Source organism: Vitis vinifera, chromosome 13, assembly GCF_030704535.1.
Source record: "Vitis vinifera cultivar Pinot Noir 40024 chromosome 13, ASM3070453v1".
NCBI classification, from domain to species: Eukaryota; Viridiplantae; Streptophyta; class Magnoliopsida; order Vitales; family Vitaceae; genus Vitis; species Vitis vinifera.
The window spans coordinates 22,867,112-22,928,059 of record NC_081817.1 but is presented as its reverse complement, the minus strand read 5'-3'; the positions used below and the strand labels follow the sequence as shown (position 1 = coordinate 22,928,059).

At 35.2% G+C, this 60,948-nt stretch overlaps 3 protein-coding genes and 1 pseudogene across 3 annotated transcripts; 2 read left to right on the top strand and 2 right to left on the bottom strand.

Moving 5' to 3' along the window:
• Positions 1-618: 618 nt before the first annotated feature.
• LOC100259960 (NADPH:quinone oxidoreductase-like) lies at positions 619-1,567 on the bottom strand (annotated as a pseudogene).
• Positions 1,568-20,190: 18,623 nt separating this feature from the next.
• On the top strand, positions 20,191-24,846 carry LOC132254916 (uncharacterized). Its single transcript, XM_059741982.1, has 2 exons — positions 20,191-23,719; positions 24,224-24,846. The coding sequence occupies exons 1-2, from the start codon at positions 20,191-20,193 to the stop codon at positions 24,844-24,846; spliced, it is 4,152 nt and encodes a 1,383-aa protein (XP_059597965.1).
• A 14,246-nt stretch (positions 24,847-39,092) lies between these two features.
• Positions 39,093-44,587, bottom strand: LOC100256621 (NADPH:quinone oxidoreductase). The gene is made up of 4 exons (XM_002265189.5): positions 44,412-44,587; positions 44,140-44,331; positions 41,206-41,499; positions 39,093-39,698 (listed from the first exon to the last, which is right to left on the bottom strand). Exons 1-4 carry the CDS (start codon positions 44,506-44,508, stop codon positions 39,679-39,681), a joined length of 603 nt encoding a protein of 200 aa, XP_002265225.2. The 5' UTR covers positions 44,509-44,587; the 3' UTR covers positions 39,093-39,678.
• Positions 44,588-51,689: 7,102 nt separating this feature from the next.
• On the top strand, positions 51,690-60,206 carry LOC100241310 (uncharacterized). The gene is made up of 14 exons (XM_059742271.1): positions 51,690-51,722; positions 56,659-56,918; positions 57,007-57,219; positions 57,294-57,386; positions 57,551-57,664; positions 57,761-58,138; positions 58,439-58,666; positions 58,740-58,984; positions 59,085-59,264; positions 59,354-59,458; positions 59,530-59,599; positions 59,757-59,849; positions 59,943-60,040; positions 60,131-60,206. Exons 2-13 carry the CDS (start codon positions 56,661-56,663, stop codon positions 60,036-60,038), a joined length of 2,073 nt encoding a protein of 690 aa, XP_059598254.1. The 5' UTR covers positions 51,690-51,722; positions 56,659-56,660; the 3' UTR covers positions 60,039-60,040; positions 60,131-60,206.
• The last annotated feature ends 742 nt before the right edge of the window (positions 60,207-60,948 follow it).

The window sequence follows — 60,948 nt, the reverse complement described above, 5'->3', positions numbered from 1 at the left end:
AATATCCTATTTTCCGGTTTTGCGATTAACATTATATCATCTTGATATGAAGTTTAAGTTTCATCGATTAGTAAATAATCAAGAATTCAAGCAATAGAGAAGGATTGTGAACTTGGCTAACAAAACCGGTGTGATAAATACAAAAGAAGAGAATGTAATTGACTAAAACCACATTGGTATACCACAAAGAGATGATCTATGTGGTAGCATGTCTTGATGGTTGGCCTTGAACCCCAAATTTCATATTGTTTTTAATTGTTGCGAACATGGGAAAAATTGGGTGCCTCTCATGTAGGCTTAATGCCCTCCATTAATCTACTCCTACAATTTGCTCCTACATGGGAGGCATAACAAGTTAGTTAGGAATTAGTCTTTTTCTAAGCTCGTGAAACTCATGTGGAGACTCATTTGAAGCATCATGTGACACAAAGCTCACAAGTGTGAACGAATGTTGAGCTAGTTGAAGCTCAATACAAACATGTAGTAATTGGTCAATATTTCTAATAGTTTTCTATATTTGGTAAGAAATCTGATTATAATTAGATTTAATGAAACATTCCATTCAATATTTCTTTATTAAAAAAAGATCATAATCCAATAACAACAATGTGGGTGGACTTTAGAGTTTGAATGAATGAAAGCTTGTAGTTTACTTGGGTTGGAGGCGCAGAGTAAATGTGCGCAAGGCTTGAAGAACCTGCTTTAGACTCTCCATAGTCGCTTCATCGATCAAATTGCCATCGCTATCAAATTCGGAGGGGGTTGGAATGCATTCACGTTGAAGTGGGGCTTGTTAACGAAATGGAGATCAAGGAAAACACCAACTGTGATAGTCCCCCACCAAAAGTTCCTCCGGCGCTGATGATTGCAGCAGGCTTATCGTCCATGCATTTGGGGCTATTGATGCCCAATCTAGGGCATTCTTCAGGGGTGCTGATTCACAATGCAGTAGAGGAAATTAATTAGTGATTTAGGAAATCTACTAAAATCGCATCATGAAATCCAGATTTTACTAAAAATGCATGGAGGACCAAAGAGCTGACTCTCTATTTCACAACTGTTTTTGAAAATACCGTTACTTTTGTAACAATTAACGGTTTCCTTTATTTTCTCGATTATCAAACACAGCCATACAAATGAGCTAGCAAGAGAGAGTATACCGCTGACGGAAAAATTGTTCTCCGCCGTAGCAAAGAGTACGCCGTCGGCTTTCAGAATCTGCTGGCGAAAAGCTTCCACCGCCGGCGGAAACTTTCCGCCGACGATGAGGTCGGTGTTGAGCAAGGGCAATGGCGATATGTCCACGTACTCTATTTCCATTCCCTCAATTGCTTCCTTGGAAAGCTTCATCGCTGCAACCAAAATCAAAATCTAATTCACCGATACTCATTACATACATAGAGAAATTAAGAGGAAAAAGAATAAAAGAAGAAAAGAGGACCGTAGCGGATGAGGCCGCGGTTGAAGGAAGCCGAGCGGAGGGAGCCGCACAGAGCGAGCCGCACAGAGCGGCAACGTTGATGACTGACTTGGACGCTGCCATTTCTCTTTTCTCTTCTCTGCCTTGTTTTCTTCTTATTATCGTTTTATAGAAGAAGCTCGACGGTTTTTGTGTACCGTAAGGAAATATGTCATAAATATATATCTTTAAATTTTGAGTTGTATTTAATTCTTCTTGGTTTTTCTATAAGTTGGTTGGACTAAATTAGCAAAAGCTGACGTGGATGGGTAGGAGTGAGTTGGATAAGAGATGGATGATGATATGGAATATGAATGGACAAGTAGAAGGGTGAAAAATAGCTTGGTGTTATACAGGGTCTTAAGCATGGTAAGGAAAAGAGTGATACACGTCATCAATGGATGCAAATAAAATGAAAATAGAATATATGGCAGGTACTCAGGATTATGAACAAAGACCAATTAGGCATAAGTTATTCAAAATGAAGAGTCAAAGAAAATCTAGAGAATAAGGGAATATAGTGGACAGATCTTTTAAAAAAAATCATAGAATGGAAGGAGATTGATTTTGTTTATTGCCCATATAAAATATTAGTATTTTAAAGAAATGATTAATTTTTCTTCTATTCCCTAATATTTGAATTAAATATATTTATAATTATTTAATATTGTTTTTAGAAAACGCTTCAAATATAGAAAAATATTATTTTAAAAAGAGAATTATATATTTGATAAAATTTAGAAAACACTTTTAAAAAGTTAAATATTACTTAGTGTGAGTTTGACATTAATTTAAGAAGATTTTTTTAATATTTCTAAAATTTGAAAATTTTTATCTTTAAAGTATTAAAAATGCTAATAACACTTTAAAATTATTACTAAACAAACTCTTATAGTACTTTGTGAAAAAAAATTTGATAAGTGATTTTCCTAAAAACATTTCCTTAAAAACATGTCGAATATAAACATTATCAAATGTATTATTAATCCTCATTAGTTTGAAATTTTGTTGAAACTCTCCCACCAATATACTTTTCATTTGTTAATTTCACTTATCTTTACCCATCCCATTTATTAATTGATTTCATTTATCTCCCACTTGACTTAAAGTAAGAGGGACATTTGATAAAATTTTCAATTAATGATATTAAGTACATTTAGGTGGTATTTGTTTTTTTACTTAATTCTAAATAGAACCTTAATGCTTAATAGTGTTAAATATTAAGTTGTTTGTTTTTGTAATATTTTATTTCTATTAATTATTAAAAAGTAAAAAAAACTAATATATTATTTTTTCTATTTAAAAAAATTATATATTTTGACTTTTTCTATTTAGTAAAAAGTTTATAATAAGTTATGAAAAAGTAGAAAAACAAACAACCTAAATTATGAAAACAAATTACTTTCAGCAAAAAGCCAAAAAAACAAACCCCACCTTAGTCTAAATCTCATCAAAATTGAATGAAATTAAGTCGATTTTAAGTTAACATAAATTAATCACATCTCAAAATTACCTTATCTCAATTTTTCTCATCCATCTTTCAAATGATGAGAATTTTAAGTGATTGGCACTTCAAGGCACATAAAAAGACTGATCTAATAGAGTAACTTAGCTATAGCGCATTTGCATGTTGATGTGGTACAAACAATATTTTGCCATCTTAGGGCTTATATTAAGTTTGATTTATTGAAGGAAAATTTTGAAATTTATGTTATTGGGTATAAAGTTCCCTTAATTCATTTCAACATATTTGGAGGTTAAGTTTCAATAACTTTTCTAGTGAAATAATTTTTGCTTCATCTCCCACTGGCAAGAGAAATGTTTTTCCTAAAACAAGTTTATAAATTCTTCTTCTAATTGATAAAAATATCAATTTTATTTATTTGTTTCCTCTTTATCAATTATCCATTGATAGAAAATTTAGAGAGGATAATGAGAAAATTGTTTGGATTTGAAAATGATTAAAGGAAGTTTTTAGCTATTGGAAAATTGAATTTTGAAATTTGCTTTTAATGAAATAAATTACCATTTCATTTGTTTTTATAGTAAGCTAATTCTTAATGAAATACTATAATATGAATGAATAGTTGTACCATGCATATCAGCACATTGACATGGTGTAATTGAAGTATTAAATACCTTCTCTATATATAATAGTTCTCATCTTGCATTACCTTTGTTGGCCAAGGTTCAACCTTAGTTCAAGTCCAGTCAATCGAGGGCATTTCGGTTATGTTTGATTCCTAAATAGTATTAAGAGAAGAAAAAAAATAGTAAAAAAAAATTATTTTTTCATATTTGATTATCATATTAAAAATATTGAAGAAAATAAAATATAATTAAAATTAGTTCGAAACTTATGCTTTTCAAATTATTTAATCTTTATATTGATGAGTCAAAATAAAATAAATAGGTTTGAAATAGCAAACAAAAATAATTTATTGACTTTAAATCCATTTTTTATTTTCCTTCTACTTTTCCACTATATTTTCTTTTCCTTGCATTTTCCCTCATTTTTTTTTTCAAGAACCAAACTTAGCCTTTAGCTTGCTCATAAGAAGGTTGAGCAATAATTGAAGTTGTCATACTCTAGCACACCATGCACCATGAACATAATCCATGAACCAAATCCTTAGGTTATGTTTGGTTTTTTGAAAGTATTAAGGAAAAGAAAAAAAATATAAAAGAAAATTTTCTCATGTTTGGTATCACCATGGAAAATGTGAAAGAAAATCAAATATGATTAAAATTAGTTTAAAATTTATATATTTTAAAATTATTTAATCTTCATATAATAGAGAAAAATAAATGAAATGAGTTTGAAGAAACATATAAAATAATTTATTAATTTTAAGTCTATTTTTTTTTCCTTCACTTTTTATTTTTTTCACATTTTCCTTCAAATTTTCTAGGAACGAAACATTGCCTTAACATTTTGATAAGGTATTTCTAATAGGAAATGTATTTTGGCATGCTTGACAAGACCTTGTAAAGGCATAATGGTAAGAAGAGAGAACCTGGAAAAAAATTAAGATGAATAGTAGTAGTAGTCAAACAAAACAAATGTAAGGAGATATTGGAATAGTTGATGATATCCTTGATCTAGTAGAAGAGGTAGCCATAAAAAGTTACTATAGAGCACAAGAGATCTTAGAGCAAATAAAGAAAGGATCAATAGTCGTAGAAGAGGTATAGGAATCACCGAAAAATGTAACCAACAAATAGATCCAATGAATGATGTACTTGAAAGGTTGGTGACTAATTAAGTATTTGATAAAACTTAATATTTATTAGTTGATGACTTAAATTGACTTTAAGTTAATTTTTTTTTAAGTTGTTAACTTAAAATTTATTACTTATTTTATTTTCAAGTGTTAAAATTATTTGGTAAAGTTAACATTTATTTTAAATCATCAAATTGATATATTTACTCTTGATAATTTTAACTAATATTTATCTTTATTGATTTTAACTCATATTTATTTTCATTAATTTTAAGCAATAAATTTATTTATAAAACATTCATATTTAAAACATTATAAATAAGTAAGATAACTATAAAAAATGAACCATGGATATGAAATCATAATTTTAAAATATACTCTCACTAGTATAGGTAAATAATGTAAAAAAGATTTGAATAAAATTAAGTTAAAAATAAATTTAAATTGTAATATTAAGTTATTTTATCAAACATGCTTAATCTATTTAATTACTCAAATTAAGTAATTAAATTATATTATGCCATTAAATTGATTTACCAAACACCATCTAAGTTGGCTTGGTGGTAGTTGACTAGGCTGGAAACCATGCAATTATAAACCACAATTAAGTTTGACAATGGTATACTTAGACAACAATCTCACAAGATTGAAGCTTTAAAGGGTAAGAAGGAGTCTTAGTTTTAAGGCAAGTGATAGAAGAAGGCACCAAAATAAGCAACTAAGCCTCTTGGTGGCCACTAGGAGATATATGCTAGTGTTCAACCATGCTTAGGAGCAAGGGGTCATGATGGTCCTAGAGCAAGTAGTAGGAGAATGACTAATTAATACTAATAACTTGGCTATATGGTGATAGATAGGAAGTGTAACTCAATGCTTGGACAATAAATAGGGGACAAGGGTTGATGTGCCTATAAGTAAAACAACCTATTGGTGTGGTTGTATTATGCTAGTGAGAGCTCTATGGACAATTTGTTGTGTAGACAAAAGTTTCAATGCAAATGTGATTGAACCAAATATGTCTATATCCACAGATAAGAAAGAGTTATTCCACTATACTATGAGAAATATTACACATGATAGAAACAAAATACAATTATTAAGCCTTAAAACATTCCATGTTTCCCCTATTTTCTATATGTTGATGCAGGGAATCTTGGATCTCTTCGTTCCCTATACCAGGATTAGGTTATGTTAGCCCAAGGGTTATCTTAAGTAAGTTTTAATGATAACAAATCATAATTAGTTCACTAATAAGTTAAAACCAAGATGCATTCTAGGTGTTAATTGCGAAATTCAATTGGACAATCAAGTTATTCATCAAAGGATCGAAAGAGTGCAAGATCAAGTGTGCATGAAGACCTTTGAAGCTTTGGAACCCTATGTAAGGTGAATACTTGGGTGCACTTAGGTCTTTCGATCTTTTTATGCATTTTTCATTCATACTTGTTTTGAGCCTTAAAAGATCATATTTTTTGAATTTGAGTTTCAATCTAAAACCTTAAGCAAAAACCTCTCAAACTTGATTTATAAAAGTACTTAAAGATGTTGTCCAAATATTAGAAAGAATTGAATTAAAAAAAAGAAAAAAGAAATTTTGAGCCATAATTGCCTAACCGGTTAAGAGTAAGCTTAATTAGCTCAATCGATTGGGAACTAGTCAAATCGATTACCCTTTCCTAGTTAAGAACTAGTCAAGGGTGCACAAAAATCTTCTATCTCATCTAGTAGGGGGTAGGGAAACCTTTTCTCGGTCAAAGGTGTCTTTTTCTCAGTTGAGGTCAGGACGAACCCTAATAGTCACCTATAGTCAGTGTTCGAAATATTGAAAAATTTCAACGATATTTTGTCGAAATTTCGCTTATCGACCAACTCTGACATGATATTCGTCATCGATTATCGATGGACATAAACCTCGATATTTTTTAGGAAATATCGTTGATATTTTGGTATTTATCAGTATTTTTACTGATTTTTTGGGAAATTTCCCGATATTTCCATGTCCTACAGTCCCACTCCAGCCATGGTTCTAAATATTGGCCAAGTCCAATACCCGATACTATCTCAAACTCAAACTCATCAGGAATCGTTTAAACTCGATTGACTCGATCAAAAAATTCCGAGTTGACTCGGTTGAAATATTCGAGTTACTAAAAGAAATCCCTTTTTCATTTTCAAATCATAACATATCAACAATAGACAAGATCTAAACTTAAAAAATCTTTGAAAAATCAGAGCTTGCCTTCAAAAGAAAGAGTTTTTCAACAATCAAGACCCATAACCCATGATGATAAGGAAAAAGGACATCAATGACGATCATGGATCTGGAATGCCTTCATACCAGTGGTGTCGCTGTGATGACTAATGTAATGAGAAGATTTCTTCTATTAACATAAGTAGCGATCACCAAAACTGGTCTTTTCTCACTTAGATTTTGGTCTCCACTGTCATCGGTGTGGGTATGCAACAACAGTTGGCCTTTTCTCTTTGTTTATGCTCTCCTCTCTCTTCGTGTGATGGGATTTGAAGAAAAGGGTGGTGATGTGTTTATATCAAAATTGTTTATGATTTTATATGGTGTATTAATTTACTATTAATAATATATTAAAACCATTTAATTTATTATTATATTAATATATTAAAATCATTTAACTAATAATATATCATTTAATAAAAATTAGCCTTTTAATAAAAATATCATTATATTTGAAATAAATATTAACATTATCATAAATTACTTTCAACCGACACTTTGTAATTATTGAAATAATATTAAATATGAGAACATTTTATTTTATATTTTTTTAACCTTTTTTTAATTATGTTTAAAATTTTCATAATATTTTAACTATCTTATTTTAAGTATCACCCGAAATTGGCACTCCATGCACAGGTGTAGTCCAACAGCTTAGAGTCTTGGGTTCAATCTCTAGCTACCATTGGACAGGATGCTCATTGATAATATATGTTCAATTTAAATTTGCTAAGGTTCATCATTAAAAAAAAAAAAAAATTCTAATTATTTTATTTTAAATTATATTTAATTGATTAATAAAAATATAAAAATCAATATTATAATTTTTTAATAAGTCATTTTATATTATTTATATGATAATTAAATATAAAAATATAAATATTAAAAAATCATATATGTATCATCATTTATTTCACACTATTAAATGCATTTGAATTAAATAAATTATAGTTTTAAAATTAAATGTATCATCATTTATCTCATTAATCATATTCTAAAAAATTACTATTACTTCACTTTTAATTTTTTTCATATTTATCCTTTTAATTTTGAATGTTTTAATTTTAAAATATAAATTTATTTTAAAAACTAAAATATAAATAATAATGATAATAATAAAGTTCTAATATTTTATAAATTAAAATTAATTTGATAAGATAAAAAATAAATTATATATTAAGACCGATATATCCTTGCATATAGATATTTTTTTTATAACAAGATCTATGTCAATTACATTTACAAAATAACTTTTAAATGTATATTTTTTTTTTATAATTTTTTAGGGTTTTTTCAAATATTTTGATGAATTTTAAATAATTTTTACTTCACCGATATTTTTGTCAAAATATCCATCGATATTTCTCCGATATTTCCGATATATCCGTAAAATCTAAGTATCGATATATTGTATTTACCAATATTTCAAACCTTGCTTGCAGTGCATTAAATATCCAACAACTAGTCAACCAGTTAAATCAGAGCTCGACCAAGAAAAGCCAATTGGTGTCTTCTTGAGTGTCTAAGGTTGGAAACTTATAAATAGAGAGCTCCTTTTCATTTATTGCAAAGAGAATACTTGCATTAAACTTTTTTACTTACTAGTTTCTCACATTCAAAGCTCTCATGGTGCATTAAATCTTTCATAGGGATACTCATCTAGTACACACTTGTTGCCCATCCTAACTTCCTTGTATTTGTTCATTAATTGTGTTAAGATTGAGTGATCTTAAACTCTCATTTATTGAAGTAAGATTGAGTGTTAACCTTTAAGTTTGAGTATAAAACTTGAAGGATTACTTGTAGTGCCCATTAGAGCCAAGGAATCCAATTATAAAGATTTGAGAGCTTGGTTAAAGCTTCAAATTAGTGAAACCTATACTTAGGTGGAGCTTGAGGATAGTGGATGTAGGTGGAATTAATCGAACCACTATAAAATTAACATTTGCAATCTCTCTATCCCTTATGCCTTTATTTTTTTTTATTGTTTCAGTGTTGCTCGAGAATAGTTTTCCAAAAAGTTTTTAAAACCCAATTCACTCCCCTTTCCTCTTGGTTGTTTTATTATTAAATTAATTAGTCTTGTTTCACAATTGATATCAGAGTTAGACCTTTTGTTTAAGATTTAACAATCTAATAGGTGATGTTTGATTCATCAAGCTCAGCCCATTTAGAAGGTTTTGCAACCAATAGACCTTTATTCTTTATGAGGATCGATTATCCTTATTGGAATACAAAAAGGACTTGATTTTTACAATCTACCAATCTTAATCTTTGAAATGTCATTGAAGAGGGTCCCTATACTCCTACATAACTAATGAATGGGGAGTTGGTTCCAAAAACTAAACAAAAATAGGATGAACATGATAAAAGAAAAATTCAATTAAACGTTAGAACAATTTATTTCTTACATCGTGTTATTGATAGAAATTAATATAATTGTGTATGCTAATGTAAATCAACTAAAAAGATTTGGAGATTGTTGAGATAATTCATGATGGAACAAATCAAGTAAAAGAATAAAAAAAAATCAATATACTTATTCGTACTTATGAATTATTTGCTATGAAAGATAATGAAACTATTGTTGAGATGTTTACTTGGTTCACCGATATTGTGAATGACCTTGAAGCATTGGGAAAGACTTACAAAGAATTGGAGAAGGTGATGAAGATATTAAGATCACTTCCAAAGAAATGGGAAGCTAAGGTCACGATAATTCAAGAAGCAAAAGACTTGACCAAGTTGCCTTTGAAAGAATTGATTGGGTCTTGAATGACTCATGAGATCACCATGAAAAGCCATCAAGATATGGAAGATAAAAATAAAAAATTGCATAGCTCTCAAAGCCTTAACTCATAAGGAAGAAGTGAAAGAAAATGAAAAAGTTGAAGACTTTACTCTCATCACAAGAAATTTTAGAAAGTTCATGAAGGGAGAAAAATTCAAGGGAAGAAGAGTCACTTCTAGAAAAGACTGTTAAAAGAAAAAAGCTTCATCAAATGTTGACAAGGAGAAAAAGGACGAGAAAAGGGACTTAGTATGCTATAAGATCAAGAAACTAGGCACATTAAGTATAATTGTAATATCTACAAGAGTAAAGTAAAGAAAGGAAAAAAGAAGGTAATGGTATCCACTTAGAGTAATAGTGAAGGAGACTCCTTCGAAGAAGATAAAGAAAATGAAGTGACAAACATATGTTTCATGGCTATTGATGAGCTTGATGAGATAAATTCAAACATTAATTATGATGATTTACATGATGCATTGGAAGATATATATGAGGATCTTGAAAAGCTTGATTTGAAAAATTATTGTAGACCTTCTATTTTATCATCTTCGCATATTCCATCTAGGATTGATTTCTACATTCTCTATTGCCTTATTGTGCACTTATTAACCTTTTTGGACTGCTTTTGTGCTCTCATTGATGGTTCATTGTGACTATGTCAATCATTAGGTTTTTTGGATTTTTTGTGAGAGATATGTTGGAGAGATTAAGTGACCCCAACCTTGATTTTAGTGACCTTTATTCTTAGTTTAGAATTTTGTTTTTGATTGATTTTTAGTATATTTAGGTTCGTTTAGGATTTTAAAACCTTAATGTCATAAAATAAATTCAAGATTTGAATTAATTTATAATTGATTTCATTTTCTTTAAAGATAAATAATGAAGGCTTGGTATTGAATTAAGAAAGGATTTTTTTTTTTTTGTACATATGATTTAATATGAATAAATTATTTTTGTTAGCATCATTTTTATAAATTATAGAAATCTAGGTATCAATCATGATTATGAAATAGGTAAGTCAAAAATTGATATTATAGCTATTGAATATATGTTCTAAGATTTTTCATGCTAAAATAATATTTTTTTAACACCTCATAAATCATAAATTAAAATTATGATTAAGATTAGATTTTTATTGTAGATATCAAAATCATGCTTTAAAATATATATTAAAATGAGCCATTTCTTTTAATAATAATCACACTAAAACAATATTTTTGCTTTAATGTCCCATAAACCATCAACCAGCTGCACCCTCTTCATAATTCAAATATATTATAGGGAGAATTATGTTTTGGGGGTAGATGGACCCCCAAATTAACAAAAGGTCCATGTAACTCTTCAAATTGAGCCTAAGACCCAATGAAAGTATGGAAATTGAGTTGAAGGATATCATCCTTCAATATTTCCAAAAATGCCCATTGTTGATTTTGAGAAAAAAATTAATATTTTTAAAAAATACTTTTATTTAATTTAATATTTTTTATTTAATTTAATATTTTTAAAAAATACTTTTATGTAATTTAATATTTTTTAAAATACTTTTATTTAATTTAATATTTTTAAAAAATAAATTTATTTAATTTAATATTTTTTTAAAATAAATATATTTAATTTAATATTTAAAAAAATATTTAATTTAATTTTTTTAAATATTTTAATTTAATTTAATATTTTTGAAAAAAAATTATTTAATTTCATATTTTTGAAAACTACTTTTATTTAATTTAGTATTTTTGAAAAAAAAAATTATTGAAAAAAAATTATTTAACTTAATTTTATAAAATATTTTATATGTGTTGTTAAAGGGTATATTTGTCTGTTACTATTTCATATCCTTCAACTCAATTTGAAGAGTTATATGGACCTTTTGTTAATTTGGGGGCCCATCTACCCCCAAAACATAATTCTCCCTATATTATAACCGATCACCATGGTAGCCTACCCATTACTAGCTATACATTTAAACCTTCTAATATATACCAACCCACAAAACCTAGCTCCTTGAAGTCATTAACCAACCCTACCACTCCCTGCACCAACTATACCACTCCTTGTACCAACCGTCCCATTCTCTGTATAGCTCAGTTTTAGCTGCTGAAAGCATGCTTCATATCCCCATTAGGTGTCTTATCTTCCTCTGCCACCGCGCATGCTTTGGGCTGCCCAAGACCCGTCTTCATCACATTCAACGGCCGCTCTTCCCATGCTTGTCATCTACTCATTCTCTCTCACTCTCTCTCGATCTGCACATGCACGTTTTGAAACCAGTAAAAAAACAAGAGAGAAAACCTTCTCTCCTCTTCCTCATTCTCACTCTTATTTTCTCAGTCGTCACTAGCAGCTTCTCCATGCTTAGCCTGTAAATTGATTTTACAATATCCTATCTAAACTTTCAGAAGCCATCGTCCTGCAGTAGGGACCCCTCCCTCCGAGCCACGTGGCACGCATCTTACAGTGACACGATTGTCATCCGGGTCATCTTCATCCGGACCGTCTCATAAAGCACACATGGCACGCTTTTCCGGACTACCTCAAGGAAGATCAAGCGACACTTATAAACATATCATCCGGACGGCTTACACAATACATCCGGATGATCGGCATATCCCATCCGGATACAAGGGTCCGGATCATTGACTGAAGTAAAGCAAGTCTCACACGTTACCACAACAGCCTGTCATACCCCACGTCCCATCACCTGCAGAGTGAAAGGACGGGTTGAGGTGACAACAAGTCACTTCTCACGATCATTCTACATGATCACTTCCCACGATCTCTGACAGCAGCATCACCTACCACGGTTTCTGATAGCCGCCAGTAGGATGGCGATGACCATGCTGCCTCCAAATGTCATCATGACAAACATAAAATATCTCCTCACCATTAATGAGAGGAACAGTACTCATGGCACTATATATAAACCTTCACACAAAGAGGAAGGTAATCTCCTGATACCTAGAAAAAGGCCAACTGATTTATATCTCCCTCTCTTAATCATGGCTAACAAAACCATTGGAGGGTGCATCCGGACACCCTGTCCGGATGTCTTTTGCAGGTATAACGACTGAATCAAGAACCTGTTTTGGTTGAGATCGCGCATCCATCTGGCAACTACGTGGAACACCAGGAGCGCGAGGTATCAACATTGGCGCCGTCTGTGGGAACTTTTTTTACTTTGATTCAGTCACTAAAAAGGATGGCCACACCTTCCCGAAGCTGATCATCTGGTAAAGGAGAGGATGATAATTTTGAATGGCGCCTAGCCATCGAAAGGAGACAGTTGGCAAGCGAGAGACAACTGAAAGCTCTCCTCTAGGAGACAGAAAGGTTGAGAGAAGAAAACGTTGTATTACGCATCCAGGCTTCAACATCAGGGCCTCCTCGACGTCAGCGTTCGAGGGGCCAAGTAGCAAACTCAAGGCCTCAACAAGAACCGGAATCAATATATCCTGGGACAACGGGAGCTATCCCAGGAGCATGCAACATAAGACCTCATGAGCCACGCACGCCTATGCCTCGAGCTCCCGGTGAGGAAAGCTCAGACTCTACTCACTTTTCAGCCAAAAGACAACGTGATAAAAAATCCCAGTTGTCAAATTCAATGCGCGCAAGACTAGGCCCACAAGAGCCTGGAAGATCAAGGCCACCAATGGCCACAACCTGGGCACCACGCCCTGACCCCCTGGCCACCCCCATGGTGCAAAACGTTCACCCGCATTGTGACCCCGTAGTCACCCCCGTGATGCGGAATGTTCATTCGCACCCAGCGGAACAACCAACTGGGAGAAACATCCCAAACGAGCCACCCATTGGCTCCATCAGCAGAAGGCTGGATGACATGCTCTCCACGCCCTTCTACTCTCATATCATCCATTACGAGCCCCCAAGGGGATTCCTCGTACCAAAATTTTCCACATACGATGGAATCAACGATCCCTTCGATCACATCATGCATTATCGACAGCTTATGACGCTCGATATTGGCAACGATGCACTGCTATGCAAAGTATTTCCCGCCAGCTTACAAGGACAGGCCCTCTCATGGTTTCACCGCCTACCTCCCAACTCTGTTGGCAATTTCAGGGACCTGTCCGAAGCTTTCGTAGGACAATACTTGTGCTCTGCACGACACAAGCAAAATATCAGCACCTTGTAGAACATAAAAATGCAAGATAACGAATCCTTGAGGGAATTTGTGAAGCGGTTTGGCCAAGCCGTACTTCAAGTAGAGGCTTGCAGTATGGATGCTGTCCTACAGATCTTCAAACGAAGCATCTGTCCAGGCACTCCATTTTTCGAATCACTGGCTAAAAAGCCTCCTACAACGATGGACGACTTATTCAGATGAGCCAACAAATATTCAACGCTCGAAGATGACGTACGTGCAGCCACCCAGCAAGTTTTGGTTGCCGGACAGCCATCTAGAAGTAATACAGAGAGAAGTACTAAACCTCCGAATCGGCCAAAGCTGTCTGACCGAAGGCAAGAAGGGCCGAGTCGCCCGGAAATGCCGCATCTCACACCTCTTTCCATATCATATGAAAAACTTCTCCCAATGATCCAGAGTTTGTCCGACTTCAAGTGGCCTAGACCCATTGGAACGGACCCATCCACAAGGGATCATAGTAGGAGATGTGCCTTCTACAAGGATCATGGTCATACAATAGAGACATGCCGAGCTTTCCAGTTTCTGGTCGAGAGGCTCATAAAAGCAGGGTATTTGAAGCAATACCTCCGATCAGATAATGGAGGAAGGGACACATCCCAACATCACAACCCCGGGGCCCCTAGGGCCTCAGCTGCCCCTAGGGCCCCAGCTGCCCCTAGGGCCCCAGCTGCCCCTAGGGCCCCAGCTGCCCCTAGGGCCCCAGCTGCCCCTAGGGCCCCAGCTGCCCCCAAGGCCGTTATAAACTATATTAACGGAGGTCCATCTGACGAGGAGTACGACTCCAGGCGAAAGAGGCAAAAATTGTTGTAGGCCGCATCAATACGCGAACGCATCAATTCCATCCGGCCTAGGCTAACTGGAGGGGGCCCTCGCCCCATAGATGGGACAATCATTTTCCCACCGGTAGATCCCACCCGGACACTGCAACCACATCGCGACGCCCTCATCTTGTCCTTGGAAATTGGGGACTTTGATGTGCGGCGTATCTTGGTTGACCCAGGCAGTTCGGCCGATCTTGTGCAAGCATCGGTCGTGGGTCACATGGGACACACTCTCACAGGCCTCGAAAACCCTGGACGAATCCTATCCGGATTCAACGGGTCTTCAACTACATCCTTGGGAGACATTGTACTGCTGGTCCAAGCAGGCCCAGTCACTCTCAACGTACAGTTTTCAGTAGTGTAGGAGTTATCACCCTTCAATGTCATTTTGGGGCGCACATGACTCCACTACATGAAAGCTATCCCCTCTACATACCATCAAATGGTGAGTTTTCTCACCAACGATGGCCAAATCGACCTATATGGCAGCCAATTAGCCGCTCGTCAGTGCTATCAGATAGCACGTGAAGCAGGGGCCAACCAGGAGGATGCATCTCCTCCTGAACCCAGCATTGCACATGACCAATAGCAATTATTGGGTTCGGCGGACAAAGATCCCCCGGCAGCAGATCCCTTACAAACAATCCAAACTTCGGAGGAAAACACTCACCTCACGAACATCAGTTCCCTCATGACACAAGAAGAAACTCAGAGCATGCAAAATATTCTCAGACGAAACCATGACATCTTCGCATGGACACACTCTGATATGAAGGGAATTCATCCCTCTATTGCGTCTCACAGGCTTAACGTCTTTTCAACTGCCAGACCCGTCCGGCAGAAAATTAGGCGCTTTCACCCGGATAGACAAAAAGTCATCCGGAATGAGATCGAAAATTGCTCGAAGCCGGATTCATCAGAGAAGTTTCTTGTCCGGATTGGTTGGCAAATGTAGTGGTGGTACCCAAAAAGGAAGGAAAATGGCGAGTTTGTGTAGACTATACCAATCTCAACAATGCATGTCCAAAAGACAGTTTTCCCTTGCCAAGAATAGATCAAATTGTGGATTCCACTTCCGGGCAAGGGATGCTCTCTTTCTTGGATGCCTTCTCCGGATATCATCAAATCCCCATGACCCCGGAAGACGAAGAAAAGACAACATTCATAACACCACACGACCTTTATTGCTACAAAGTCATGCCATTCGAACTCAAAAATGCTGGCGCCACTTATCAGAGATTGATGACTAAAATCTTCAAACCTCTGATAGGCCACACGGTAGAGGTATATATTGATGATATCGTGGTTAAAAGCAAAACCCGAGAGCAGCATGCCCTTCACTTACAAGAAGTTTTTCACCTCTTACGAAAGTATGGCATGAAGCTAAATCCTTCTAAATGCGCTTTTGGCGTAAGTGCTGGCAAATTTCTGGGATTTATGGTCAGCCAAAGGGGCATAGAAGTCAGCCCGGATCAAGTCAAGGCAGTCATGGAAACACCCCCTCCCAAGAACAAGAAGGAGCTACAACGGCTCACAGGCAAGCTCGTTGCATTAGGGCGTTTTATAGCCCGCTTCACTGATGAATTGCGACCCTTCTTCTTGGCAATACGAAAAGCTGGAGCACACGGATGGACGGACAATTGCCAAAACGCTTTCGAAAAGATTAAGCATTGTCTTACGCAACCACCCATCTTAAGTAGCCCCATTCCAAAAGAAAAATTGTATATGTATCTGGCGGTATCAGAATGGGCAATCAGCGTCGTTCTATTCCGCTGCCCCTCACCCAAGGAGCAGAAACCTATCTACTACGTCAGCAGGGCATTGGCAGACGTAGAAACCAGATATTCAAAAATGGAGCTAACAGTCTTAGCCCTTCGAAGCGCTGCCCAAAAGCTCCGCCCTTATTTCCAAGCTCATCCAGTGATCGTACTAACTGACCAGCCCCTTCGCAACATTCTGCACAAGCCAGATTTAACCGGGAGAATGTTGCAATGGGCCATTGAATTAAGCGAATTTGGAATCGAATTCCAACCCAGATTATCCATGAAAGGCCAAGTAATGGCTGCCTTCGTGCTAGAATATTCCCGAAGACCCAGCCAACACCACGAATCAAGCGAACAAAAATGGTGGACTCTACGAGTTGACGGAGCCTCACGCTCATCAGGCTCTGGAGTTGGGCTCCTATTACAGTCCCCAACTGGGGAACATTTGGAGCAAGCCATCCGGCTGGGATTCTCTGCCTCTAACAATGAAGCAGAATATGAAGCCATCTTGTCCGGATTGGACCTCGCCCTTGCTCTATCCGTCTCCAAACTCCGGATCTACAGCGACTCACAACTCGTGGTAAAACATGTCCAGGAGGAATATGAGGCTAAGGACGCACGCATGGCGCGATACTTAGCTAAAGTAAGCAACACCTTGCAGCAATTCACTGGATGGACGATCGAAAAAATCAAGCGAGCTGACAATAGGCGCGCTGACGCTTTGGCCGGCATAGCTGCCTCCCTCCCCATCAAAGAAGCCGTCCTATTGCCTATACATGTGCAACCCAACCCCTCTATCGCAGAAATTTCCACCTGCAATACCATTGAGGCAAACCAAGCGGATGGCTAAGAATGGACGTATGACATCATAGAATACATCCGGACAGGCACTGATTGGATCCAAAATATGTGCTCTAATGGCACATATTCGATATGATTTGTGCACCAAAGGACATTCAAATCACCCAACTTGACCTAAATCAATGCTAAGGCCCTAGCCATGGGTTTAATCTATACTTTGGAGATTTATCTCAGGTTCAAGGGAAGAAAATTGTGCAAATTGAATGACTTTAGATTTTGAAAGATCAAGAAAGGGCTAAATGAGGAAATAAGTGAGTCAAGACTCATTGAACGTAAAGAAAGGCAAAACAAGGATATCATGAGGTTGGAGGATGATAAATGACCATTATGGAGTAAGAAAGAAGGCAAGAAAGCATGGGGAATGAGGCATGAAGCAAGATTTAGCTGCATGGAAATTTAGAACTCAAAAATCTGATGGCATTATATACTCTGACTTTGAGGACAAATTTGGAGCACTTTCTGGAGTCCATTATATACATACTATATATCGTTTCGAAGCTCGGGAAGTCAGGAGTCCAACGCTTCAAACGGTTTTCAAATCGGAGCTGAAATGAAGAAGTTATGGCCATTTGAAGACAACTGCACCAAGCTAGAAGGTCATTTCGAAATGATTTCGAAATTCAACTTATGATTTCGAAATTCAACTTATGAATTCGAAATCCACTTCGAAATGACACCAATTTCGAATTCACCCACTGCCACTTTGATGTTCCGCCTCCTCTACCCCGAGAATTGCATCTATTCAACTTATGAATTCGAAATCCACTTCGAAATGACACCAATTTCGAATTCACCCACTGCCACTTTGATGTTCCGCCTCCTCTACCTCGGGAATTGCATCTAAAGCACTCCATCCGCTCTAGGTGGACCCCACACGACTAGAAATCACCATTTTATTATTTTTAATCATTTTTAGGAAATTATTTTTGTAATAAGTGGCCAATGAGAGTGTGCCACATGTTAGGTAATTGAGGATATTATATAATCCCTCTCAATTCTAGGTTTTAGGGATCTTGGATCTTGGATTTTTTTTCTGGAGTTTTTGACATTGAAGGAGGAAAAAGACGAGAACTTTGGTTTGTTTTCTTTTTCTTCTTTATTGAATATATTGTTTTTAGTTTATTTTGATTCAAATTATGGATTTCTACCCTACTATGGATTGTGAATGTGACATCACCCCCATGAGAGGCTAAGAGCCAACTTGGGGCTTGAAGCATGAAAACCTAAGGGCTAGGAAACCTATAGGGACAATGGGTAAATTACTATAACAATGAGATTAATTATTGATTGGGTGACAATTTATTATATTTTTTATCCTATCCTTGTGAGTTCGTTTAGGGAATGATACGATAGGTTATTACTTGATACTAGTGATTCTTGGTAATTCTTGATCATTAGTTATCCTCGTTTTCCCTACCATTATTTGCCCCTAAACAAAGCTATAAGGAGTAGGAAGGGTTAAAAAGCCAAATCTTAAATTGACAATCAATCTCATTCATTTGATGGTTTTAGGAATCTGTTTGAAAAAAGAAAAATTAGGTTTCGGATGCAATTTTGAGTTATAGAACCCAACTTGATCGCGAGTGGCCAAGGATCCCAAAACCCTAAGATCATACTACTTAAAATACCCTTGTTTTCTATAATTTCTATACCCTAGGTTGGATTGTGGAAAACCCCAAACTTGAATCAATTGAATTTAAAATCAATATTCATTTTCTCTTATTAATCCAATTTCTTTTACTTAGTTTCACATTATTCACATATTGTTTTTCACTTAAGGATTTAAACAAAAACAATTCATTTATTCTAGTATTGACAATTTTCATAAGCCAGTCCTTGAGAACGATACCCGGAATACTACAAAAGTCGTAGTGACTCTTTCTCTAGTTTTTCTTGACCAGAGTTACTACGTAAAAAGGCTAAGTATTTTGGTACAATAGAGAAATCTCGGTCAAGAAAATGGCGCCGTTGCCGGGGATTGGCAATCGTCATAACTAGGATATAGTGCATTGCTTTGTTTTAGTTCTTTTATTTTTTTATCTTTATACATATTTTTCTTCTATTTTATGCTTGGTTGGGAAAGAGATATTTCAGGTAGACTTCAAAGAACAACTGAGGAATCTCAACCAAATATGGAGGACACTGAAGAATTCAACAGTAATAACAACAGGCCACGACCACCGGTGCAGGGCCAAAGAACTATGAGAGAGCTTCTAAATCCTCCCAGGTTGAGCACACCATCGTGTTTTATGCTACCTCCAAATCATGATCATGTTACCATTCGGCCTCAAGTGGTGTCTCAACTACCCATTTTTAGGGGGACAGAAAATGAAAATCCATACTCTCACATCAAGGAATTTGAGGACATCGTTTCAATTTTTCGAGAAGCCAACACTCATTTGGAGATCTTTCGCATGAAGCTATTCCCCTTGTCATTGAAGGATAAAGCTAAGACTTGGTTAAATAGTCTTAGACCTTATAGTATCAGAAATTGGGGTGATCTACAATCAGTGTTTTTGCAAAAATTCTTTCCAACACATAGAACCAGTGCATTGAAAAAGGAGATCTCGAATTTCAAGGCTATGGAGGATGAGAAATTTTTTGCATGTTGGGAAAGATTCAGGGAGATTGTTGCAGCTTGCCCCCATCACGGATTTGACAACTGGATGCTAGTTTCGTATTTCTATGAAGGTATGGCACCACCAATGAAACAACTTCTCGAGACTATGTGTGGAGGAGATTTCATGAATAAAAACCCCGATGAAGCATTTCAATTCCTTGATTATGTTGCCGAGGTATCTAGAAGTTGGGATGAACCAATAGTCAAGGAACCATCTAGAGATAGAACAATGAACAGGGCAAGAGCTAGTGGAGTGTATACCCTACCAGAGGGTTTAGATGTCCAAGCAAAGTTAACAACCGTTATGAGAAGGTTGGATGATTTGGAAGCCAAGGGAGTTCAAGAGGTACAAATAGTCAATGATGGGGTAACTCAATTGTGCTTGATATGTAAGTCTACAGAACATGGTGTACAATCTTGTCCCACTCTACCTGCAGTGCAAGATATGTTTACGGAGCAAGCCAATGCCTTAGGGACATACAAGCAATATTCTAGCAATTCTCCATATTCCAACACTTATAATCCGGGTTGGAGGAATCATCCAAATCTATCATGGAGGGGAGGTAACAATGGCCAGTTTCAGCAGCAAGGAAACCGATTTCAGGGTAATCAAACTAATGGGCAGCAAGGTTTTCAACCACAAGGTATGCCATCTCAGAATTTTCAACAGCAACATCAAGCCTCATCATCTAACTCAAGCCTGGAAGACATGATGAGAGAGTTTATACAGAAGCAAGACAAGCGTAATGAAGATCAAAATAGGATAAATGCTCAAACATCTCAAGAACTAGTAGATATTCGAACCACTTTGAGTCAACTTGCTGTAAGTTTATCTCACGAGAAAGGAAAATTCCCAGCTCAACCACAGAAAAATCCGAGAGGAGTAAATGAAGTTTCTGAAGTGCAAAAGGAAGATTGCAATGCAGTTATCACACTCAGAAATGGGAAAGAATATGAAGGGCCCAAGTTACCTGTAAGTGAAGATATTCCTACTAGAGATGAACCAGCTGTGGAGAAAAATGTTAGAAATGAGAAAGCATCTGAAAAATATGAGGAAGTCATTGTGAGCAAAAATAAAATGAGTGTTTCCAATCATTTGCCTTTCCCTTCAGCTATGCAGAGACACAAAGTGGGGGATAAGACTTTAGAGATTTTGGAAGTTTTGAAGCAAGTGAAGATCAACATTCGACTCCTTGATATGATCAAGCAAGTTCCTGCTTATGCAAAGTTCCTCAAAGATTTATGCACTGTGAAGAGAAGGATTAAATTAAGCAAGAAAGCATTCCTCACCGAGCAAGTCAGTGCCATCATTGAGAATAAAGCAATGGTGAAGTACAAAGATCCAGGTTGTCCTACCATCTCAGTCCAGATTGGAGATTCATTCGTAGAAAGGGCTTTGTTAGATTTGGGAGCTAGTGTGAATTTGCTTCCATATTCAATCTATAAGCAATTGGGATTGGGAGAGCTTAAGGCTACTACCATTACACTCTCTTTAGCAGATCGTTCGATTAAAGTACCTAGAGGAGTAGTCGAAGATGTTTTGGTGCAAGTTGAAAAGTTCTACTACCCAGTGGACTTTGTGGTGTTAGATACAGAACCATTGAAAAAGGGTATGAATTCTGTTCCAATTATTCTTGGGAGACCCTTCCTTGCTACAGCCAATGCTCTCATTAACTGTCGAAATGGATTGATGCAATTATCTTTTGGGAACATGACAGTGGAAATGAATGTCTTCAATTTATGCAAGCAACCAATGGACCATGATGATGTGGAAAATGAGGAAGCATGCCTTATAGAGGCTTTGGTGCAAGAACACACAGAAAAGTTAATGGAAGAAAATATAGATGAATTTTTCTCTACAATCGTTAAGGAAGAATGTGTTCAAGTTGCTACAGAATGGAAAGAAAAATATACGATTCAATCTTTGAACAGTGTTGAGAATGATGAAGAAAGCAAAAAGGAAGAGGTTGAGATCAGCAAACCAGAGTTAAAGCCCCTGCCACATGGTTTAAAGTATGTTTATTTAGAGGCAAATGAAGAAAAACCTGTGGTAATTTCAGCTACATTAACTGAAGAGCAAGAAATGAAACTTTTGAAGGTGCTTAAAGAGAATAAAGGAGCGATTGGTTGGTCCATCTCAGATTTGAAAGGGATAAATCCCTTGATTTGCACACATCATATTTATTTGGAAGAGAATGCAAAACCAGTAAGGCAACCACAAAGAAGGCTAAATCCCCTTATGCAAGATGTAGTCAGAAATGAGGTATTGAAGCTTTTAGATGCAGGTATTATTTATCCTATCTCTGACAGTAGTTGGGTGAGCCCCACTCAAGTAGTACCTAAGAAAAGCGGGATAACTGTGATGAAGAATGATGAAGGAGAGCTCATTCCTACAAGGTTGACTACAGGTTGGCGAGTATGCATTGATTTTAGGAAGTTGAATGCAGTCACCAAGAAAGATCACTTTCCATTACCTTTCTTAGATCAGGTTTTGGAGAGGGTAGCTGGTCATGACTATTATTGCTTCTTGGATGGCTATTCAGGTTATTTTCAAATTGCCATTGCATTGGAGGATCAGGAGAAAACCACATTCACATGCCCATTTGGCACTTATGCTTATAGGCGCATGCCTTTTGGTCTTTGTAATGCACCGGCCACATTTCAAAGGTGTATGCTTAGTATTTTCAGTGACATGGTAGAGAGAATCATGGAAGTTTTCATGGATGATCTGACTGTTTATGGGAAGACCTTTGATGATTGTCTCTCAAATTTGAAAAAAGTTTTGAAAAGGTGTATTGCGAATGATTTAGTCCTAAATTGGGAAAAGTGTCACTTCATGGCAACCTCAGGGGTAGTACTTGGTCATATCATCTCTAAAGAGGGCATTCAGGTAGATCCAGCAAAAATTGAGCTCATCTCAAAGCTACCTTCGCCTACTACTGTTAAAGAGGTGAGACAATTTTTGGGACATGCAGGTTTTTATAGAAGGTTTATACAAGACTTCTCAAAAATCGCTCAACCTCTTTGTGCTTTACTACTTAAGGATGCAGAATTCATATGGACTAAAGCATGTCAAGAAGCTTTCAAGAGGCTAAAGTCACTCCTCACTAGTGCACCAATTGTGAGATCTCCCAATTGGTCTCTCCCATTTGAGTTGATGTGCGATGCTAGTGACTATGCAGTGGGAGCTGTACTAGGTCAAAGGGAGGATGGAAAACCATATGTGGTGTACTATGCTAGTAAAACCCTCAATGATGCTCAAAAGAACTACACAACTACTGAAAAGGAGCTCCTTGCAGTGGTGTTCGCACTTGATAAATTCAGGAACTACCTTTTGGGAACTTCAATAGTAATTTTTACTGATCATTCGGCCTTGAAATATCTACTCAACAAAAAGGATGCCAAAGCAAGACTTATCAGATGGATTCTTCTCCTTCAAGAATTTAACATTCAAATCAAGGATAAGCAAGGGGTAGAGAATGTGGTTGCTGATCATCTTTCCCGAGTTAAAGTAGAGTCACATTTCGAGGAAGCACAAATTAATGATGAGTTTCCTGATGATGCACTTTGTGCAGTGGAGAAGTTGCCTTGGTTCGCAAATATAGTCAATTACTTGGCAACCGGAGAGCTTCCATCAGAATGGAACATGGAAACAAAGAAGTATTTTCTTTCACGGGCAAAACACTATGCTTGGGATGATCCATATTTGTATAAGTTTTGCCCAGATCAAATTATGCGGAGATGTGTTCCAGAGGATGAACAACAAGACATATTGCGAATGTGCCATGAAGGAGCTTGTGGAGGTCATTTTGCTTCAAGGAAGACTTCAGCAAAAATTCTACAGAGTGGATTCTATTGGCCAACTATGTTCAAGGATTGTAACACTCATTGCAAAAGTTGTCCACAATGTCAACAACTGGGGAAAATCAACACAAGGTATCAAATGCCTCAAAATCATATTTGTGTTGTTGAGGTCTTTGATTGTTGGGGCCTGGACTTTATGGGACCATTTCCTCCTTCTTTTGGTAATCTCTATATTTTGGTGGGAGTGGATTATGTCTCTAAATGGGTAGAAGCAGTGGCATGCAAGAGCAATGATCACAAAGTGGTGCTCAAATTTTTAAAGGAGAATATTTTCTCTAGGTTTGGCATTCCGAGAGCAATCATTAGTGATGGAGGTTCACACTTTTGTAATAAGCCTTTTTCCACTCTTTTGCAGAAATATGGAGTGAGGCATAAAGTGTCCACCCCATATCACCCTCAAACGAATGGGCAAGCTGAGCTAGCAAATCGGGAAATTAAGAGAATCCTCACCAAAGTAGTCAATACTACAAGAAAAGATTGGTCTACCAAGTTGAGTGATGCACTTTGGGCATATAGGACAGCCTATAAGACTGTCCTTGGCATGTCACCGTACCGAATTGTTTATGGTAAAGCATGTCATTTGCCTGTAGAACTCGAACATCGTGCATATTGGGCTGTAAAGAAGATGAACTTTGATTCGGATCAAGCTGGAGCTAAAAGGAAATATGATTTGAATGAACTTGAGGCATATCGAAATGAGAGTTATGAATGCCTACGTAATGCAAGGGAAAAACACAAATTCTACCATGACAAGCTTATTTTACGAAGGGAGTTCAAGCAAGGTGAAAAGGTGTTGTTGTACGACTCCAAGCTTCACATTTTTCCAGGAAAGCTTAGGTCAAGGTGGAATGGCCCTTATGTGGTAAAGGAAGTCTTCCCTTATGGCACCGTGACCATTCAAAATCCGAGGACAGGTAATGAATTCAAAGTTAATGGTCAGCGCCTAAAGCATTTCATTGAAAGATTTGAGACACAAGAGGAGAATCTCCATTTTCTTGATGGGGATGTTCAAAAGGGTTGAAGCATTTTCTAAAAATCCAGTAGGTAAATTTTTATTTTGTTTTATTTTATTTATTTATTTTCCTTTATTTAGTTTTGCATTTTCAATTAGTCATTAGCAATATGGTTAGCATTTTTTATTTTATTTTATTTTATTTTATTTTATTTTATTATTATTATTTATTTATTTATTTTTATTTATTTTTAGTTGTTTTAACTTACTAATGAGTTTATGAGTTGTAGCAACTTAGCTTGCAAACATCCGAGTGATATAGGTAAATGCAAACTTCAAGGGAGTGAAAAGGTAAGCCTCACATGTGTTCAAGGTGACAAAGCTCCTACAGTTTATGTGAAGTCCTCATAACAAACTTCTCACTTGATGATCTTGAGGTAACATATTCATTTTTCCTTTCTTTTGACCCATTATCCTACACATTGGGGACAATGTGTAATTTAGGTTGAGGGGGGAAGGCCTATTAGCCTATTAGCCCTAATTTTTTTCAAAAGTTTGCATGTCATCTTTGGTTAGCTAATGAGATTCTTGATTTGCCTTGATAACTCATGGTTTATTTGGCATGAGAATGCTTTAAGTAGTATTATTTCTTTAGAATTTGAGAAAAAATGCAGTTAGAGCAAGAGTATTAGTTCACTTACCTTATCTTTATATACCTTTAAGTGCAAAAATAGTTAGGTTGAATCCTTGGAATACCTTCAATTTTTCTTTGATGGTTATTTTCTATTTAAGACTCAAAGCACACACAAAACACGTGTACCCTTATGGTATCTTGATTAAGATAATTTCTTTAGCTTAAAAAGAGTTGTTCTTAAGCAATAAAATGAGGAAATGAAAAAAAAAAAAAAATTGAAAATGACTGATTTAAGCTTGAGCAATTATCTGAGGGGGTAATGGCCTTGTGTCTTCAAGCCCTGGTGCCCGAAACCAACTGGTTAGGAGTCATCGGTATCTTGCTCGTTACATAAGCTAAACTCAGTTTAAAAAAAAAAAAAAAAAGATAAATGAAAATTGAAGAAAAAAAAATGTTTGGGAAATTCGACCTTGTTCTACCTTGAGCTAGGGTGATACCTGAGGGGTAAGTGGCCTATAAAGGTCCTCAATACCTGGTACCTTGGGTGAAAACTCGGGAGTTGCCGGTGGATCCCTATTAAGCCATATAGAAGGAGATTTCCTAAACTAAGAAAGAAAAATCAAAATAAATTTTCCTCCTCTTTAACTTCAAGAATGATGAAATTTGAGTTTAAGAAAAAGTCTTAAGAAAAATACTATGAGGGGACACCAAAATTAAGCACATGAGGTTTAGGTGGAAAGAACCAATCAAGGGAAAATCAAGAGACACTAAGAGGAATGCTAAACATGGATGCACATTTATGTATATGAAGATAAGGTGAGAAAACTAAGAAGTTGCATATCTTGTGTCATCTTGCTCAAATCTAGGAAATTTGTCTACTTGGGTATCTTGTGTGTGAAACATGTTATGTTGAGTTAATATGGTTTCATGAATCTCATTACATATTTTTCATTCTTCTTTATTCTTTTCATTTGCTAGGGACTAGCAAAGTTTAGGTTGAGGGGGATGATTGGATCCAAAATATGTGCTCTAATGGCACATATTCGATATGATTTGTGCACCAAAGGACATTCAAATCACCCAACTTGACCTAAATCAATGCTAAGGCCCTAGCCATGGGTTTAATCTATACTTTGGAGATTTATCTCAGGTTCAAGGGAAGAAAATTGTGCAAATTGAATGACTTTAGATTTTGAAAGATCAAGAAAGGGCTAAATGAGGAAATAAGTGAGTCAAGACTCATTGAACGTAAAGAAAGGAAAAACAAGGATATCATGAGGTTGGAGGATGATAAATGACCATTATGGAGTAAGAAAGAAGGCAAGAAAGCATGGGGAATGAGGCATGAAGCAAGATTTAGCTGCATGGAAATTTAGAACTCAAAAATCTGATGGCATTATATACTCTGACTTTGAGGACAAATTTGGAGCACTTTCTGGAGTCCATTATATACATACTATATATCGTTTCGAAGCTCGGGAAGTCAGGAGTCCAACGCTTCAAACGGTTTTCAAATCGGAGCTGAAATGAAGAAGTTATGGCCATTTGAAGACAACTGCACCAAGCTAGAAGGTCATTTCGAAATGATTTCGAAATTCAACTTATGATTTCGAAATTCAACTTATGAATTCGAAATCCACTTCGAAATGACACCAATTTCGAATTCACCCACTGCCACTTTGATGTTCCGCCTCCTCTACCCCGAGAATTGCATCTATTCAACTTATGAATTCGAAATCCACTTCGAAATGACATCAATTTCGAATTCACCCACTGCCACTTTGATGTTCCGCCTCCTCTACCTCGGGAATTGCATCTAAAGCACTCCATCCGCTCTAGGTGGACCCCACACGACTAGAAATCACCATTTTATTATTTTTAATCATTTTTAGGAAATTATTTTTGTAATAAGTGGCCAATGAGAGTGTGCCACATGTTAGGTAATTGAGGATATTATATAATCCCTCTCAATTCTAGGTTTTAGGGATCTTGGATCTTGGATTTTTTTTCTGGAGTTTTTGACATTGAAGGAGGAAAAAGACGAGAACTTTGGTTTGTTTTCTTTTTCTTCTTTATTGAATATATTGTTTTTAGTTTATTTTGATTCAAATTATGGATTTCTACCCTACTATGGATTGTGAATGTGACATCACCCCCATGAGAGGCTAAGAGCCAACTTGGGGCTTGAAGCATGAAAACCTAAGGGCTAGGAAACCTATAGGGACAATGGGTAAATTACTATAACAATGAGATTAATTATTGATTGGGTGACAATTTATTATATTTTTTATCCTATCCTTGTGAGTTCGTTTAGGGAATGATACGATAGGTTATTACTTGATACTAGTGATTCTTGGTAATTCTTGATCATTAGTTATCCTCGTTTTCCCTACCATTATTTGCCCCTAAACAAAGCTATAAGGAGTAGGAAGGGTTAAAAAGCCAAATCTTAAATTGACAATCAATCTCATTCATTTGATGGTTTTAGGAATCTGTTTGAAAAAAGAAAAATTAGGTTTCGGATGCAATTTTGAGTTATAGAACCCAACTTGATCGCGAGTGGCCAAGGATCCCAAAACCCTAAGATCATACTACTTAAAATACCCTTGTTTTCTATAATTTCTATACCCTAGGTTGGATTGTGGAAAACCCCAAACTTGAATCAATTGAATTTAAAATCAATATTCATTTTCTCTTATTAATCCAATTTCTTTTACTTAGTTTCACATTATTCACATATTGTTTTTCACTTAAGGATTTAAACAAAAACAATTCATTTATTCTAGTATTGACAATTTTCATAAGCCAGTCCTTGAGAACGATACCCGGAATACTACAAAAGCCGTAGTGACTCTTTCTCTAGTTTTTCTTGACCAGAGTTACTACGTAAAAAGGCTAAGTATTTTGGTACAATAGAGAAATTTCGGTCAGGCACTCTACCCGGAGATCCCAAACAGGCACACAAAGTCCGGGTGCAAGCTGCCCGTTTCACCCTGATTGGGGGGCACCTATACAAGCGATCCTTCACAGGACCTTACCTTCGATGCCTAGGGCATTCAGAGGCCCAGTATGTGTTAGCTGAGTTGCATGAGGGAATATGCGGGAATCATGCGGGAGGACGATCTCTGGCACATAGAGCTCATTCGCAAGGATACTATTGGCCAACAATGAAGAAAGACGCGGCAGCATATGTTAAAAAATGTGATAAATGTCAACGGTATGCTCCCATTCCACATATGCCATCAGCAACATTGAAAACAGTCTCAGGCCCATGGCCTTTTGCATAATGGGGCATGGATATAGTGGGACCCTTCCCAGCAGCGCCTGCCCAGAAGAAATTCCTCCTTGTTGCCACTGATTACTTTAGTAAGTGGGTGGAAGCTGAAGCATATGCTAGCATCAAAGACAAAGATGTCACCAAGTTCGTATGGAATAACATTGTTTGCCATTTTGGGATCCCCCAAGCCATCATAGCTGACAATGGTCCACAATTTGACAGCATTGCTTTCAGAAATTTCTGTTCGAAGCTGAACATCCGGAATTCATACTCCACGCCGCGATATCCTCAAAGTAATGGGCAAGCAGAAGCTACAAACAAAACCCTAATCACTGCCTTAAAGAAAAGGCTTGAGCAAGCCAAAGGAAAATGGGTCGAGGAGCTACCTGGCGTCCTGTGGGCTTACCGAACCACACTCGGGCGACCAACAGGAAACACTCCTTTCGCCCTCGCATATGGAATGGAGGCAATCATTCCTACTGAAATAGGTCTTCCTACTGTCCGGACTGACGCAGCAAAGCAGGATGATGCAAACGCTGAATTAGGAAGAAATTTGGATTGGGCAGATGAAGTGAGGGAAAGCGCAACCATCCGGATGACAGACTATCAACAAAGAGCATCCGCCCATTACAATCGCAAAGTGAAGCCCGGAAGCTTCAAACATGGTACGCTAGTCCTTAGAAAAGTTTTTGAAAACACTGCTGAAGTGGGTGCAGGGAAATTCCAAGCTAACTGGGAAGGACCCTATATAGTTTCTAAGGCAAGTGAAAGTGGAGCCTATCATTTACAAAGGCTAGATGGAACTCCATTACTTAGACCATGGAATGTGTCCAATTTAAAACAGTACTATCAATGAAAAAAAAGAGAGACAAGTACAAATAGAAGAAAAAGATATATTTTATTGATAAGTATCAATGAATGTACAAAGAGGTCTCCGGACCATGAAAATACAAAAAGAAGATTACAGCAAAAAGTTGCAAAAAGACAAAAGCTATCAGGGAGCAGACCTAAAGTTTCTTCTCTTCACCCGGAGGAATTGAAGGGACATCTCGTTTTATACCATTCTTCTTCATACAGCAACGATAGCCGAAGATGAAGGTATCATCCACTTGTTTTTGATAATCCGCTTCAAGCTCCTCCCTCTCTATAGCAAACTCCCGCTCAAGCTCTTCTTTTTGCGCGGATAAGCGCAATTGCAAATCTTCCTTATGCTTCTTTTCAATTGAAGCCTCGGTCCGGAGTTGCCTCACTTCCCCCCGCAGCCGGGCCATCTCATCTTATGCCTCCTGCAGGCGGGCCTCCATTGATTCCTCCCGGCTCTTTGCGTTAGCCAAATCTGCCCGGAGGGCCTCATTCTCCCCCCGGGCGGTGGATACGCTGGCTTCAGCCTCCCCCAACCTCAGGCGCAACTGATCTTCAGTATCTTTGTGCCGAGCGGCGAAGGCCTTCATATAATCAGTGGTCCGCAACAGGTCGGTGAAAAGATCGTATTGATTGGCCATGCCACGGAGACCACTCACCAGCTGCAGGCAAACAGTCAAATAAGAGAAGCAAAGTTAGAAATCACACCACAAACACACATTAGGAGGAACAAAAATCAAAAACCACAAAGACAGTATACCGATTCCACCATCTCGAACATCTTGGCTGAAGGCATAACACTGGTCAAGCCGGGTGGAATCTGTTTCAGCTTATCTTCTAACTCCGCGTAGCTAAAAGAGTTAGCGGAGGTGCAAGACGCATCATTAACAAGATCCCCACCTGATGAGGTGACAAAAGGAGACTCTTGTTCCGGATTCAGGGCCTCAACATTTTCGGCCGGATGAGGCTCGCCGGGCGCATCCTCATCCGTAACCACCAGGACGGTTAAAGTCTTAGTTGCCATCTCTACTTCACCCCCCTCCGGATGAGCGTTGTAGGCGGATGAACAACTGACTTCAATCTCTTGCTGACGATCTTGAAGCCGCCCGATGAGTCCGGACCTCAGATTGCGCGCCGAGCGAGGCCTCTTTGAAGGTGGCCCCTTCACGAGAACAAGAGCCAGACGGTCCGAATCATCCGAGGGCTGACTCTGGCTTTCTGCCCCTGCTTCCTCCATCGGGGCCGCACAAACGGCTTCAACTGCATCGACATCCGGATGAGGGGAGTCCGGATGGTTGATGGATGCAGCTTCATCAGCCAGATTAGCCAGACGGACAACCGCTGCCAGGGAAGTACTCAAGTGGTTCAGCCCCGCGACGTGTCCGGAACCGCTTGAGATAGAATGAGGAGCAGGGTTCACTGGCTCCTCTATTATTACCTCCGCCTCATGGATAATTGGCGGAGGAGCAAATTCTCTGGGAGGGGTGAGCTCCTTCACCCCCTTCCCATTCTTCACCAGCTTCCTCCTTTTCGCTGGAGTTTCATTTGGAGGAGAGTCTGCGCCGCGTTTCTGTCCGGGAGCCTTCCGAAGGGTCCCTTCGTTTTTCTTCTTCTCCCGATTGTCCAGGAGTGCTCGGCGTTTTTCAGCGTCAGCTTCTTTTAACGCCTGGTAAATCGGGAGATCCTTCACAGTGTAATGCTCCCCAGGCACTACCTCATTTGGCATCTTCCTGGGGAGAATGTTGATGACGTATTCTTGGGGCTCCCGGACGACCGCCATCAGGTTCCACGCAGTCAGCATCGTCTTGCACTGCCTCTCCTTGGCGTCTATCTCAAATAACTTGCTGAGACAGGCAAAAGACGCCTTTTCCACCCAATCCACGAGGTGACCCCTTTTTTTCGGACCTACATTAACAGCAACAAAGGTTGAGAATACCATTCGGAGGGATCAATAAGAAAACAACAAGGTAAAAATCCGGACAAAAGTCGCAAAGCAAACTTACCCGGAATCGCTAAGGAGTAGTTTGGAGAGAAGAGCCTCGCCGGATGCCTCGACCCCGCCCATGCACCCCGGACCATCACATGTCCCTTCGCCCCTCCCTTCGTCGAGTCTGGCAGTTTAGTCACCAGTTGAAGGGAGGGCAGGTGCGCGGACAGGCTGAAGATGTCAGTTTTCGCCTTCTTCAGCAAATAGACGAAAAACATCTCCAGCAGCGTGAGGTCGAGGTTGTACAACATGCCGATAATGCTGCATCCCATCAGCACTCGGATGATATTGGGATGAATGAAGACGAGTGGAATCTTGGTGAAATGGAGGAATTCCATGAACAACGCCGGCAGGGGGAATCGGAGCCCCGCGTTGAATTGTTCCTTGGATAAGATGACAGTATCTTGTTCAGCTTTTTCAGTAGATACGACATCCTCCCCATTTAGAAGTTCAACAATTACGCCATTTGGAATACAGAACCGATCCCGGAACTCCTTTACGCTCAGTTTGTCTGTAGACTTCTCATGAGCGTCGCCAACTCGGGCAGATGAAGCACTTTTCTTCTTTGAAGACATTTTTTAGGACAAGATTGCACCGAAACCTACATACAAGAAGCGCAACAGTTAAAGCACAACAAATCCAGAAAATCAACAAACACCAGTATTCAACACACAGTCGCAAGCGATTTGCCCAAAACAAGTCAGAAATCAAGCCAATAAACAAACAAGCGCAACAAAGGGAAAACAAAAGCAAAGTGCGCGTACCAAATAGAAATTCCGAGAAGAAAGGTTGATGTTGCGATACAAAATCACCGACAAGAAAAACTCTAGGGTTTTTTACTCAGAAAAGCAAAGGAAAGCACAGAAGGAAGAAGAAAGTAATCTCAGAAAAAACGCAGTAAGAAAAAAGCAACAATGGGCACAGTATGCTATTTATAGGGAGACAAGCCCTTGGAAAGCCAAACGCCCAAACAACGCCATCATTGAAACGACATGCTGCCTGGGAATACCCAGAGTCGGCGGCTCATCATAAATGCCTTTTTTGGCTTCCGCACCCCCACTCGCCACGTGGCCCAACCAGACAAAAGGTCGATTCGGTTTCAAAAAACCAATTATTTTTTAACCCGCCCATTTTTGCTCGGGCAAAATAGGCAAGTTAAAAAGGGGGGCATTGTAGGGACCCCTCCCTCCGAGCCACGTGGCACGCATCTTACAGTGACATGTGGCACGCATTGTCATCCGGGTCATCTTCATCCAGACCGTCTCATAAAGCACACATGGCACGCTTTTCCGGACTACCTCAAGGAAGATCAAGTGACACTTATAAACATATCATCCGGACGGCTTACACAATACATCCGGATGATCGGCATATCCTATCCGGATACAAGGGTCCGGATCATTGACTGAAGTAAAGCAAGTCTCACACGTTACCACAACAGCCTGTCATACCCCACGTCCCATCACCTGCAGAGTGAAAGGGCGGGTTGAGGTGACAACAAGTCACTTCTCACGATCATTCTACATGATCACTTCCCACGATCTCTGACAGCAGCATCACCTACCACGGTTTTTGACAGCCGCCAGTAGGATGGCGATGACCATGCTGCCTCCAAATGTCATCATGACAAACATAAAATATCTCCTCACCATTAATGAGAGGAACAGTACTCATGGCACTATATATAAACCTTCACACAAAGAGGAAGGTAATCTCCTGATACCTAGAAAAAGGCCAACTGATTTATATCTCCCTCTCTTAATCATGGCTAACAAAACCATCGGAGGGTGCATCCGGACACCCTGTTCGGATGTCTTTTGCAGGTATAACGACTGAATCAAGAACCTGTTTTGGTTGAGATCGCGCATCCATCTGGCAACTACGTGGAACACCAGGAGCGCGAGGTATCAACACTACATGTTACAACCTCATCTTATTTTTTTCCAAACTGAACTCCACATCGAGCTTCACATCTCCATCAAAGCATTACCTTATTCCTTCTCCACCTGTAGATGAATAAAGCCCAACTATCCTTTTTTGCTTTTATATTACCCATATCCATCTTCTCCTTTCCCAAAACCGAGCACCACATCTCCACTAGAGCTCCATTTTCTTTTCCAAACCAAACACCATAACCATCAGCTCCACCGAAGCCCCATTTTTGTCGTTCTCCAACTCACGCAACACAACAGCATCAACCGAGCTTCATTGGCCCTGGATTCCAAACCTCATTCGCTGCACCACTCCGCACATGGGTTCCACTACAACTGTGTTTTTATTTTTAGACGGGCAGAGAAAATCGGTTTTGGAAGGCCCTGTTTGACCGAGAAAATAAGAGACAGTTTTGAGGTTCATGATGTTTGCAGTAGGTTGAGAGAGTTAGGTCACCTAAAAAGGGGAGTATTCTAGAAGTTTCCAGAGGCGGTATAAAATCTGAGAAACCGCCTCTATTAAGGGGTTAGCGATTGTTGAGAAAAAAAAAAAAAAAAAGAGGGCTAGCCATTTTTTTTGGGGAGAATTACCCTTGGTGCATAAAATGTCTCGTCCACTCTTGCTTTCTTAAATCATTGAATTTTAAAATGACATTTTATACATATAAAATAATCTATTATTTTAAAAATTAGTTTTAAACCCTTTAAAATCAATTTTCCATTCAAAATAATCTAGCTCCCTTAGGCCATAAAATTTCTATTTTCTGAAAATGAATGCTCCCTAATTTCATTTGTGATTATATTTAAAAAAATGTTTAAAAAATAACATACACGAATTGAATTTCATGACTCTAATTAATGGAGACTTATGGGTAAATTCATGGAGATCAAAATCGACTTAACAAATCCCAACATGCCAAATGATTTTTAAAATGAATTTTATTTCTCTTATATGATTTTCCATTTACGTAAATAATAAATTCTTAAACTAAAGCTTAAATCATTTAGGGAATATATCAACTCTTTGCAATATTAAGAATCATTTAGTTGAGGAATGATATAGGAATAATCAAACAAAACAATCCAAATTATATTATGATTTTGTGTGATTTTGATGTTGATCATGTTTCTTTAATCGTATTTGATTACCTATTGATGCATATAATTCTTTAAATTCAATGTTATTGTATTTTATAAATTAAATATTGCCCTTGGAAGAAATGCTATGCTTGTTAAACCAGGTACGCCTCCTTTCCATACCTCTTTGTGTGCATTAGCATGTATGCTTATTTCCTGTTATTGGTTAGCTTTGCTTTGTTTGATCTCTATGTTGACGTCCTTGCCTATTGATCTTGGGTAGAATGCATATTGTGTATGTTATGATGTTATTGCTTATGAACTAATTCTTTTGTTTTATGGAAGCGCTTAACAAGCTATAAAGGTAGGTTCTTCACTTTCTGTGATTATTGCTTATTGGGTGTGCATGTTTTGATATATACTTTGATCCATGATATCCATCTATTTACTAGTCAATCCCCACAATTACCTCAACTTACTTAGTAAAGACCAAGCTTTTAAGGCTTAGAGGGGTGTTACGGTTCTTCGTCTTACCTCCCTAATAAGTAACCTGACTCCCGAACCCAACTTAGTTTTCACAGACTTGTCTTTTCTTTCAAGAATCATATTTAGGGTTTATCTTTCTTATTTTGTTTTCCCTTTAAAAAATAACACAAAAAATTAAGTGACAACTCCAATATTTATAAAATTAATTTTTTACAAAACAAAAGCGAGTCTTGCCATCAAGTGGGAACACATGTGAAAATACGGGATCACAATCATTCTCTTAAAAATAAAATTCAAGAACTTGAAGAGATGCAAGAAAAATTTTCAAATATTGAAAATGTTAAAACTTCTCTTGAAAAGGAGAATGAAGTTTTGGAAAAGAAGAATGATTGGTTGACATCCTTTCTCTCTATCTTTTCTTGTGAACAAATTTTTTTTGAAATGATACTAACTAGTAAAAAATGCATTTTTAACAAGAAGGGGCTAAGGTTCAAATCTTCAAAGAATAAAAAATATTTCAAAAATTATTTTATAAAATAATCCACAAATGCAAACTCTTCCAGTGCTTGCAATTTTTATGGAAGATGAGGACACATTAATATTATTTGTCCACTTAGAGATGGTCCTCAAAAGGTTTTAATTAAAAAAACAAAAAAGATTTGGATTGAAAAGCCGAAGGTCACTAACCCTTAAGGGTCTAAAAAGATATGAATACCTAAATCTACTTAAGTTGTGCTTGTAAGATTCAAAGAAGGACAAATGATTTTTGAATAGTAGATGCTGAAGACACATGATTGGATATGAATTTAGGTTTGCATTCCTCACAAGAAAGAAATGAGGATATGTGACTTTTGGAGATGATGCCAATTGGAGAATCATTGGACAAGGAAATATTGGTAATAGCACCCCCTCTCTTATTGAAAATGTGTTACTAGTTGATGGTTTAAAACATAATCTTTTGAGTATTAGTCAACTATGTGACAAAGATTTTAAAGTGATTTTTAAAGCATCTCATTACATCATCAAAGATATTCAAAATAATAAAATCATTTTTACGGGCCATAGAAATAATAATATTTACATAATTAATATTTTAAAATATGATGGTCATGATAAATGTTTTTCAAATATACATGGTCAAAATTGGTTGTGGCATAGGAGGTTGAGACATTCTAACATGGACCTCATTTCACTACTCAACAAATATGAACTTGTTAGAGGTCTTCTCAAAATAAATTTTCAAAAAATATAATGTTTGTAAAACATGTCATGTGGGAAAATAAATAAAAAACTATTTTAAAAACAAAAATTTCATTTCCACAACTAAACCACTTGAATTATTGCACATAGATTTATTTGGCCCCTCTAGTACACCAAGTCTTGGAGGAAAATCTTGTGCTTTGTCATTGTGGATGACTTCTTTAGATACACATGAATCTTATTTTGAAGTACAAAAAAATAATAATAAACTTTTCAAGAAATTTTAAAGTTTTGCAAAAATGTTCAAAAAAAAGTTTTGCAATCACTTATATAAGAAGTGAGCATGAAAGAGAATTTGAGAACATTGATTTTGAAACTCATTGCAATGAGCATGGAATTGAACAAATTTTTCGACTCTTAGAACTCCTCAACAAAATGGGGTAGTTGAAAGGAAAAATAGAACTTCACATGGTTAGTTTGCTAATATGTTAAAATCAAGAAAAATTTTAGGTGTTGATGCAAAATTCAATTGGACAATCAAGTTATTCATCAAATTATAAAAATAGTACAAGATCAAGTATGCATGAAGGCTTTTTAGGCTTAAGAACCCTATGTAAGGTGAATACTTGGGTGTACTGAGGTCTTTTAATATTTTCATGCATATTTTATTTATACTCATTTTAAGCCTTAAAAGATTATATTTTTTGAATTCAAGTTTTAATCCAAAACTTTAAGCAAAAACCTCTCAAACTTGATTTATAAAAGTACATAAAGATGTTGTCTAAGTATTAGAAAGAATTAAGTTTTAAAAAGAAAGATTTTTGAACCAAAATTGTCCAACCAATCAAGGGTACACTTAATCGATTGGGAACCAATTGAATCGGTTCCTCTTTCTTAGTTAAAGACCAGTCAAGTGTGCACAAAAATATTCTCTCTTATCTAGTAGGGGAGTCTTCTTGGATAAGGACAACCTTATTCCAGTCAAAGGTGCCCATTTCCTGGTCAAGGCTTGGATGAACCTTAATGGTCACCTACAATGCATTAAATGATCAACAACTAGTCAATCGGTCAAACAGGAGATCGACCGAGAAAGGCCAATTGGTGTCTTTTTAGGTGTTCGAGGTTGAAAACCTATAAATAGACAACTCCCTTTCATTTATTAAAGAGAAAACACTCACATTAACTTCTTACCTACTAGTTTCTCATATTCAAAGCACTCTTTCCTTCTTAGTACATTAAATCTTCCATTTGCATATTCATTTAGTGCACCCTTGTTGTTCATCTTAACTTCCATGTATTTGCTCATTAGTTGTGCTAAGATTGAATGATCTTGAACTCTCATTTATTAAAGTAAGATTGAGTGTTAACCTTCAAGTTTAAGGATAAAACTTAAAAGATTGATTATAATGTCCATTGAAGCCAAAGAATCCAATTCTAAGGACTTGGGAGCTTGGTTAAAGCTTCAAATTATTGGAACCCTCACTCGAGAGGAGCTTGAGCAAAGTGAATGTAGGCGGAATTGGCTAAACCACTATAAATCAACATTTTCAATCTCTCTATCCCTTATCTCTTTATTTTTATTATTGTTTCATTATTGCTTGAGAATAGTTTTCCAAAAAGTTTTTAAAACTCAATTCACCCCCCTTTTGGGTGTTTTTATTAAATTAATTAGCTTTGTTTCATAGGTTAATTACATGTAAATCTTATTAGGCTTTTCTAAATATTATGCACAATGGAAAATATGAATTTTAAAACAATACTAGGATTCAAATTTTCATACTAGTGTGGTTAACTTAGATTTGGACATTCCCAAATCTATTCCATTCAAAGAAGATAAACCTGAAGTATCCAAAGGTTTCATACACCCAAGATTTTCTACCTATTGGCTCTAACTTGATTTTGACACACAAATGGTGGAGAAGATTTGGATGGCGAAGGCTATGACTCTCTCTACTCTCTGGATGGTGTAAGAAAACTAACTTGAAACTTTAACCCTTAGAAGGGTATTTATAGGGTTTCTTAATTGGACTTAAGTGATTTGATCCCACCAAAGGGCTTGGGTCACTTAGTCTATCTTAAAATGGGTTCTAATTTATTAATTAACTCCACAAGATCATCTAATTAATCAATTAGCCCAATTTAGAGACTTTATTCACTAACATATGTGCAATCTTATATAATTACCAAAATACCCTTATGCACAAAAGTGAACCAAGAACTAATCCAACCCTCATAAACCATGCTAACAAGGTATATGAGCTTGAGCAAGGACCATTAGGACCCATAGGACAGTACCAATCCCTCATAATCCAATTCTAAAGTTGATTCAACGTCTTACTATAGAAAATCAACTACACTCCAATAACTTATGTAAATAATAATGGGACACTAAATGCTCAAGTTTGTGACCTGCTATCCATTGCGTTCAGTCTCCTCGTGAATTAGTATCCGTAGTTTAACAATCTGAAAGCTATCAACCTTTCAAAACTAATTTTATTATCCTTGAGTTGAACACATCTTAGCTCTCCAAGAGCTTATGTCAAGTTCTATGTAAGGAACCATTATAACCATAATTTACATGAACACGTCTCCTTAGGATCACCTAAGGGGACACTTTGTCTCAATCTCATGAGATATCATGATGTCTTTATTAGAATACATATTGCTTCAGACTTCCATCAATAGTGGCTCAATCCATAAAGAATATATGATCAGCTTACGATCTCATCCAAATGTCAAAGTCACTGTTAACTTTACCATAAGCTCGATATTAACTCAAGATTGAGAAACAACAAAATGAAGGAGTTTGGTGAAAGTCATGACATTTGATAGCCTTATGTCATGACTCACCATAGGCTCATAGGCACATAAAAAGACTCATGATTAAATAAAAAGTGAGTATCTAGTTACTTAGTTGTAGTGCATTTGCATGTCTCACCATAAAATAATTTGCCCATCAAACCCCATATAACTAAGGCCTCTGAAAAGGAAACTAACTACTATAACATTTTATGTCTTTACTTTTTTCGTCGAGGGTGTTTAACTTTCACCATTCTTTGATTAGCCTTACAACCACTACTAGTGTTCCATGAGAAGCCCCCACTAGTGTTCAAATCTAGACTATTGGAAGCCTGCAAAGGAGATAGGTTTTGTGGCAAGACTAGATTCTGTTGACTTCCAAATGGGAAATGATTAGCTCTTGAAGGGATTAGCTTTTTATCACCACTATTAATGCCTAGTGAGATGCTCCCACCAGCATTATAATCTAGACTATTGGAAACTTGGAAAAATGAGTTTTGTGGCGTGATTGGATTTTGCTGGCTTCCAAATGTGAAGGAATTAGCTTCTGGAGAGGTTGTTGATCTGAACATGAAGACAGTTGATGACGAAGGGGAGATAGTGTGGATGCTTGTACAGTGTCCTTAGCCATATTATCCTCCATATTCCTCTAATCATGATTACTTGTAACTGAACCAATTGAGAAAATAGAATTAGAGTTACCAAAAACAAGTTGTGATAAGGGGAATGATGACAAAGAGGCGATGCCAGTAGATGAATTGAATGAGAACATGGAAGTTAATGAGGCACTAGTAGAGGAACCAAAAACCATAGGTGCACTATTGCTACTAGCAACCGAAGCTAAGGATCCTCCAAAAGAAAACCTAGTTGATTTTGAACCAAATATAGGAGATTTAGTGGTTTGCCAATTGGAACTAAATAAGTTAGAATTGTTGGTAGGAGCATTAAAGGAGAAAATGCATGTAGTTAATGTTGAGGGTGATATAACAGATGAAGATGCAATTTCTAGTTTTTTCAATGAATCTCCAACCAAATAAATATTATTTATTTAATAATAAGTAATTATTTACGAGAATATATCAAATAATAATACTAATCTTAAATGATAATGATAAATAAATAATATTAAAAATACTAATATTTACAACACCAATCGTATTATTGTGACCTAAAAAGTTCAAATAATAATAATAATAATAATAATAATAATAATAAAGAAAAAATAAGGAAAAAGACAAAAAAAAATAGTATTTTTATTATTTTACTTATTACAGACTTCCAATTGATTTATTTATTTCTAAATTCAAACCTACAATCATTTGCTACTTATTGACCATACTTCTCAATATGTATCCTGGCCAATTGGGCAACCACAAATTCTCATCTTGATTATATTTCCACACCAATCAATATTAATTGAAAGCTCAAAACAATCCAAAACATGAACCAAATCAGCAATGTGATCAAGTCCACATTCCAATTGGTCCAATTCCATTTCAAAAACACTCCTATTTGGATATATAGCAATTGTGAAGCATGCTACTTGGAAAAGCTAGGTTCATGTCAATAATAATAAAATTGACATGTTAGGGTTTAGAATAGTCTCAAGCTCCTAAGCCCGACAACTCAGACGAGGGTAAATGTGCTTATTACTGCACTGATTTGAACCGTTCTAACAACCCAATTTGAGTTTCATGCTTAAGGAAGAAAACAATGATTAATGAAAGTTTCCTCTTGCCCCTTTCTTCCATTTTCGCCTCAATTTACTCCGTGTTATTCTATAAGCATTTGCATCATAATCTAATATATTGCACGTCTTTTGAGGATAATTAGATTAATTTTTTGTCTAAAATAATTAATTTAAAACTCATTATTTTTCAAAATTTCAATAATTTTTTTATATTACTTACATATTTTATTGTTTATTTTTTAAAAATAAAACACCATGGATACAACAGCAATAATAAGGAAAAATAAATAATCCCAAGAAAGAAAAAAAAAATAGATCAATAAGATCTTCTAGTGAGATTGAGAGTAAAAGGTGATGTCTCAATTCCAAGCTAAAATGTTACAGACAATTTAAAGATTTATTCTCCTACATCATAACCGATGTGAACAGGATAATCAAAACATGGCATGGTTTGAAGCACAAAAGCCTATTCGTTCGTTTACTTACCTTGAAGCCGCCTAGTAAATGCTTGCAAGGATAGAATAACCTCCTTTATCCTCTTCTTGGCGTCTTCATCGATCAAGTTGCCTTCCGCATCGAACTTTGCTGGAGGTTGGAATGCGTTCAAGAAGAACTCGGGCTTATTGATGAAATGGAGATCAATATAAACACCGATCTGGCGGAGATGATATTGCGATAGTCCCCCTCCAAAACCCCCTCCTGTGCTAATGATTGCAGCAGGCTTGTCAGCCCATACATTTGGTGGTCTAGAGGCCCAATCAATTGCATTCTTCAGAGGAGCTGATATAATATAATGCAGAATAGGAAAATTAGTCTGTGATTATAAGCACAAGATAAAAGTTGTATTTCGATAAAGCACATACATGAATTCTGGGGACATTCATTACCCTGAAAAATATAAGTTACATAATGAACTAAGTTCTGTTTAAGAATGTAAACAAGTTGGCATCAGGGAAGCTCCTCGTTCTAATCCTTGATTGTAAATTTATTCCCTATTTTAGGTCTTATATTATTAGGTAGGGATACAGAACATCTGTTAGAGGAATGACCTTATTTACAATCCAGAGTTTTTAAAATTTTTCCTGCTCTCGATTCAAATACCAATTATTATTCTCTTTTCTTGTCCATTTAAGGGTGGGTCTCTGCAGAACTGCCCTCATTGGTTTTTTTTTTTTAATCATCCCTAATTCTTATAAAATATGTATTGTATAAAACTATTAGCAAATTATTTAGAAATGAACGTATCATCAGACTTGAAATTGATTGAAAAGCTCAATAGAACTAATGCAGTTAAAACTTTAAAATTCTTAGGAGCTTTTTATCACAGACTTAAGCTTTTCCTGAGCTCACGTGTGGTACTTAAACAACTCAAACCATTTGGTATCCGTTTAGTAGTGATTTTAGAAAACATTTTTAATCTTTTTAACACAATTTTTTTTTTTTTATCATTCAAGTTGGGAGTGATTTTAAGAAATGTTTCTAACCCTTTTAATACTTTATTGGATAAAAAATTTTAAATGTAATAAAAGTTAGAAACGTTTCTTAAAATTACTATCAAACGAACTCTTATTAAACAATGAAAGACATAGATATGGTCTTGTGAGAAAAATTAGTTTTCAAGATGAAGTTAAAAAAAAAAAAAAAGTAGAGAAAGAACCAAATTGCTATAGTTTTTTGAGCTTCACTAAAGCACAAGATAGATATTCAATCAATTTTAATAACATGCATTAAATAAATCAAAATACTCAAAAATTTTAAATCTTGGATGTAAATTGTAGTGTGATATATAGAAGAGCTAGGCACTAGTGATCCCAAGACACTGACACAAGATTCTTCATTAATTCAATAAGATAATTTATAGAAAAATACTCACTCCATTTGATGCCTTTGACCTGCTAATCACTATGTTTTAGTTACTATAAAAATTCAAACTTTATCACACCTATTATTTATACCAATGCTCCTGACGACTTTACAACCATGCGAAGATGGAACTGCCCCATCAAAGGTGAATGCATTATTAATATGCAAACCAAGCGTGCAAAGATTTTTGAGTATTCAAAATATTCAATTTTACCTGAGTGCATAATTTTGTGCTCTCCCACATATATTTTCTTGGTATTCGTAGCATCAACTTTCTTTTCTTTTTCATTTTTTAATTATGTTGTTGAAATAACAATGAAAATATACCATATGAATTTTTAAAACAGTTTATAATTGTTTTTAAAAATAAAATTTTATTTTCAAAAAATGATTTTTAATTATTTTCAAAAATAAAATTTTATTTTCAATTTAACATGAAACATAGATATCCTAGAAAAACTGTTATACGGCTATATATAAAAAAGAAAAAAGAAATAAGAATAGAAGATAATTAAAAAATAACAAATTTTGAGAAAACTTCCGCTATCCATTTATTGAGCTAAGATCATGGAGATATGGCACCGGGAAAGCTATGGAAATTTCTTACAAAATCTTTTTCCAGCGAGTTATTAAAAAAAATGTGAAAATATAGAAATTTACCATTTTTGCTGCCAGCCCAATCCGACAAATCTTGACGTGCAGTGATTAAAGAAAGATTCTGTTGGCAGTTCCAAAAGGATTGTTTGCTAAAAACTTGTAAATTTTGTGTAGGTTATAAAGGGAAAGCATATTCTGTCAAATATTAAATCACTTATTTTTCTTGGAAAAATATCAGCTGACTCACAAATCATTTTATAGTGAGAAATGTTTATGATATTTAAAAAAAATATCTTGTTAAAAAGATTAAAAATAATTTCTAAAATTATTATAAAACGATATTTAGAGCTTAAAATCAATTTGACAATGATTTTATAAAATATTTTTAATATTTTTAATATTTGAAATTTTTTATTGTTTAAATGGTAAAAATATTAAAAACGTTTTTTAAAATAACTCGTAAACACATTTTTAAAGTATGTTGTTTTTTCTCAAAATGTTTTTAGTAAAAATATTTTTAAAATAATTATCTATAAAATGTTTTAATATTAGAGTTGGGTGGGTGCACACAAGTCTGGTTAACCCAACCCAATTTTGCCCAACCCAATTTTGGATAACTGTTGGAGTTGGGTGGGTGTTCAAGTAATAAGAGATCAAGGGGAATAATTTGTAAGAGTTGGAATGGTAAAAAACTATCCTAAAACCACCCTAATGAAAAAAAAAAAAAAAATGTTAAAAGAGAGAATGATTTCTCTTACTTTTACGGAAAAAAAAGAAGAAAAAAGGTGAAGGGTTTTATGTTGTGAAATATGGTGATTCTCAATTTTAGTATGGTTTCATTCACAATTTGAGACAAAAAAAACGGTAACAATTTTCTTTCCGTTTCCAACCATTTCTGAGTTACCAAACAGAGCACAAAGCTAGAAATAAAAAATAAAAAATAAAAAGAGGAGCTAGTACCAGTGACAGAGTAATTGTACTCCGGCGAAGCAAAGAGAATACTGTCGGCTTCGAGAATCTTCCGGCGAAAAGCTTCCACCGCAGGCGGATACGTTCCGTCGACCTCGAGATCCGTGTTGAGCATCGGCAGCGGCGCGATGTCCACATACTCTATCTCCATACCATTGATCGCTTCCTTGGAAATCTTGATCGCTGTGGCCAAAAACACCGAATCAAAACCCTGCTCAAAGACGTAATACACAGAGTGAAAAGAATAGGGAAAGAGAGAAAACCAGAACGGATGAGGCCGCGATTGAAGGAAGCTTTGCGAAGGGAACCGCACAAAGCCGCGACTTTGATCACTGGCTGGACTTCTATGGCTGCCTCCATTTTCTCTCTCTACTTCTCGTCTTCGTCTTCTCTTGCAGTGACAACCAGAGCAGATGAATGATGCCCGTTGATATAACCTCAACCTCTTTCTTTTTATTTTTATTTTTTATTAAATTATGTTTTTTAATTGGCTGAGAGGGGGGAGAATCCTAAAACACCTTCAGCCTGATGGACGGTGTGGATTGAAATCCAACAAACGCATGTGCGCGCCCGACGAAGGAAAGAACTAATTTTACTTTGTGCTTTCTCCCAGAAATTTGGGTGGTCCATTGGATTTTGTCACTTTAAAAAAAAAAAAATCGAAAATAGTTACGAAGAATAATTGTTTTTTAAAATTATTTTTTAATATTTTATACAACAAAAAGTATGTTTAAAAGATAAAATATTTTTAACTTGTTTTTAATATTTTTAAAAATAATTTTTATTTATAATATATTATTTTTAATCATTTTATATCTTTATATAATTATTTTTTAAAATATTTAAAATAATTAAAAATAAGTGAAAACATTAATAATTGTTCTTTAAAAACACCTTATTTTCTCTTTTTGATAATAAAACAGGTTTCTAATGGTTAAGGTCCTGTTTGGTAACGGTTTAAAAAAAATAGTTTTTAATAAAAGTTTTTGAAAACTATGATTTTTTGTAAAATAAAAATATTTTTAACAGTCTGAAATGTTTTTAATATATTTTAATATTTTTTATATGTTTAAAATACGTTTTATGTCTAAAAATTTATTTTTAATCATTTATATAATTATTTTTTAAAATAATTTTCAAAAAACAAGTAAAAACAACTAAAATGAAAATACCATCTTTTTTTGTTATTTGAAAAATAATATGATTATATATAAAAGTTTGGATGAAAGAAATAATAAGATCATTATTTTTAAATTCAAGTCATGTGAGAGTCATGAGTTCATGAGTACCACGAGTAGTCATCATGGTATCTAATTTTTATTATTGGCTAAGTTTTGTAAGTAGAAATAAGAACGAAAATAGAATAGAAATGAAGTATAATACAATAGGAATGGAATTTGGTTTTCTAAGTACAAATCAAAGTTTTGGAAAATTTTCACTTTTTTTTTCCCTTTATAATTACTAAAGCATCTTTATTAATATTCATAATAGGGTGCAACTGGGCTTGGGTTAACCCAATCAATCCAAACCTAACTTAACGTATAGACGATTTTTGGCAATAATTTTAAATATTTAGGTTGGGCTTTGGTTAGATTTTTGCAATCTGAGCTCAATTTGGATTGGACTTGAGCTAAGATTTGAACAATCCGAGCTTAACCCGAACTCAATTTTAATATTTTTATAATATATATATGAAAATTTAAATAGAAAATAAGACAAAACTTCATAATAACAACAAAAGAATAAACATAAAATTTGTATATTTTCTATAAAAAAAATGAAAACTAGAATCATCAGTTAAGAGTATCCAAGCCTTTAAAGAATTAAAACTTCTCCTCAATTTAGGAATATACTTATCATGAGTTAATGTGCTTACCATACTATCCAATATCTTCATCCTCATGATACCAATTTCAAGGGCTTTAAAACTAGAATCATTAGGTATTAAAATAATATTGATGTCAGATTCCTTATGTGTGTTAAAATACTCCTTATATGGGCATATATGAAATGAACATCCACAATCTAAAATCTAAAAGTGAGAAAATTTTGGATCAGTTATAATAATAATAAAAAAAAATTATCATCATTATCAAAATTTGGATTCACAACATCAGCAAAACTTGAAGTCTCATAGGTTTCAAGTTTTGTCTTTGTTTTTGGGTACGTTGTTTGCATTTCATGACATCTTTTCATCAACAACATTAGGAGAATATGAAGTCTCTTAGGATTCAAGTTTTCTTTTTTCATCTAAGTGCATTTTTAGCATCTCTTGACATGTCCCTTTTTGTAATAGTGGTAATACTTCACATCCTTGAAAGAGTGATAAGGAATAATCATCTCTCCCATAGTAATATCTCCATCATAATTTACTCTTTACATAATATGATTTAGATTTCACTAAAAGAACTTGTTCAGGGTATGAGATGAACTACTACTCTTATTAATATTTTGGCTCTGAAAAAGTAGTTGACATCTCATTCATAGTCAAAATCATCTTTCCAATTAAAATTATAATCATCAATGTCTCATATGATTTCAATAGAGTTGTCAATAAAATAACATCTTGAACTTCCCCATCAATCTTGACCTCAATACATAATAATTGAACTGTGTACTTATTAAATTTATTTGTATAATCCCCAACATCAATTCTTCGTTCATCCTTAGTTTATATAATTTTTTTCTCTAGATATAATTTATTTGTTAAGGATTTTGGCATATAAATTTTCATTAACTTTACCTACAAATCAGAAGAAAATTTTTTAATCAAAATATTATATTTTAATTAGGGAGAGAAACTTAAATAAATAGTGTTTACTATTTTTGTTTCTAATTCTTCGTAATCTTATACACCCTAGTTTCTTGCTTTATAATTTGAAAAGTTTTTGTTGCACCTAACTTAATGGCCTTTTTAAACAAGCCTTTGAGATTGTTTGGTTTGGTTTTCATACATTAGTTTCAACCCAACTTAATGGCCTTTTTTAGTCCTTGACTCAGTTATAAATTTGTGTTTATTTTGAATCTAAAGCTCATTAATTTGAATTTATATTAAGCTCTAAGTCTAATTTGTTTTTAAAATTAATTGAAACCAACTTGGATTTGATGTTAAAAGTATATTGAATTCATTTAAAATTATTTTGACTATAATATAAATACAATGAATTACTTTAATAGATCTAATATAAAATAAACTTATCAAATATCAAATAATTATATATAAGTTTTAGAATATCGGTTTTATTTAATTTTTATTGTTTATGAAATAAGAAAATCGAAAACTAAACCGACAAAGTCAGTTTACAAAATTCTCAAACCAAATTGACATTTTTTATTATTGAAAACCAAACCAATATGATTGGAATTTTGGTTGGTGTGCATTGATTTGTCAATTTTTTCAGTTTTGGTTACACTCCTAATTGCACCAAATATCTTTAACAGTAATTTGTTATGTATTGAAATTACATTTTTCCTTTGAAGTGCTTAATATCAAATTTTGTGCAAAAAATCTTCAAAAATATTTTTCATAATCTTCACATGATGGCTTTGATACCACTTGTTGGGAATATCACAACACCTAAAAAAAGTAAAATAAAAAAGGTAAAAAAATATACATTGTTTAGCATAATTACCTACATCTACAGGAAAAATGAATTAAATTTACCAATAAACTTTAAAATTATATGCTCAAACTCTTTTAACCTCTTTGTGTTATCAAATAACCGACGTTCACCACCCACGTTCCGCTGCCCTGAAGTCGTCCAACACTTGGCCACGTCCTTCATCATGTAGTTGCTGTTAAGGAGCACGTTTCTATCAACTGCTCATCGTGTGGCATATCAGAGAAACGTGGCTTTGATGGGAAGCCACGTTTTCTTTGTATTATATATCAGTCTTGGTCCCGAGCTCCTCTTTCATGCTGCTGAAAATCTTCAGAAACTACACCATCCATAAGGAGAGATAGAGTTTTGGAAACCAACACTACTACAAAAATAGAAAATTATGACGCTTTAATCCTTGGCGCTTTCATAAAGTATCATTATATTTGGATATACAATGGCGTTTTTTCAAAAGGGTCATTTTTTATATTAGTTTTTTCAATTTCATGGCGCTTATTTAAAGTATCATTGCTTGCTATGGCATTTATAAGAATAACTGGTTATTCCATGACACTTTATAGCAGTGTCATAGTCGTGATATTTCATGGCGCTTATATTAGGTGACATTAAATAATAGTATATATATATATATATATATATATATATATATATATATATATATATATATATATATATATATATATATATATATGTTCTAAATATATATTAATTAAATGCTTTTCCCTTTCTACACTCACCCGCCAGACATTCCCTCCACAATTTCAGAACTGAAGAAACTAAAATGCCCTAATCCATTCCCCTTGCAAAGTCATGTGACTCCACATCAATTGCCAAAATCCATTCCTCTTGCAAAGTCCACCACTAAAATGCCCTAATCCGTTGGAATGGCCATGTCTAACTTCCATGCATGGGAGGTTACCAACAGAGCATCATAGTTACAGGTAAATCTCTTTCTCAAGTACTGTCTTTTTCCTCAAACTTGAATAGATTAGTACAAATGAAGACAAATGGAAGGGTTTTCATTGTTCCAAAAATCTAATATTATTGTTTCATAGATGGGAAAATTATTTTGGAAGGAGAAAATCAGGGTAATGGTATCCCAAATAAATACAGTGCATTTTTTGTTCTTCTTGTTGAATGGTACGCTGCAAGATGTAATACGTATAGTTCCAGCTTCTCCTTTTAGTTGTGGTGGGAAGTGCCGCCTTGTTTTTGCGTAATGCCATGGAGATGTAGCAGCCAGCAGTGATCGGGATGGAGGTTGAGGGTAATGTGGTGGGTGGCTCACGCACCAGCACAAGGGCGTGGGAAAGGAGGTGTAGTCTCTGCCGCCTATAGGTATGGACGTGCCGTGTTCGTACACCAAGGAGAAGACAGGTTCGGCTGCAGCAGTTGAGAAAGCTTCAGAATGGAGGATTTTTAAATGGTATTGAGAGGGGAACAGCTGGCAAAGGCATGACGTGTTTTAAAATTTTCTTTGGTGGGCTTGGGTTTGAGTTTTAGTTGTTGGCCAGCCAAGGATTGGGGGAGGCACAGGTCCAAAATATATGGGCTTGGTTTAAAGAAGAAACTTCTACAGAATGTAAATAATAATAGTAATTTAAATTTTACTTTAGGGGATAGGAATTTGGACCTTGGATGTGGCTGGATTTGGCCCCATCCGAAGGCCTTGTTTGGTCCACCTCATCCCTCCTACAAAGTCATGACTGATGACTGATGACTGGAGAGGCAAAACTCGTGCCTGGGAGGGAGAGGCTGATGTCGGCGTCGTGCTGGGTGGTGTTGAAGGAGTTGGAGGAGATGAGGACTGAGGCATCATAGCCTTCGACCATGCAGTCGTGGAAGAAGAGGCGGAGAGTGGCAGTAGCTGATTTCCTTGGTGTGTCTTTGAAAGGCTGTCAGAAAAATTTGGTGCGTTGAAAGGATTCTAAACCTGCTGCTGTCATTGTTCTAGCTGCTGCATCCTCTCTCAATCTCCTCTGCCATGGCTGCGACACCATCTTCCACTGCTGAAATTTCCTCATCCATTGAAACATCATCTCTTTTGTTGTCTGCTGCACATTGATATTCCCAGCCAGGTATCGTCCTTAGCGGCATCGTCGTTGACCCAGGTTTTTAAGTCCTTGCCTCCTAGCACTCTTGCTGGACCTCCATCTGTCATCTCCACCATTGCTCTTCCTCCCTTCTTGACTCAGGTATCAACTTTGTCATCTCCTATTCTCCTCAAATAAATTCCTTCACCCTATTCTTTTCTTCTTATTTCTCTACACCATCATATCCTTCTGTTCTTCCTTCTTCTTTGTCACATTCTTATCAGTTTTCTATTTCGAATTTTGTCTCATATTTGATATTACCTAAAATCAACTTTGATACTAAGGCTAGATGAGCTTAATGTTCCTTGACTTATAAGCTTCGTAGGTGAACTCATCCAAGATGTCCTCCATATCATAAGCCATATATTTCAGATTGCCCAGCCACTCTTTCACAGAGCGATCTGTGATCTGCTTGTCCTCCGCGTCATTAAGCTCTTCACGAATATCCAACAATTCTATTTTCCATTTCTTGAGATCAGAGTACACCCATTGTTGGCGTGCAAAGTCGAGCAAATCAGTGAAGGCCAACTTGTCAAACAAGAGGCCGATGGCAGCAGAAAGAAGAGCGTCTCCCACAGCTTCCATGGTTGGTTTGTACTTTGTTTGCAGAGAGAGAGAGAGCGCAAATCAAGCAGTTGATAAAAAGGTGAAGCAGAAAGAAGGGGGTCTGCTGTGTGAAGGCTTTAAATATTAGAAACCCATTTTCATTTAAATTTATTTGAAGGTCCTTGTAGAGACAGCTGGATCATATTTTTGGAGTTTGAGATGGCCCGACTGCCCACTTGCATGCCACTGTTGGATTATATTTATTTGTGTACTTTAAATATGTCTCAATTTTATTATAAAATTTTATAATTTTTTTAATGTAAATATATATATATCCCTCTTTTATTATTATTTTTTTATTTGCATGATATTTCTTTCATACCAATCAAAACTATGAAGAAATTTTTATTAAAATTCATAAAATATCTTGTTTTTGTTGCATGGATATGTTTCATTCCATAGTAGCAAAGCTAAACAAAGGAATTCTTACTGTATTAATAATGGTCTTCATGATCTACTCTCATGCTTTTCTAATTTTCTAATTAGAATACACCTTACCATAAATAGGTTCAAATACAACCAGTTTCTTTAAATACATCTAATATAAAACAACAATAACAGTCTAAACCATAAAATTTGAAGTACTAAACTATATGCCATGAAGCAATCAAATTTCTTACTCAATATTAAACTCTGCTTGGATGGCGAGAAATCGTTGGAAAATAGAAGTAATCAAAATTTGTAAACTTCACTCAACTAAGCTTGATACTCTTTAGCAAAAAGGTTCGAGATTAATGTTGACTCAAGAAATTTCATTAGTATGGGTGACAACTTACTAGGAACTTCTAATTATAGACTTGAAGAGTTTATGGACTTCTTCAAATTTCATATTATCGGGTGCCATTATATTTAGTCAAATCTTGAGGGGAAATGAATTAAATTAACCCTTTAAAAATATTACTCAAAATATGGTAATGGAATATTTCAAAACTTGTATCATTTGTGTGGATTGAAATAGAATATTGCTTTTAAAATGCAATTTCTAACTTTCTATTTTAAAAACAAAAAATAGTAAAATATCTAACCATTGTTGCACATGTGAAAATCTTTTTTTTCTTACTTATATGTTTTTTCTTCTTAGTTTATTTCTTATTTTAATTTATTTTGTATTTATTTGTTAATATCTACTAATGGATTTATTTTATATCTTTATTTATTATTTATTTTGCATATACATATTTTAAGAGACAGTGACCTACATTGGACTACGAGAAGTGTGTGATGCAAGACTCGAGACAAAGACAGAGTGAGGAAGGTACACTATTTTTCCTTATACAAACCAACATATTTTAATTATAATACCATTTTTACTTTGGGTGGTTAGAATAATATAATGGAAGCGTTATTTTAAATTTTGTTTAAATCTTATTGAGTACCTGAATTGTATGAGTTATTCCCCAGCTTAGTTTGATACCAAGGCCCAAATTTTGACCCAAGGCTATGACATAGACTGGTGTGACTTGATTCGCAAATCATGGGCCACACGTATGCTTTCTTATAATAATCTTGTTTAATGATGAAACATAGCAATAATTATGGAACAACTTTAGGTGTTTTATAATTATTAGATTATTGAATAAGTTATTGTGTTTTAATTTTAATCAAACATGCATGCATGAAACCTTAGAGTTCCCATTCAACTATCATTGTAAGATAAAAGTTTCTCTTATTACATACTAAAGACATTTAAGTTGTCAAAGGTGAAAAAGGTTTTATCTAAGCCACTTTCAAGTTGACAACTTTTAAATTGTCTAGAATGTGATAAAGATATTTTTTTTGCAATGATGTTTGAATTGTCCGATTGGACAGTGTAGGAAAACATAATATCTATGAAGTTAATTGCTTATGCTTAATTCACTTTTTAGAAATTTTGGTAGTATTTCCTCTTGTTCTCTGGGTGCATATTTGAACAAGGTCACATATTATACCTTGTTCATTTCGTGTACTTGGAGAACTATGGGGAAATGCTGCCAAAATTTCTTTAAAATGAAATTGAGTATATTGGCAATTAACACATAGGGATTATGTATTCCTACATGGGATAGGAACAACTACCTGATTTTGGATGATGGACATGTTAAAGGCATAAAAACATGCATCAAAAGGTTCTATTGTCATATTGTTAATCCTTTTTTTTTTATTGAGGATGAGGTTCAAATTTTTTATTACACTTGAATCCTAATTGTTTGTCCATAGAAAGTTTAAAAGAAATTTTGGATGTCATAAATGAGAAACTGAAAGTTTTGAGTGTTTTCTAAAGGTAACTTTTCTAAGTCTTTTCCATTTTCATTGTTTGCTTATGTTTGCTATATAGGAATTGAGTTCAACTATTATAGGCAAATGAATCGTTCCTGGATGTCAAAAGATAGAAGATCAAAAGACTATGAGGATGGGGTTGAAAATTTTATTTCATTTGCAGTTCAAAATTCTGCAAATCAAAACTCCATCAAATGCCCATGTCTACAGTGTGGAAATTTGATCTTCAATACTCCTCAAAAGATTAGAGAACACCTATTCTTTTATGGAATTGACCAAAGTTACCATACTTGGTTTTGGCATGGGGAGGCAGCTCTAAGTAGTGGACCCCCAACTACAAGGGTTGAATGTTTTGATAGAATTCATATTGGTAATGTGGATCATACAGTAGAAATGGTTGAAGCTGCACAAGATGATTGTAAGGCTAATCCAAAATTATTTGAAAGATTGCTTGAAGATGCTGAAAAACCTTTGTATCCCGGTTGCAAAAACTTCACCAAATTATCTGCTTTAGTTAAATTATACAATCTGAAAGGAAGATATGGGTGGTCTGATAAAAGCTTCTCCGAGCTATTAAGCTTACTTGGTGATATGTTGCCTGTAAACAATGAGTTGCCATTGTCTATGTATGAAGCAAAAAAAACATTGAATGCATTGGGAATGGAATATGAAAAAATACATGCATGTCCCAATGATTGCATACTTTTTAGGAATGAGTTAAAAGATGCATCTTCATGTCCTACATGTGGAGCTTCAAGGTGGAAGGTGAATAGAAGAGGAAGCAAAAAGAGTAAAGGAGTTCCTGCTAAAGTGATGTGGTATTTTCCACCTATCCCACGATTTAGAAGAATGTTTCAGTCCTCAAAAATTGCAAAAGACCTCATATGGCATGCAGAAGGTGGAGAATTTGATGGAAAAATGCGTCATCCATCCGACTCACCATCATGGAAGGTAATTGACCATAGATGGCCTGATTTTGCTGCAGAACCTAGAAACCTTAGACTTGCCATTTCAGCAGATGGCATAAATCCCCATAGTTCTTTGAGCAGCAGGTATAGTTGTTGGCCAGTTGTCATGATCACTTATAACCTTCCACCGTGGTTGTGTATGAAGAGAAAATTTATGATGTTATCTTTGTTAATATCGGGTCCACAACAACCTGGAAATGACATAGATATCTATTTAGCACCATTGATTGAGGACCTTAAAACCTTGTGGGAGATAGGGGTAGAAGCTTATGATGCATATCAAAGAGAGGTCTTTACATTAAGGGCTGTTCTATTATGGACAATAAATGACTTTCCTGCATATGGAAACTTATCTGGTTGCACAGTCAAAGGATATTTTGCTTGTCCAATCTGTGGACCGGAAACCTATTCACATAGGTTGAAGCATGGGAGAAAGAACTCATTTACAGGTCACAGACGTTTTCTTCCATGCAATCATCCTTTTAGAAAACATAGAAAGGCATTCAATGGTGAGCAGGAGTTTCGATCACCTCCACAACCATTAAGTGGAGAGGAAATACTATTGAAAATGAATGCCATTTGTAATTCATGGGGGAAAAAAAGGGGAAGACATGAAAAATCCAATGTGACTTATACCAATTGTTGGAAGAAAAAGTCTATATTCTTTGAACTTGAGTATTGGAGATATTTGCATGTTCGTCATAATTTGGATGTAATGCACATTGAGAAAAATGTTTGTGAAAGCATCATTGGTACATTACTTAACATCCCAGGGAAGACAAAAGATGGACTCAATTCTCGTCTAGACCTTATGGACATGGGCTTAAGGTGTGAACTGGCACCAAGGTTTGAATCAAATCGAACTTACCTTCCGCCTGCATGTTATACATTGTCTAGAAAGGAGAAGAAAGTATTTTGTCAAACTTTAGCTGAGTTAAAGGTTCCTGAAGGGTATTGCTCAAACTTTAGAAATCTTGTGTCAATGGAAGATTTGAAGCTTTATGGCCTGAAGTCCCATGATTATCATACACTGATGCAACAATTGTTACCAGTGGCATTGCGATCACTTTTGCCAAAGCATGTACGACATGCTATTGCTAGATTGAGCCTTTTTTTCAATGCTTTATGTAAGAAGGTGGTTGATGTGTCTACATTGGATCAGTTACAAAATGAACTTGTCGTGACATTGTGCTTGCTTGAAAAGTACTTTCCGCCATCCTTCTTTGATATCATGATTCATTTAACGGTTCATCTTGTTAGAGAGGTGAGACTTTGTGGACCGGTTTATTTTAGATGGATGTACCCATTTGAAAGGTTCATGAAAGTATTAAAGGGTTATGTGCGAAACCGTAACCACCCTGAAGGTTGCATTGTTGAATGCTACATTGCAGAGGAAGCTATTGAATTTTGTACAGAGTACTTATCAAATGTGGATGCAATTGGAGTTCCTAGTAGCACTAATGTTGACCATAAAGTTGGGGCGCCTATTCCTGGAGGTCATATCACTGAAGTTGATTGTAATTTGTTGTTGCAAGCACATCATTATGTGTTGGAAAATACAACTATCATCCAACCTTATATCGAGTAAGGGTCAACTATTTTGATTTTATGTGTAGATTACTTAAACTAATTTTGGAAACTTATTGTTACTTTATTATACATATCTTATAGAGAACACATGAAATGGTTGAAATTGAACAATCCTCGTCAGTCTAAGAGACAAAAGTGGCTACAAGAAGAACACATGCGAACATTCACTCATTGGTTACGAAAAAAGGTATTGAATTTATTCTAAAAATTGCACCATTCTTAGCACTAATCATAAAAAAATATTAATAACTATGGTCCATTCAAACAGGTAGAAGTTGCCATTGCTGACAAAGAACCTATATCTGAAACCTTAAGATGGATGGCACATGGTCCTACCCACTACGTGGCCAAGTATCATGGCTATGTTATAAATGGGTGTCAATACAATACAAAAGACCGTGATGAGTTACGAGTTACCCAGAATAGTGGAGTTAGCATTGTAGCAACAACAATGCAAATTTCTAGTGCCAAGGATAAGAATCCAGTATTTGGTGAGCTATGTTTCTATGGTATTATTACTGAGATATGGGATCTTGATTATACTATGTTTAGGATTCCAGTTTTCAAATGCAATTGGGTTGATAATAAGAGCGGCATCAAAGTTGATGAGTTTGGCCTGACATTAGTTGACTTCACTAAGATGGCTCATAAATCAGATCCATTTATTTTAGCCTCCCAAGCCAAGCAAGTATTCTATGTACAAGACCAACTTGATCCAAGATGGTCAGTTGTTTTGTCAACTCCTGAAAGAGACTTCTCATTTTCAGCAAAGGATTCTGATGACTTCATGGATAATTCTATTGAACACCATCCTCTCATTACCACCTTGGCACAAGTTGAATCATTTGATACAATGGATGACTCTGATGTCATTTGCATTCGAGGAGACTGTGAGGGATTCTGGATTGATAACAAATCTTCTATGTAACTAAATTTATGACCTTGTTGTTTTGTTGTGAAGGTTGTAACTATCCCATTAACTTGTTAATATTGAAATTCTGCATTTCAATAAATAGTTTATTTATTTTCTAAGTGGATTAAATTTATCATGTCTCTAAATTTATTGATTCCCTATTTCATGATTATTATTATACACATATCTCAGAGTGATCTAAAGGGTAATACAAGGATATCAATTTGTCTCAGCTCAAAGCTTATGATTTCTAGTTCCATAAGAAAAAAGTTTGGTGAGGATCTTCTAGTAAGTTTTTATTATTATTAATTTTAAATATTTCATGACAACATGTGAATATTGTTATCTAGCATGTAAAATGTTCCTAGTATGTTCATGTTACTAATATGAGTTCATGTTATAAAAAATTCAATTTTACTTGCAATTAATGGGTATACTTATCATTTCTCATTGATGTGTTATAGGCATGGATTCAAAGGAAGAGAAAACCCCTTCACAAAAAAAATATAGAGGGACAACAAGGAAATCCATGATTATAAGGAATAGGAATAGAGGGATAAAGTTGGTCATAAAGTACAATGCTGATGGTATCTATGTAGGAGAATCTTCTGTGCACCTAACAAGCTACTTAGGTGTATTGGCACGTACAATGGTACCAATCAGATATAACACATGGCGAGATGTCCCTGAACAATTGAAGGATAAGTTGTGGGACTCTATTGAGGTTACTTTTTTTTTTAACATAAATAAGTTTTCTACAATCTCTATATTTCTTTCAAATTTTGAGAAACTAATGACTTTATAATTTGTAGATTGCTTTTACATTAGACAAGAAAAGCAGAAGGAATTGTATGCTTACATTGGGAAAATGTTTTCGATCTTTTAAGAACACGTTGACTGTGAAACATATTCTTCCTTTCAAAGATGAGCCAGAGCTTCTTAAGAAACCACCAGCTGAATATCATTTTATCGATGATGAAGATTGGAATATTTTTGTGAAAAATAGGTTGTCTGAAAAATTCCAGGTACAAATACAATTAACATTAAACATACTACATGCATCCACATATATATACTAAGCATCCATTTTAATTTGTAGGAATATAGGGAAGTACAAAAACAGAGAAGAAAGAAGCATATATATAATCATCATCTAAGTAGAAAAGGGTATGCTGGACTTGAAGAAGAGATGGTAAGTTTTTGTTGATTCTTATTGTGGTTTAATTTTATATGATTGTATAAGTAATGAAGGAATATTTTATATGGGTTTCTTAATTGTTTCTTTTCTGACAAAAAAATAGAAATAAAACCACATGTGTCATCTAATAACTATCTTTAATTTTCCATTTCTATTAGATGATTGAAGCTGGCTCCACAGAAAACATTGATAGAAGTTTACTTTGGAAGAGGGCAATGCAAAAAAAAGATGGCAGCTATGATGATGTGGTCCTACCAGTAGTGGAAAAAATAGTAAGTAGACATTTTGTACCCAAAAATCACATCTTTAAGCACCTTATTTGGTTTTACTTATTTGAAAGTTAACTTCATAACTTCCTTTTGTTTTAGGATGAATTGATGAAAGAGTCTCAAGATAGTGGCATAAGCTATAGTGGGAGCAATGACATACTTTCTCAAGCACTAGGTACTCCTGAGTATACTGGTCGGGTTCGAGCTAAAGGGAAGCACTACACGCCTGGACGATATTTCAATAGTATGTCAGAACGTGTTGTGAGGGATTTTTTAAAAGCAACTCAAGAACGTCAAGCTAAGTTTGAGGCTGATGTGTTAGCGAGACTATCTCAGATAGGAGTTGCTACACCACAATCCGATGTGAGTAGTTCCAACATGAAATCAAAACTGTTGCTTCTACCAGAAGTAGTGGAGAAACCAATTCGTAAAGTTGAGGAGGAGACCTTACCTGTGAAAATAGAACCACACATGAAGGTGTGTTATTTTTAGTTTACATTTCCTAGTTTAATGACGTAATTGTCACAAATTCCTAGATAATTTTCATAAATAATTTCTTCCAATTGCTTTTATTTTTGTTAGATTGATACTTACATTTTAGGTAGATTCTATCACAGTATAATTACTACTAGTAATATTCTATTCCACTACAACTATTACTTATAAAATATGTAACTTTATGTCTTAAATATAGCCCTAACATAGTCAATGCACTTTAAACTTCATTTATTGGTTATTTTTTTATATTGAAATTAACAATTTAATTTACTTTTGAAGGCAAGAAAATGTGAGTTGGCAGTAGGGACCAGAGAAAATACAGTGGCTGGTGGAACAATTGTAATGAATTGTGGTCCCAACTACCTAGTTGTTTTGGATGCTCCCTATGAGTCAAATGCACCACTTCCTATTCCCATTCCTGGACAAGCTACAACAGTTGGAGCGGCAGTGGGCTACCAAGTTTTATGGCCAACCCATTTAGTCAATTTGAGTACTAAATTCATTAAGGTGTGTTATTTTCATTTGAAATAGTTTATAAAGATATGTATATCATTTGAAAACATGGTGCTTTCTTTTATAGGGATCTCACAAAGGGAAAAGACAAAAAACAACAGAAAATGACTTGAAAATTGGTGAAAACCCTCAAGATATCAACAATTTTGATGCATTAGTAGGTCTCATGCTAAATGAGGGGAAATCACAAGGTGTGGAGGTCCCAAATGATGTATTTGGCAAGACTTTTAAGACCTTCCTTATGAAAGAAGACATGGATATGATAATTTCATTTAAGGAAGTGTCGGCTAATTGTGTCATATATTATATATGGTAAATAATTTTATAACTTGCTAAAGTGTTTATATATATATATATATATATATAAAAGTAAAATGGTCATTTCTTATCAAGGTATGTGGAATTTAAACAGGCACCTACAGAAAAAGCTAAGTGATGCAAGGCTCACCGAACGATTTGCTTTTATCAATCCAACTTTAGTCTCTAAAGCTGGAATGGGTGAGACAACAAAGGAAAATAGGTCAAGGTTGATTGCAAATCGTTTAATGCATGCAAAGCGTGCTGACTACATTTTGATTCCATATAACCCTGAGTAAGTTATGAAAAATATTAAGTTTTTTTTTAATGTTAAATAGCTTAATCAATGCTAATTACTAAATAATATCTAATGTACTATTGTAGTTTCCACTGGGTCTTGGTGGCATTGGATATGAGGACAATGACTGCGTACTACCTTGATCCGATGCAAAAGCAACCATGTGATGATCTTAAGGAAATTGTTAACATGTAAGTGTCTTCATTTCCATACTTGAATATAGTGCATAGTATCTAAAATGTTAATTTTCTTTTCCATGTAGGGCACTACGAATTCATCCACCAGAGAAACAAAGATCATCAAAGAGGGAGCCGACATGGGTAAAAGTAGTGGTAAGTTACTTGGTTAGAGTAAGATATATCATATGACCACTTATATCAACCCTAAAATTTGAATATGGTTTTATGTTTTGTCACTTAGATAATAATGACATAAAACATCATGATATTAATGTTTTTATGGTACCATAATTCATATGTGTGCCTATAGTGCCCAAGACAACTAGGAAGTGTGGAGTGTGGTTATTATGTGATGAGATACATGAAAGATATAATTGTTGATCCAAGCCTCCTATCCACAAAGGTATGTACTCATTAATAAATTTTATTAGTTTCTATACTTTAGTAATTTTTTGTTAACTTAACTAATCATCATGTATGTACAATTAATTATTAGTTTAAAGGAAAAAAATCGTATAGTGAAGTTGAGCTTAATGAAGTACGATCTGAGTGGGTTATGTTGGCAACTCAATTGATTCTTACCCATGCTTGAAGGTATAAATTAACATCTATAATGCTTGATTTTCATTATTAATGAAGTCTTGAATGGACTAATTTTTTTAATTTACCATCTTATGTGTGCAGATGCCCTCATTTCAGTCCAGTAAGAGTTGTAGATCACATTTTGACGATTCTCATAAGTTCTCATCTCATGATAAGTAATTTTTTCCTCCATAGTGATAGAATATAATAGTTTTATACATAAACTATTTCAATATAACAAATCAAATTATTACATCATCACCAATGTTGTTACATGGAGAAGTTATTTTTGTTATTGTTGTATGGAGAAGAAGCATATAATTTGTGAACTCAATAAATCAAATTATTATATCATGATCATCAATGTTGTCATTATTATTGTTGTTGTTGCATAGAGAAGTTGTTATTGTTACATGTTTGGACTAAACAAATCAAATTATTACTAATATAATTATCACCATCGATCATCAATGTTATTGTTATTGTTATTGTTGTTGTTGTTGTTATTGTTACATGGAGAAATTGTTATTGTTGTATGGAGAAATTGTTATTGTTGTATGGAGAAGTTATTGTTGTTGGAAAGGTTGTTGTTGCATCAATAGGTTGTTGTTGTTGGATGGAGGGATGGTAGAGAGCTTTTTTTGTGTAGGGTTAATTATTATATTTGGGTTATAATTTTGGAATTGAAAATAAAGGCAAGTTTTAGAATGGTTGTTATTATGACATTTAACCAATGATTTGTAGGTTTCTATTGCCTTGGTTATGCTCTTTTAATTTTTAGTTTAATACTCTTTTTTTCCTTATGGAATGTTATTAGTTAACTAAATTTGGTAATATAGGAAAGTTGTAAGAAGAAATTAAGTCATTTGCAAATGGTTAATATTAAATGTCTTATATTACTAGATATGATGATTTATGAT

Bases quoted from the DNA above. Each gene is read 5' to 3' on its own strand.
- LOC132254916 (XM_059741982.1), top strand. From the start codon at position 20,191: ATGAACAGGGCAAGAGCTAGTGGAGTGTATACCCTACCAGAGGGTTTA. The intron at 23,720-24,223 runs AACAACAAGACA...CATATCACCCTC, and splicing joins GAGATGTGTTCCAGAGGATG to AAACGAATGGGCAAGCTGAG.
- LOC100256621 (XM_002265189.5), bottom strand. From the start codon at position 44,508: ATGGAGGCAGCCATAGAAGTCCAGCCAGTGATCAAAGTCGCGGCTTTG. The intron at 44,332-44,411 runs GTTTTCTCTCTT...TTTTGGCCACAG, and splicing joins TCGCGGCCTCATCCGTTCTG to CGATCAAGATTTCCAAGGAA. The intron at 39,699-41,205 runs GTAAGTAAACGA...CAATTGGTTCAG, and splicing joins ATTTACTAGGCGGCTTCAAG to TTACAAGTAATCATGATTAG.
- LOC100241310 (XM_059742271.1), top strand. From the start codon at position 56,661: ATGGATTCAAAGGAAGAGAAAACCCCTTCACAAAAAAAATATAGAGGG. The intron at 57,220-57,293 runs GTACAAATACAA...TTTAATTTGTAG, and splicing joins GGTTGTCTGAAAAATTCCAG to GAATATAGGGAAGTACAAAA. The intron at 58,139-58,438 runs GTGTGTTATTTT...TTACTTTTGAAG, and splicing joins AAATAGAACCACACATGAAG to GCAAGAAAATGTGAGTTGGC.